The sequence below is a fragment of the Oncorhynchus mykiss genome, chromosome 22, assembly GCF_013265735.2.
Source record: "Oncorhynchus mykiss isolate Arlee chromosome 22, USDA_OmykA_1.1, whole genome shotgun sequence".
In the NCBI taxonomy this organism is placed as follows: Eukaryota; Metazoa; Chordata; class Actinopteri; order Salmoniformes; family Salmonidae; genus Oncorhynchus; species Oncorhynchus mykiss.
The window spans coordinates 33,944,545-34,016,633 of NC_048586.1; the positions used below are offsets into that span (position 1 = coordinate 33,944,545).

Sequence of the window (72,089 nt, forward strand, 5' to 3'; positions counted from 1 at the left end):
TGGTGACACTGTCTGTGATTTATTTAGAATTCAAGGCACACTTAACCAGCATGGCTACCACAACATTCTTCAGCAATATGCCACCCCATCTGGTTTGCCTTCAGTGGGTCTATCCTTTTTATTTTAACAGGACAATCACCCAGCGCACCTCCAGCCTCTGTAAGGGCTATTTGACCAAGAAGGAGAGTCATGGAGTGTTGCATCAGATGACCCGGCCTCCACAATCACCCAACCTCAACCCAATTGAGATGGTTTGGGATGAGTTGGACCGCATTGTGAAGGAAAATGAGCCAACAAGTGCATAGCATATGTGGAAACTCCTTCAAGACTATTGGAAAAGCATTCCAGGTGAAGGTGGTTGAGAGAATGTCAAGAGTGTGCAAAGCTGTAATCGAGGCAAAGGGTGGCTACTTTGAAGAATCTAAAATCTAACATATATTTTGATTTGTTGAACACTTTTTTGGGTTACTACATGATTCCATATGTGTTATTTCATAGTTCTGACGTCTTCACTATTATCCTCCAATGTAGAAAATAGTAAAAATAACAAAAAACCCTTGAATGAATAGGTGTGTCCAAACTGTATATGAAAAGTAGGTAGGTGAAAAGGTTCTATTTCCGCGGCGTACACCTCACTGACAATATGAAATAGTGCAACCACACAGACAGTGTGGTAAAGAAGGCACAACAGTGGCTCTTCAACATCAGGAGGCTGAAGAAATTTGTCTTGGCCCTCACAAACCCTCACAAACCTTTACAGATGCGCAATTGAGAGAATCCTGTTGGGCTGTATCATTAGAATTTATTTGCAAATTATGGTGGAAAATAAGTATTTGGTCAATAACAAAAGTTTATCTCAATACTTTCTTATATACCCTTTTTTGGCAATGACAGAGGTCAAACGTTTTCTGTAAGTCTTCACAAGGTTTTCACACACTGTTGCTGGTATTTTGGCCCATTCCTCCATGCAGATCTCCTCTAGAGCAGTGATGTTTTGGGGCTGTTGCTGGTCAACACAGTCTTTCAACTCCCTCCAAATATGTTCTATGGGGTTGAGATCTGGAGACTGGCTAGGCCACTCCAGGACCTTGAAATGCTTCTTACGAAGCCACTCCTTCGTTGCCCGGGTGGTGTGTTTGGGATCATTGTCATGCTGAAAGACCCAGCCACGTTTCATCTTCAATGCCCTTGCTGATGGAAGGAGGTTTTCACTCAAAATCTCACGATACATGGCCCCATTCATTCTTTCCTTTACACAGATTAGTCGTCCTGGTCCCTTTGCAGAAAAACAGCCCCAAAGCATGATGTTTCCACCCCCATGCTTCACAGTAGGTATGGTGTTCTTTGGATGCAACTCAGCATTCTTTGTCCTCCAAACACGACGAGTTGAGTTTTTACCAAAAAGTTATATTTTGGTTTCATCTGACCATATGACATTCTCCCAATCTTCTTCTGGATCATCCAAATGCTCTCTAGCAAACTTCAGACGGGCCTGGACATGTACTGGCTTAAGCAGGGGGACACGTCTGGCACAGCAGGATTTTAGTCCCTGGCGGCGTAGTGTGTTACTGATGGTAGGCTTTGTTACTTTGGTCCCAGCTCTCTGCAGGTCATTCACTAGGTCCCCCCGTGTGGTTCTGGGATTTTTGCTCACCGTTCTTGTGATCATTTTGACCCCACGGAGTGAGATCTTGCGTGGAGCCCCAGATCGAGGGAGATTATCAGTGGTCTTGTATGTCTTCCATTTCCTAATAATTGCTCCCACAGTTGATTTCTTCAAACCAAGCTGCTTACCTATTGCAGATTCAGTCTTCCCAGCCTGGTGCAGGTCTACAATTTTGTTTCTGGTGTCCTTTGACAGCTCTTTGGTCTTGGCCATAGTGGAGTTTGGAGTGTGACTGTTTGAGGTTGTGGACAGGTGTCTTTTATACTGATAACAAGTTCAAACAGGTGCCATTAATACAGGTAATGAGTGGAGGACAGAGGAGCCTCTTAATGAAGAAGTTACAGGTCTGTGAGAGCCAGAAATCTTGCTTGTTTGTAGGTGACCAAATACTTATTTTCCACCATAATTTGCAAATAAATTCATAAAAAATCCTACAATGTGATTTTCTGAAGAAAAAAAAATATAGCTTGTCTGTCATAGTTGAAGTGTACCTATGATGAAAATTACAGGCCTCTCTCATCTTTTTAAGTGGGAGAACTTGCACAATTGGTGGCTGACTAAATACTTTTTTGCCCCATTGTGTAATATATATATATATATATATATATATATATATATATATATATATATATATATATAAATGTTTCCTGATCTTTCTTATACCTCTAATATATATGTTCATGTTGTAAATGTGTTAATCAGTGCATTTGTAAGGGCAAATAGCAGTAAGGCTTTTTTCATCAAATATTTTGTTTTTGTATTTTTTTGATGCTTCATGGGTCTTAGGCTCTTATGGGTTAAGGTGTTAGGATACATAGATTGTGTGCGGTTATATTTCACCATACAAACTGGTAATAACTTGTTTCATCACACTTGACATCCATACAAAACAATCTATAATTTAATAGTGGAAAGCTCATGTCATAAACAAATATTTAGCTATTTACAGCACAGTATCTTCATTTCATTTCAATGATATTGGAAGCAAACTTCAGTAGCAACATTGGTTTTGGTAATACCTCAATATTCTCTTCAGGTATTGTATTTTGTAGCATTTGTAACATCACAAAATTTACCAATTTCAGAGATGAACCTATCAATGAAAGCAGTATCCCAAATGATTATTTTTTAAATTTAGTTTATAAAAAAAATATGTATTTCAATATGTATTTTAAGAAATACAAAAGTAGAAGTACATAGAAGACAAATACCTGAGTACCCCACATGATAATCATTACAACAAATATATAGGTGCACATTCCTAACCCATTTTCATAGTGCCAAAATAAACACCATATATAATATGTATACAACAATACACAGTAACCCTCTTTTACCAGTTTTGTTGGTTTGCGCTTAAGAATAATAAAAAAGCATGTCATTTTCACAAAACTATTCATATTTTACATTTACCAAGAAAAATATAAATCTAGCTCCGTTTTTAGTAAGTATAAAAATGTAGCACAATCAGGAGCGTCACTAATTCCACTTCAAGTATGCTCTTCATCTAGGAGTGTGGAGTCTGTCAATAATATCACTTCTTCTTTGTGTTCATATAGGCTCATATAAGTTCATATATAGGCTATAGCCTACAGATATATTTACACATGATGCTTCAACTTTACATTTATCACTCTTTAACAAGGTTGTACAAACAGAGGTAAGACGGCTCGTACAACAGCTGTAGGTCCAAAAACAAGCACTTTGAGCTAAGGCCTCTACATATACACACAGTAAAAGCTGCAGGTGAAACAAAATAAAAATACATTTAACTATACACTATCGAGTTCACATTCAAAATCAAACATCTGTATTTTTTTCTTCCCAGTGACTTTTTGTTAAATAGATATTTCTTAAAAAGTCTAAACTTGGTGCTGACACTGTCATCCTCAATGGGGGAGTTGCCAAAGCCATTTCTGCACACATCGATGCTTTTGGAAGGAGAGAATAAAACAGAATACAAACAGATTATCTACAGGGACAAATATAACATATAATGTATGTTATATTTATACTCTGCATAACTGTTTCTGTAAGAGATAGTAACTACAGGTGGTATGACATGTTTTCCATACAGTACCAGTCAGAAATTTGGACACTCCTAATCATTGAAGAATTTTCTTTATTTTTTAAAACTATTTTCTACATTTCTACAAGACATCAAAACTATGAAATAACACGTATGGAATCATGTAGTAACCAAGAAAGTGTTAAACAAATCTACATATATTTGATATTTGAGATTCTTCAAAGTAGCCACCTTTTGCATAGATGACAGCTTTGCACACTCTTGGCATTATCTCAGCCAGCTTCATGAGGATAAGAGGTGTGCCTTGTTAAACATACATTTTTAAAAATGTCTTTCCTTCTTAATGTGTTTGAGCCAAACAGTTGTGTTGTGACACGGTAAGGGTGGTATACAGAAGAGTGCCCTATTTGGTAAAAGACCAAGTCCATATTATGGCAAAAACAGCTCAAATGAGCAAAGAAAAACATCATTACTTTAGGACATGTAGGTCAGTCAATCCAGAAAATGTCAAGAACTCTGAAAGTTTCTTAAAGTGCAGTCTTAAAAACCATCAAGCGCTATGATGAAACAGGCTCTCATGAGGACCACCACAGGAAAAGAAGACCCAGAGTTACCTCTGTTGCAGAGGATACATTCATTAGAGTTACCAGCCTCAGAAATTGCAGCCCAAATAAATACTTCACAGAGTTCAAGTAACAGACACATCTCAACATCAAGTGTTCAGAGGAGACTGCGTGAATCAGGCCTTCATGGTCAAATTTCTCCAAAGAAACCACTACTAAAGGACACCAATAATAAGACGATACTTGCTTGGGCCAAGAAACATGAGCAATGGACATTAGACTGGTGGAAATCTGTCCTTTGGTCTGATGAGTCCTAATTTGAGATTTTTGGTTCCAACCGACTCAGAGTATCTGAACAGATGATCTCCACATGTGTGGTTCCCACCGTGAAGCATGGAAGAAGAGGTGTGATGGTGTGTGGGTGCTTTGCTGGTGACAATGTTGGTGATTTATTTAGAATTCAAGGCACACTCTGCATTCTGCAGCGATATACCATCCCATCTGGTTGGTGCTTAGTGGGACTATCATTTGGTTTTGACCCAACACACCTCCACGCTGTTTAAGGGCTATTTGACCAAGAAGGAGAGTGATGGAGTGCTGCATCAGATGACCCGGCCTCCACAATCACCCGACCTCAACCCAATTGAGATGGTTTGGGATGAGTTGGACCACAGTGAAGGAAAAGTAGCCAAGTGCTCAGCATATGTGGGAACTACTTCAAGACTGTTGGAAAAGCATTCCAGTTGAAGTTGGTTGAGAGAATGTCAAGAGTGTGCAAAGCTGTCATCAAGGCAAAGGGTGGCTACTTTGAAGAATCACAAATATAAAATATATTCTGATTTGTTTAACACTTTTTTTTTTTACTAAATGATTCCATATGTGTTATTTCATAGTTTTGATGACTTCACTATTATTCTACAATGTAGAACATAGTACAAATAAAGAAAAAACCTTAATTGTGTAGGTGTGTCAAAACTTTTGGCTGGTACTGTATATTCTAAAAAACATCTCTAAAAATGATTTCTTTGCATCATGCTTGCTTCATAGCGAGCTGTTTTATGTTTGTGGATTTGTTGAGACAAAGAAAATAGGCAGACATACAATAGATTTAAGGCAATTATAACACAGAATAGGCCTATACCGTTGCATTAGAACGCCTATAGAAATATATGTTATCAAAGATAAAGGCGTGATTAAATACAAAAATAGGGGCGCTCATGTAATAAGAATAATGCAGTGTGGGAGTGTACAATGAACAATAGTATATGAGATACTACAACAACTAAAAAGTGTAAACAGATACTATTGCCAATACTTTACAGTAACAATAGAAGTACCGTATGTCTGTTGCACTATGAGTAGATATATCATTTGTCCACGTCGCTGTCATCTAAACAGAAATAAGCTGCTACTTTGACCAGGAAGGTTACATAGACCAGGCAGGAGAGGAGAAGTTTTGAATTGAACAGTGAACTGTTCCTGGCCATATGCATAGGGCCATTCCAGTGGCCAAAGACTATCAAGACAAAAGACAGTGTCAATTCAAAATATGGTATACGCTGTAAAATAAACAGAACAACAGCGACATTACATATTCTGCCAGCAAAATATGAGTTATCTAAAGAGCAGTATGTACATTGTCTTATGCATTTGTCCAAGTGCACCTAGATTATCATATTTGATCCAAATCAGTGCCATCTTCCTTCATTGGCATTATCCTTCTAAAAAGGCTCTTAGTAAACTCTAAACCACACTGCTTTCTGTCTACTTGACAGCAGCAGTGTATCAGTTTAAAGTGCATTGCCATTTGTACTGGGCTAAATGCTTTCCACATCATTCATATCCACTGTACAGCAAAGTTCGGATCAATTCTATTTTAATTCTATCAACAAAAAAAGTTAATTGCAATTCCAAATTCCAATGCCAATTTTCCTCATTGCTTTTTTTCATTGACTGAATTGAAATGGTTTTGATCCCAACCCTGGAGTACAGTGGAGTACATGCGCTGACATGTAATCTGCAGAAAGCAGCCTGTTCACTAAAGACACATGAGTGGAGTAAAGGCAAGCTGCGAGAAAGATATGTGAAGTTGCTATTGAACCTGGGAGTGCCTCATCCATTCCTCCACATCCCTCAAGGCATCAGGCTTCTAGTGCAAGAACAGGTTTAGGGAGGCAGGTTGCAGTGCAGTGCTTTTCCTTTCCTCTGTGAAGTGTTGTGGAACTGTTCTAAGGAAAGCAGATAGTTAGCTAGTGTAATGAACAAAACTTTAATAACAAATTTGTATACAATGTCTGGAAAAGTAAATCAATGTCTGAGTAAGTCTCTCTCTCTTTCTCTTTTATTTTCTTTCTTTCTCTCTTTCTTGTTCTCTCTCTCTCTCTCACTCGCTCTTCTCTCTCTCCCTCTCTAATGTGGCTGGTGTGACAACACGTCTGAGCAGTTTGCAGTTAGCAAGGCTTTTGACATAAGACAGAGAAGATGTGTATTGCATGAAATGGTTTGGGTGGTGGAGTCAGGGAAAGCCCCCTTGACAAGTTGAGCTCTTCCATGGCAGTCTGTGTTGCAGCAAACAAGTGCAACAATACAGTATGCAAGACAAGGACAGTGAAACGACTTATAAAACTATAATATAACTACTCACAGTATTAGTTGCTCTTTGACAATCTCAGAGACTGACCACAACAAAACTGAATAGGTGTACTTATTCTTTGTCCTCTTTTTCCCACACAAAGAAATCCCTCACTTCAGATGCATATCTCAACTTTAAAATCTTCAAAACACCTTAAAAATTGAAAATGTGTATTTGGCCCAGACCTTCATATATTTGTTTGGAATTATATAGTCAGTATCATTATGCTGCAGCAAATGTTAGTTAGTTTTCTCTGCCTTGGTTCGCTGCATTGATCACACACAGTTAGTTCAACATCACAGTCCTGGTGTGGGGATGGGGAGGGACGGCTACTGTCTTGTCCAGCCCTCTATTGGAAGGTGTGTTCCCCGCGGACGATGTGAGATGAGAACTCGTAGCGGTCCTTACTGTGGTGGCCACAGATGTTGCACTCCAGCGGGTCCCTGTAACCATGACAGCCCATGTGGATGGTGTACATAACGTGGTCCAGGAAGAGAACACAGCAGTGCTCACACTGGAACACCCTCACCTCCCGGCCTTCTCGCCCAAACACACGCACCCCGTCCCGACTCGTCTCTGCCGCCTCTCCCCGGGCCACCTCCGCTGTCAACCCCACCCCACCCACCTCAGCCCCACCTTGCCCCTCCTCTCTCCCGCCATTGGCTGGGCTGGGTCTGGACCTGGGTCGGGGGTGGGGGTTGTTTCGGTGGTTCCTGTGGTAACCCAGCCTCTCCTGTGGGCTGCTCCGTGCAGATTCGGCCGAGTTCAGCCCACTGTTGCTAGGACACTCTCTCTCCTCTCTGGTACCTTGGAGGTGGTGCTGCTTGGGTCTGGTGAGGGCGATGGGCCCGTTGGAGGAGGGAGTAAAGTCAGGAAGAGGAGGGTGCAGAGGTGAAGGATGAGGTGGGGCGTCCCGGCTGCTTGGTCGGTCCATACGGTGACCTGGCCCTGGTTCCAGGGGGTAGACGTGGTGGAAGAGGGGGTTGCCCATGTTTACCACCTCAGCCATTGAGAGGGATGGGTGTGGACCGTGTGGACCGTGCGGATGGGGGTGGTGGACCAGGGGTCTCAGGGAGTCAGAGCCCAGGTAAGAGATGGCGTTGTTGATAGCCTGGTCCATCATGTGAGCCTGCATCAGCTCTGCCTCCTTCTCATACTTCAGACTCATGTCATAGCTCAGCTCTGGGTAACTGTAACGCATCATCTTCTCACCTGCACAGAGCACAGAATACATATTACCACAATGAAACTCACATATGTATGGAGAAAGTGTCTGGTTGAATGACACCTCTTGAAACCATGTTTAGCGACAACTAGTATACTATACATACAAGTGTAAATATATATTGTGGTATATGAATATGAGTGCCTGTCAAAGTTGAACCTTTTCCCTTTTGAGAAGCTAAGCATTATTTTCTTGTTTTTCGTATTGCATTATCTCAGAGGTTTTGTGTTTAATAGTGGAAATCCCCATCTATCTGAATGCACTGTTTAACCCCTCCAGAACAGGGATGCGGTGAGCTGTTTTGCCCCTCTCTCGATAAGAGCTATGGCAGAGATACAGGTGTAACAAACCACAGAGTGAAAAACATGCCCTCGTCTCTCTCATCCGCTCTCTGTGTCTTGCTCTATCTAATAGTGCAGTGAATTATACCTCACAAACAAAATAATTGTGTTCAACGCTAATATGCCCACTAAATGTTTACAACTGTTTCGTAATACAAAGAAAAATAATGTTTTTGATGATAAGTATTTATTGTAATTGAATGTAGAAATACAGTGAATAAGACCAATGGATCTGAAATCTGAAACAATCGAACAAAAGGCTGAAATCTGTGATTAGTGTGTTCATTTCTACCGTTAAATCAAGGTAATATTTTTGTTGCTAAACCTCTGCCCAGGCATGCAATTCCCTTTTTTGCATGCGTAAACTCATCCTGTAACAGTTCGGTCAAACTGAACATAAAAAATCGAAACTGTAAACTGAATTTAACCTAACAGGTAAAATTCAATCAAAAAATGGAATTAACTAAATACCCCACAAAATACTCAGTGATATGAGGTAGATGCAACACGTAAACAATATGGTGGGTCAATTTCTGTAACAACTAAGAGTGTTGAAGTGAGAGGCTGAACTTCTCAGCTGTTTTGGTGGCCTGGCCACCACACTGTGAACAGCATGAAGCACCCATGTGCATGCACAGACACTGTGTGTGACTGTGTGAGAGCGAAGTGTTGCATCTCACTCATCTCAATATCTCCGGTGCTGCTCGTGTTAACGTAATTTTGCTGAGTCTACCTTTAATAACAAATGAATCATTATCAAACACTGAAATATTTCAAATAGTTATTGTAAAGAAAAATGAAATGATGTATTGTCTTTTAAATACAATAGTTATATAAGCTTATATGAGTAATTGTGAGTTAGTGATCCTTGGGGTCAACACATCATTGTGCTCCCCATTACAGGAAGTGATGTAATGATTCTTACCCACAAACTTTTGTGGGGTGGTGCTCTTCCTCTTCCCCATGTTACTCTGCAGTCTCTCGATGACTGGTGGGCGGTCGAAGGGTGCCCTGGCAACAGCCTCAGCCAGGGGCCTCTGCTCTTTAGGGACCTCACCTAGGGGTCAGAGGAGTGTGTGTGTGAGGAGTGTGTGTGTGTGTGTGTGTGTGTGTGTGTGTGTGTGTGTGTGTGTGTGTGTGTGTGTGTGTGTGTGTGTGTGTGTGTGTGTGTGTGTGTGTGTGTGTGTGTGTGTGTGTGTGTGTGTGTGTGTGTGTGTGTGTGTGTGTGTGTGTGTGTGTGTGGAAAAGCAGAATGAAAGTCTGCACCAAGGCTTGTAGGTAGTAGGTGGCTGGTGTATGAATGTCAAATAACTAAGTAGAGTTTACAGGGTACTCGCGCTTACTCTACAATAAGGAGGCAGAGAAATACAATTGGTCTTCAATTGAACTTCATGATTGAATGATCATTTATAAAAAGAGAAAGTGCAAGGTGCAGAAAAGTGACAAACAAAGCAGACGTTTCCACATCTATACCATCAACAGTGCTGTACCATATAGCACGTCTCTGTACCAGAGCAGGACATTGACACTCACCTGGATAAGGTCCGGTGATGGAAGTGGGATCCATGGCAACACTCTGAAGGTAGTTATGGCAACGCTCTTTATGCTCCTCCAATGAAATCCTCTGTTTGTAGCTCCGCCCACAGTAGTTGCACTTGTGTGGTTTGCCCACTAAACGAGAGAAATTATATCAAAATAACAAAATACTATTTTAATAGACAGATGGATGGACAGAGAGAGAGAGTGGGCATGGTCCAAAGCATTTTTGTGGTGATGCAAATCTACAGTATGTGAACTCTCTAGGAGGTTGTAGTAGACGCATAGAACCTGTGGAGAACAGAGTCTATGTGAACTTTCTAGGACAGTGTTCCCAACTCCAGTCTTCGAGTACGCCCAATAGTGCACCTTTTGGTTGTAGCCCGAGACAAGCACACCTGATTCAACTTGTCAACTAATCATCAAGCCCTCAATGAGTTCAATCAGGTGAGTTGGTCCGGGGCTAAAACAAAAATGTGTGCTGTTGGGGGTCCTGGAGGTCTGGAGTTGAGAAACACTGCTGTAGGAGGTTGTAGTAAACAAACAGAGCCCATGGAGAAGACAGAAAATAGAGGAGGGCTATGATGCGCTATGGAGGAATTATGCTCCACAGCTAGTAGGATCCCTCACACAAACCAGACTCTCCAATACAGACTTGTCCCTTTCATACACCAAGGAACAACTGTTACAACTCTTCCAGGCGCCAAATACTAGTTTACTACTATGTTGCATAATTCAAAGGGCCTGTAGGCCCAGTACAGAGTCAGTCAATACGTTCTGCATCCCTTAGTGGGAGGAAAATAACTCCAACGTTACACCTAAAGAACGCATGTGTTTCTCCTCAGCAGCTGGAGGTGAGAAGTATTCATGCTGCCAGTTCCATTTAGATGGGGTTTATGCTGGTGAGACAGGCCAAAACCTCACCTAGCTTTCCCACAGAGAAGATCCATCCGTTGATCCTTCCTTCCTTCCTTCAATCCTTCCTCCCTTCCTTCCAATCTTTCCTCATTAATTTATGAATTCTACTTCATTCGTTCACTCATGAATTAATTACTCATTAATGAATGAATGAATAAATTCACAATGAGTTGGCGGTCCAGACAACACCCACCAGTGACCCAGACTCTGGCCCAAAACAGGAGCAGTTCACGTGATAAAATGTATAGCAGAGGTGACTATGTCACTAGAAACTACCTGACCTGTGACTGTGGGAATAACATGTTTCAGTCTGATAACTAAGATACTTTTATCTAAAGCGACTTACAGTCACGCGCGCATACATTTAACGTATGGGCGGTCTAGGGAATCAAACCCACTACCCTGGCATTATAAGAATCCAATGTTCTACCAACTTAAGTAATATAATGTCACGGTAATGGAAAAACACCCTGAACTGTCTGTCTGCTCCAATGATCTAGGCCAAAGCACCTGCGAACTGTCGCCAGCTGCCAGCCGCAATGGGCAGTTACACTTTCATGTTGGAATAGGCAACACACACACACACACACACACCTCATTTACACAACCTCCCCCACGTGGCCTTTTGCAGATGTTGGATGTATCACCAAAATCCCGCTTTCAGCAGCTATTCTTGAACATGCAAATAGCCTCAGCGCTCTCAGCCTTTAGACTCAGTCGGCTGCATCTATTTGGGTGACAAACAGGAACCTATTGTTTCTTGTCTCAGAAACCTTTTATTGTCTCATGTAATGTCAAAAATGAGTGACCCCATAGCTCTCCATGTAGCATCTAAAACATCTCCAAGAACAACCAATCACATGCACACTACACATTTGCACAGCAATTCTAGGAATGATTTCATATTGCCATTCAACAATGTGTTTGTGATGGGTTCAGATACTGTACAACACAATCCATGCAGTGCCAATCTGTGACACCTACAGCACCCAATGTCACAGGAAGGCCAAAAAGATCATCAAGGACAACAACCACCCGAGCCACCGCCTGTTCACCCTGCTATCATCCAGAAGGCGAGGTCAGTACAGGTGCATCTAAACTGGGACCGAGAGACTAACATAGAGAGGCTGCTGCCAACATACAGACTTAAATCACTGGCCACTTTAATACATGGACTTAATAAAGGTATCACTAGTCACTTTAAAAAACAACACTTTAATAATGTCTACATATCCTACATTACTCATCTCATATGTATATATACTGTATTCTATTCTATACCATCTACTGCATCTTGCCTGCGCCGCACGGCCATCGCTCATCCATATATTTCTATGTACATATCCTTATTCATCCCTTTACATTTGTGTGTATAAGGTAGTTGTTGTGAATTTGTTACATTATTTGTAAGATATTACTGCATTGTCTGTACTAAAAGCACAAGCATTTCCCTACACTCGCATTAACATCTGCTAACCATGTGTATGTGACTAATAGAATTTAATTTGATTTGATTTTGATTGTACAATACATTGTCACTGTCTCTCTCTGTTTCTCTGCCTCTGTCTCTTTCCCCTCTCAATCTCTTCACCTGTTTCCTGGCACTGTGTCATGTGTCTCCCAGGGGGCAGGGAGGAACAGAGAGAGAGAGAGGAGAAGGGAGAAGAGCCCTTTCAACTACAGCCTTGTACATAAGAGAACGGCATGCGAACCTACTCCGTATGCCACAGAAGAGTGCCTAACATTCCATTCAGCGCTCAGGTTGTGTAGTAGGTAGGCTGAGGGGCAGAGGGGATTTATATAGTAGGTAGGCTGAGGGGCAGAGGGGATTTATATAGTAGGTAGGCTGAGGGGTGAAAGGGGATTCATATAGTAGTTAGGCTGAGGGGCAGAGGGGATTCATATAGTAGGTAGGCTGAGGGGCAGAGGGGATTTATATAGTAGGTAGGCTGAGGGGCAGAGGGGATTCATATAGTAGGTAGGCTGAGGGGCAGAGGGGATTTATATAGTAGGTAGGCTGAGGGGTGAAAGGGGATTCATATAGTAGTTAGGCTGAGGGGCAGAGGGGATTCATATAGTAGGTAGGCTGAGGGGCAGAGGGGATTCATATAGTAGGTAGGCTGAGGGGCAGAGGGGATTTATATAGTAGGTAGGCTGAGGGGCAGAGGGGATTCATATAGTAGGTAGGCTGAGGGGCAGAGGGGATTTATATAGTAGGTAGGCTGAGGGGTGAAAGGGGATTCATATAGTAGTTAGGCTGAGGGGCAGAGGGGATTCATATAGTAGGTAGGCTGAGGGGTGAAAGGGGATTCATATAGTAGGTAGGCTGAGGGGCAGAGGGGATTCATATAGTAGGTAGGCTGAGGGGCAGAGGGGATTTCTATAGTAGGTAGGCTGAGGGGTGAAAGGGGATTCATATAGTAGGTAGGCTGAGGGGTGAAAGGGGATTCATATAGTAGGTAGGCTGAAGGGTGAAAGGGGATTCATATAGTAGGTAGGCTGAGGGGTGAAAGGGGATTCATATAGTAGGTAGGCTGAGGGGTGAAAGGGGATTCATATAGTAGTTAGGCTGAGGGGCGAAAGGGGATTCATATAGTAGGTAGGCTGAGGGGTGAAAGGGGATTCATATAGTAGGTAGGCTGAGGGGTGAAAGGGGATTCATATAGTAGGTAGGCTGAGGGGTGAAAGGGGATTCATATAGTAGGTAGGCTGAGGGGTGAAAGGGGATTCATATAGTAGGTAGGCTGAGGGGTGAAAGGGGATTCATATAGTAGTTAGGCTGAGGGGAGAAAGGGGATTCATATAGTAGGTAGGCTGAGGGGTGAAAGGGGATTCATATAGTAGGTAGGCTGAGGGGCAGAGGGGATTTATATAGTAGGTAGGCTGAGGGGTGAAAGGGGATTCATATAGTAGTTAGGCTGAGGGGCAGAGGGGATTCATATAGTAGGTAGGCTGAGGGGCAGAGGGGATTTATATAGTAGGTAGGCTGAGGGCCAGAGGGGATTCATATAGTAGGTAGGCTGAGGGGCAGAGGGGATTTATATAGTAGGTAGGCTGAGGGGTGAAAGGGGATTCATATAGTAGTTAGGCTGAGGGGCAGAGGGGATTCATATAGTAGGTAGGCTGAGGGGCAGAGGGGATTCATATAGTAGGTAGGCTGAGGGGCAGAGGGGATTTATATAGTAGGTAGGCTGAGGGGCAGAGGGGATTCATATAGTAGGTAGGCTGAAGGGCAGAGGGGATTTATATAGTAGGTAGGCTGAGGGGTGAAAGGGGATTCATATAGTAGTTAGGCTGAGGGGCAGAGGGGATTCATATAGTAGGTAGGCTGAGGGGTGAAAGGGGATTCATATAGTAGGTAGGCTGAGGGGCGAAAGGGGATTCATACAGCACTACTACTTACTACACATTAATTTGCTGCCTACACTGACTGGAGGAGAGTGAAGAATGAGTTTAGCCTAAAAAACAGGATGTGAAAATTAGAAAAAGGTCAAAAGAGAATGAAAGAGACAGAGAAAGACAGACAAGAGACCGAGAGAAAGACCCTCTGGTTCTTGGTAGCTGCATGTGAGTACTTCTAGGAGGACAACACTAGAGGTGGCGGCGTACTGTTGTCTCAAAAAGACACGGCAGTGGAGACCACAGAGAGAGAGGGGTCTTTGATGCAGAGCTAGGACAGTGAGTTACAGTTAGAGCAACACAGCACAGCGTTTCTTTAGTCTCCCCATATATCTACAGAGAACCGAGAGTTCCTTTCTGAGGAGACTAGACGTGAGCAGGTTATAGGAATGAAAGGAACATCATGTCCTGGGTGCCTAACCACAGCCCTTGTCTGTCTGCAAACAAAGCTTCAGAGAGATGCATCCATCCAACAATGAGAAACAATGATATCTGTGGGGACTGTTGCTAATCTGTCTCACACAAACTTAGACACAAGTCAGACGAGATCATGCTTTTAGTTGCTTCGAGACAGACCTGTTCTATAGCCTGTTCTATAGCATCAACTATTTGACAAGTTGAGAATTTATTGAAACCAGGATATGATACTCAGTAGTAACCACAGTAATAAAAAAAGTTAAAGCAAGCATGACTCAATATAGACGGAATAGGTGAATAAAGGAGTCCCAGAGATGAGGAGGATGAGGAGGAAGAAGAAGGAAGAAGAGAGGCGGCAGAGAGGCTGACCTGAGTGTGTGCGTAGGTGGCCTGTGAGTGCGTCACGACGGCGGCAGGCGTAGCTACAGAAGGGGCATTTGAAGGGCTTCTCCCCCGTGTGCAGCTTAATGTGTCTCAACAGGTTGCCCTTCTGAGTGAACGACACACCACACTGGTTACACTGGAACGGCCTATCACCTGAGAGGGCCACAGGAAGTGTTACACTGGAACGGCCTATCAGCTGAAATGGGCTCAGGAAGTGTTACACTGGAGCGGCCTATCAGCTGAAATGGGCACAGGAAGTGCAAGCTCGCTTCACTCACAGTCCCACTTTAACGTAGTGCCAGATCAGCAACACACAATAACCACAGAAACTCAGCAACCTAGTCTTGAGTTGCCACACTTTTCACTGGGATTTTGGACCGAACGAACTTAAGACAGAAATTGAGGTTCACAGCGACTCAACAACAATCAACACATTTCACTGGTAAAACATGTACGTCATTTAGCAGACACTCTTATCCAGAGAAACTTACAGTAGAATAAATAGATTTTCATAATTTTCTTTTTTTTCGTACCAGTCCCCCACGAGAATCAAACCCACAACCCTGGCGTTGCAAGTGCCATGCTCTACCAGCTACACAGGACCTGTACATGGCTGGACTGTGGAGGTGAACAAACCCTAAACTCGTCAATTGCTAACCTCGTCCTCAGCCTCAATTAAACAAACCCTAGCTGAGACTAACAAACGTTGCCAATATTACTTCAAGGAGGATTTTCAGTGCAGAGAAAAACAAACTGCTGTGTGGTTTCTGATGTGCACTGTGTACTATTGATACATTTGAACTAGATCTTACTGTAGTAACGACAGAGATATTTATATCTCCAGAAATAGAGTGTGGTGAGATGAGGTGTTAGCTCTGTTCCTATTCGCTCTGGGTCTCTACTACAGCTTTCTCTCTTTCTATCACCACACAGTACAGTAGGTACATAACTACAATGTTTCCGTCCCTAACCAGACCCAATGTATGGTTATAGGAGGGACAAACATACACACATGCACACACACACACCCATATGTCTAAGTTAAAAGTATTATGTTAAGCGTTGCTGTCAAAGTGTCTTCAGATGGAAGATGGTTTAGAGAGTCTTACATTGTGTCTTATAGTCTTGCATTGCTAAACGTGCTGCATCCGTTTAGTGCCCAGTTTTACCATCGGTGAGTGTGTGTTTGTATGTCTCTATGTACATAGTTTTCCTGGTTCACAACTAGACTACAGCACTCATCATCATCATCATCATCATCATCATAATGATGATCCGCTCTTGATCTGCAGCCCAACAATTGAAAATCTGATCCTAAATCTGTGACGACCGAGGCACAGTAATAGCGTCAGTTAAGGGCTAGGGAACAGGTTGAGGAAGATTCCTGGGATGTTTTCCCTGAGAATGATTCCAAGGCTCAACTATTGTCTTCTAGAACACAGCAAAGCTTTTCACCTCCACACCCAATGACACAAAAAAAAAGCCATTTCTGACTCAAGCATTATAATTTTCTTCAAACATAGGATAAGTGACGTACAATTGCATTAGTCTGTAAATTACATATCTCATACTGAGCCACAATGTGAAGTATCCATTATCTGCCATTTTGTATTATACGTCTATAACTAATAGGTTTTTGCAGTTTGCTAGACGTTAATGGTAAAACATTGACAATCCTCAGATACATCAGAGAGTATTGGGTCATTGGTGTTCAATATAGCGTACATAAGGTTTGGGCTATATACTATAGAAGGGACATAAGGGGAAACAACTTTAGAGAAACATTTACCATTGGGCAGCTGAGTTCCTGGGTCACATGACCCTTCTGACCCGGGGACCCCATCCTGTAGGTTGTTTGGGCTGTCAATCATGGGCTCCTCCAAACCCAATCCCTCTTCCCCGCTTTGGCCCATGTCCTCTGCTGTGGTCCTCCTGTCCCCTTCATCTTCTGTCTCATCTTCCTGTTTGATTGTGTTTTCTAGAAGAGACCAGTATGACCAATCAAGTTATTGTTTGATGCTTTTTGGCTAATTACATTAGATTATTGTTGTGGGTGATCCTTGTTCTCAATAGGTGTGGGAACTGAAGGTTGGGATTGTACATCTTGTAAATCTCTTTCTCTTTGACTAAGTCCATTGATAGGAATAAGTTCATACGATCTGCATATCATTTCCCCTGGCGAAACAAGTGATATAATGATACTCACAGTATTAGGAAAGTTTATGCTAAACCCCCTGAGACAGAGACTCTCCACATCTGACTAACAATTACACTATTTTAATTGTAAGCAACTACAAGTGCTATTTTTAAACCTGAAATTCCTGGAATGCACATAGTTAACATGTTATGTAAAGATACACTTGGTTACTCCCAGAAATGGACTGTGTGTAGTGATGTGACATGCTCTGAACGTTATTGGGGAAGAGATGAGAAACAGGCTTGTCTAGTTCCAGTCAGTCCCTGGGGAGATGAGGGAGGGAGGAAGAAGATGAAAGAGGAAGGACGAGGGGGAGGGGAATGTCCTAGCTTAGCCTAAACAGGTGCTGCCGCAGCCCCTGAGGTTTTCCACTTGACTGATGCTGGGTTAGAGACTGGCTGGATGGGATGTGGGGGAGGGGGGGGGGGGGGGGGGGTGCTGACTGACTGACTGACTGACTAAAGGCAGGAAGGCCTCTGCTGGTTTTCTACTGCCACAAGACTCCTAGTATCTGTGACTGACAACACACACACACACACACACACACACACACACACACACACACACACACACACACAAACGTAGCCACAGAATAATATTCAGAGATCCAGAGATTGTACACTCCCATACAATGCATTTGTTTGAATATAGGGACCTTTAAGGTTGAACATAGGCTACAGGGACCTTTAAGATTGAACATAGGCTACAGAGACCTTTATGATTGAACATAGGCTACAGGGACCTTTATGATTGAACATAGGCTACAGGGACCTTTATGATTGAACATAGGCTACAGGGACCTTTATGATTGAACATAGGCTACAGGGACCTTTATGATTGAACATAGGCTACAGGGACCTTTATGATTGAACATAGGCTACAGGGACCTTTATGATTGAACATAGGCTACAGGGACCTTTATGATTGAACATAGGCTACAGGGACCTTTATGATTGAACATAGGCAACAGGGACCTTTATGATTGAACATAGGCTACAGGGACCTTTATGATTGAACATGAGCAGAAGGTGACTCCTTGCAATCCTTTAGACACGGCTGTTTGTGATTTGTGACTGACCATGATCACAGGGTGTGTACGCAAGGAGACAAAGCAATAGCCCCAAACCTCTCACACCTATATCCATCTCATACCCATGTTCCCTTAGGCTCATAGACTCCATAAACACAAGGGAGTGTGTGGGGTGATTGCTTTAGGGATGACAACAATGTCCACTGTGGTGATTGCTATAGGGTTGATGTCATCCATCTTTCTCACAACATAGGACACATAGAATTCAGGACTCCTGCTATTGTCATCAATGACATGACAATCTCTGAAACAACATGGCAGTCTTTTCTTTAGCAATATTCCCCCTTCTATCTGTATCCCTGTCTGACCTGAAGGAGCCCCTGTTTTACTAACAGCATGACATTGAGGTTATCATCCAGAACTGTCTCCTGGCAACACGGAACTAGCAGATCGAGACGAGCTCTATTGGTTTTCATATTTTCCTCCCAGACGAGGGGTACGGGAGATGGGATATATAAAATGACGAGCCCTGCACTTTGCTGTCGCAGCTGGCTGTACTTGAGATGGTTGCTGTGACAACAGTGTATCATAGAACTCAGATGAATAAAATATAAAGAAAGAAACTCCCAAAGCATGGGTCATGTTACCAAGGAGGAGAAACTAGGTATCCAAGCTAATAGAAGAGTGCCATCATAAGCAAATCTGAGCTTGGGTGCCTGTCCAACCCATAGCTTTCTGTGTCTTGAACACCTCATAGTTTACATCACCCACATAGTTTACATTCCCCTCATACTGTAATTGACATTACCCTCATAGTTTTGCTAGTGGCGCTGTCGAGGCATTTAGCTGAAGTCAACGAGAAAAGCATTTAAAATGCTCTACCTTACTAATAGTTTGAAATGTAAACATATAGCAAACATGTTCTGTAGTTTTGTACAGTGACACAACTGGTCAATTTCACGAGAAATTCAGCGTCAGTCAGTGTTGTGTTACAACAATGGTGGCGAAGCTGAGTGGTGTTAGGCAACTTCCGGGTCAGGATGACACAGGCTGTGTCAGTGAGAACGATCCCCCTCTTTAACACTGTAGTCTGTGAGAGCTATCTCCCTCTTTAACACTTTAGCCTGAACCCCAAATCTGTTTGTGGGGTCTTGCAGACTCCTATTAACTATTAATGACCATAGGAGTTGGCAAGCCAACATAAACAGATCTGGGACCAGGGTACTAGTAGTGGGGGATGCTGCGGGAAACAGCTTCCCTTTTCTGCTTCAGCTACCACATGGTGAATAGCACCCTCAGCTCTTCCTGTTTCTGTTCATTTAGGGGAAGGGAACTATGCAAGACCCTTCAGATAAGACATGCATTGATAAGATAAACTGTTTCTCTTAACACACACAATCCTCTTGAGTGTGGGTGTGTGCACGTGTGTATGTTCCTCTCTGCATCCATACATACGTGTGTGTGTTTGTGTGCACGTATATGTTCAGCAACCACTCACCAGTGGGTGAATTAGGATGCTGGAGCTGCTGTCCATTGGGTGTGTTTGCCGACAGGTCCACCAACATTCTAGAGTTCTCTGTCTTCCTGGGAGGGCAGTCTCCGTTACCTGGGAGACAGACAGACAGACAAGAGAGCTGGGAACATCGCTCTGCATTGCATTGCATTGCATAGCACACATAAGCATACAACTCCATCTGTACAAACAGCATAACATACACACACACACACACACACACACACACACACACACACACACACACACACACACACACACACACACACACTCACACACATTGCTTTTGATAGGTGTCAGTTGAAGCAATCACACCTTGCCAAAATAGTGACAAAACACCTGATTACCTGGGGATAATCTTAAACTTTGTTTCACTTATGTTAAGAGGAAATCATTTAGCAAACTAGGCCAGGAGGCCAGTGTCAATATGGCTATTTGTATGATTTATTTATTTATTTATTTTACCTTTATTTAACCAGGTAGGCAAGTTGAGAACAAGTTCTCATTTACAATTGCGACCTGGCCAAGATAAAGCAAAGCAGTTCGACAGATACAACAACACAGAGTTACACATGGAGTAAAACAAACATACAGTCAATAATAAAGTATAAACAAGTCTATATACAATGTGAGCAAATGAGGTGAGAAGGGAGGTAAAGGCAAAAAAGGCCTTGGTGGCAAGGTAAATACAATATAGCAAGTAAAACACTGGAATGGTAGTTTTGCAATGGAAGAATGTGCAAAGTAGAAATAAAAATAATGGGGTGCAAAGGAGCAAAATAAATAAATTAATTAAATACAGTTGGGAAAGAGGTAGTTGATAGGGCTAAATTATAGGTGGGCTATGTACAGGTGCAGTAATCTGTGAGCTGCTCTGACAGTTGGTGCTTAAAGCTAGTGAGGGAGATAAGTGTTTCCAGTTTCAGAGATTTTTGTAGTTCGTTCCAGTCATTGGCAGCAGAGAACTGGAAAGAGAGGCGGCCAAAGAAAGAATTGGTTTTGGGGGTGACTAGAGAGATATACCTGCTGGAGCGTGTGCTACAGGTGGGAGATGCTATGGTGACCAGCGAGCTGAGATAAGGGGGGACTTTACCTAGCAGGGTCTTGTAGATGACATGGAGCCAGTGGGTTTGGCGACGAGTATGAAGCGAGGGCCAGCCAACGAGAGCGTACAGGTCGCAATGGTGGGTAGTATATGGGGCTTTGGTGACAAAACGGATTGCACTGTGATAGACTGCATCCAATTTGTTGAGTAGGGTATTGGAGGCTATTTTGTAAATTACATCGCCAAAGTCGAGGATTGGTAGGATGGTCAGTTTTACAAGGGTATGTTTGGCAGCATGAGTGAAGGATGCTTTGTTGCGAAATAGGAAGCCAATTCTAGATTTAACTTTGGATTGGAGATGTTTGATATGGGTCTGGAAGGAGAGTTTACAGTCTAACCAGACACCTAAGTATTTGTAGTTGTCCACGTATTCTAAGTCAGAGCCGTCCAGAGTAGTGATGTTGGACAGGCGGGTAGGTGCAGGTAGCGATCGGTTGAAGAGCATGCATTTAGTTTTACTTGTATTTAAGAGCAATTGGAGGCCACGGAAGGAGAGTTGTATGGCATTGAAGCTTGCCTGGAGGGTTGTTAACACAGTGTCCAAAGAAGGGCCGGAAGTATACAGAATGGTGTCGTCTTCGTAGAGGTGGATCAGAGACTCACCAGCAGCAAGACCTCATTGATGTATACAGAGAAGAGAGTCGGTCCAAGAATTGAACCCTGTGGCACCCCCATAGAGACTGCCAGAGGTCCGGACAACAGACCCTCCGATTTGACACACTGAACTCTATCAGAGAAGTAGTTGGTGGACCAGGCGAGGCAATCATTTGAGAAACCAAGGCTGTTGAGTCTGCCGATGAGGATGTGGTGATTGACAGAGTCGAAAGCCTTGGCCAGATCAATGAATACGGCTGCACAGTAATGTTTCTTATCGATGGCGGTTAAGATATCGTTTCGGACCTTGAGCGTGGCTGAGGTGCACCCATGACCAGCTCTGAAACCAGATTGCATAGCAGAGAAGGTATGGTGAGATTCAAAATGGTCGGTAATCTGTTTGTTGACTTGGCTTTCGAAGACCTTAGAAAGGCATGGTAGGATAGATATAGGTCTGTAGCAGTTTGGGTCAAGAGTGTCCCCCCCTTTGAAGAGGGGGATGACCGCAGCTGCTTTCCAATCTTTGGGAATCTCAGACGACACGAAAGAGAGGTTGAACAGGCTAGTAATAGGGGTGGCAACAATTTCGGCAGATAATTTTAGAAAGAAAGGGTCCAGATTGTCTAGCCCGGCTGATTTGTAGGGGTCCAGATTTTGCAGCTCTTTCAGAACATCAGCTGAATGGATTTGGGAGAAGGAGAAATGGGGAAGGCTTGGGCGAGTTGCTGTTGGGGGTGCAGTGCTGTTGACAGGGGTAGGAGTAGCCAGGTGGAAAGCATGGCCAGCAGTAGAAAAATGCTTATTGAAATTTTCAATTATGGTGGATTTATCAGTGGTGACAGTGTTTCCTATCTTCAGTGCAGTGGGCAGCTGGGAGGAGGTGTTCTTATTCTCCATGGACTTTACAGTGTCCCAGAACTTTTTTGAGTTAGTGTTGGAAGAAGCAAATTTCTGCTTGAAAAAGCTAGCCTTGGCTTTTCTAACTGCCTGTGTATAATGGTTTCTAGCTTCCCTGAACAGCTGCATATCACGGGGGCTGTTCGATGCTAATGCAGAACGCCATAGGATGTTTTTGTGTTGGTTAAGGGCAGTCAGGTCTGGGGAGAACCAAGGGCTATATCTGTTCCTGGTTCTAAATTTCTTGAATGGGGCATGTTTATTTAAGATGGTTAGGAAGGCATTTTTAAAAAATATCCAGGCATCCTCTACTGACGGGATGAGGTCAATATCCTTCCAGGATACCCCGGCCAGGTCGATTAGAAAGGCCTGCTCGCTGAAGTGCTTCAGGGAGCGTTTTACAGTGATGAGAGGAGGTCGTTTGACCGCTGACCCATTACGGATGCAGGCAATGAGGCAGTGATCGCTGAGATCTTGGTTGAAGACAGCAGAGGTGTATTTAGAGGGGAAGTTGGTTAGGATGATATCTATGAGGGTGCCCATGTTTAAGGCTTTGGGGAGGTACCTGGTAGGTTCATTGATAATTTGTGTGAGATTGAGGGCATCAAGTTTAGATTGTAGGATGGCTGGGGTGTTAAGCATGTTCCAGTTTAGGTCGCCTAGCAGCACGAGCTCTGAAGATAGATGGGGGGCAATCAGTTCACATATGGTGTCCAGAGCACAGCTGGGGGCAGAGGGTGGTCTATAGCAGGCGGCAACGGTGAGAGACTTGTTTTTAGAGAGGTGGATTTTTAAAAGTAGAAGTTCAAATTGTTTGGGTACAGATCTGGATAGTAGGACAGAACTCTGCAGGCTATCTTTGCAGTAGATTGCAACACCGCCCCCTTTGGCAGTTCTATCTTGTCTGAAAATGTTGTAGTTTGGAATTAAAATGTCAGAATTTTTGTCTTCCTAAGCCAGGATTCAGACACAGCTAGAACATCCGGGTTGGCAGAGTGTGCTAAAGCAGTGAATAGAACAAACTTAGGGAGGAGGCTTCTAATGTTAACATGCATGAAACCAAGGCTATTACGGTTACAGAAGTCGTCAAAAGAGAGCGCCTGGGGAATAGGAGTGGAGCTAGGCACTGCAGGGCCTGGATTCACCTCTACATCGCCAGAGGAACATAGGAGGAGTAGAATAAGGGTGCGACTAAAAGCAATAAGAATTGGTCGTCTAGAACGTCTGGATCAGAGAGTAAAAGGAGGTTTCTGGGGGCGATAAAATAGCATCAAGGTATAATGTACAGACAAAGGTAAGGTAGGATGTGAATACAGTGGAGGTAAACCTAGGTATTGAGTGATGAAGAGAGAGATATTGTCTCTAGAAACATCATTGAAACCAGGAGATGTCATTGCATGTGTGGGTGGTGGAACTAATAGGTTGGATAAGGTATAGTGAGCAGGACTAGAGGCTCTACAGTGAAATAAGCCAATAAACACTAACCAGAACAGCAATGGACAAGACATATTGACATTAAGGAGAGGCATGCTTAGTCGAGTGATCAAAAGGGTCCAGTGAGTGGAGAGGTTGGTTGAGGGTCACGGCGATTTAGACAGCTAGCCAAGCCAACCGGTAGCAAGCTAGCATAGGATGGAGTCTGTTGTTAGCCACCTCTTGCGTTCGGTCAGTAGATTAGTGGGGTTCCGTGAGGTAGAGGGGATTAATCCAAATCACACAACAACAACAAAAATAAGAACAATAGATATAGTTATAGAGGCCCGAGAAGAAAACATAATAATAATAAAAATAAATAAATTGTCCGATTGTCTATTCAGATAGCAGCCGGTAAGACAGCTAACGGTTAGCGGGCCGCAGATGAGCGTTCAGGTAACGTCGCGACAGAGGAGCCAGCCGGATCTCCTTCAGGTAGATAACGTCGGCAGTCCAGTTGTGAAGGCCCGGTGGGGCTCCGCGTAGGCAGTGAAACGGGTCCGGATAGGTGACTGCAGCCCAGGAGTGAATGATGGAACTCAGGAGTGATTGACGGAGCTGGCTAGCACCGGAACAATCGATGTTTGCTCCGGAATCGACGAAAGCCGACTGTCACACGAATAGCAGCTAGCTAGCTGTGAGATCCGGGTATGAATGTCCAGAGAGCAGTTGAAATCCAGGGACATGGAGAGAAAAATTGGTCCGGTATGTTCCGTTCTGAGCCGCGCTGCGCCGTACAAAACTGGCGATAGATTTTCGAGCTAAAGGATAGCTGATGACCACAAACCGTGGTTAGCTGAATACTAACGATTTGCCAGTAAAGAAGCTAACTAGCTTCTGATTAGCTTCTGGATTAGCTTCTGGGCTAGCTCCTGGCTAGTTTCTGGCTAGCTTCTTGGAGTTTCTGGCTAGCTTCTTGGAGGATTACAGATCTGAGGTAAATAATAATTTTTTATAAATATAAATTGGTGAGGCTGGTTGCAGGAGAGTGTTTAGAAGATGAGTTGATGGAAAATAAAAATATATATATACAGGACACGACAAGACGAGGACAAAAGGCGTCTGAACTGCTATGCGATCTTGGAGAAGAGTTGAAGAGGAGATGATACCCTGTTCCGGATCCTAAACAGCAAATGTTCCAATGTTGAATCAACTCTGACAATTTTAAACTTAAGACTGGGCCAGTGTGTATATGGGTCCACTTTCATTGTTAACACTGTGTTGGGCCTCCCAGGTGGCGCAGCGGTCTAAGGCACTGCATCAAAGTGCTGAGGAGCCACTACAGCCTGGGGTTCGATCTATGACCAGGATCACCATAAAGCAGCACACAACTGGCCATGCACCATCCGGGTTTGGTCAGTGGGTTTTCCTTGGCTCATCTAGCAACTCCTTGTGGCGGGCCGGGTACCTGCAAGCTGATAGTGCTCGTCAATTGAACAATGTTTCCTCCGACATATTGGCAAGGTTGACTTCAAGAGGTTAAGTGAGCATTGTGTTAAAGGTCATGAATAGCCATAATCAAGTTTTTACTCAAATGTGATGATATTTGGATGAAATCAGATCAAAGTATGATGACCAAAGTAATAAAAAATTAGTTTTACTTCGACATTGATAAAGTTTGATCATAAACCTTTTCACTCATCATTTTTAATGTTCCATTCAGGATTATCCAAATACTGGGAAAAAAAATATGTAACTTTGTACAACTTTAAAACACATATACAGTAAGAAAATTTGTCCGAATACATTTGGTCCCCTAAAATGGGGAGACTTTGTACAAAAAGTGCTGTATTTATATACAGATCACCCAATAAGGATAAAACATACATTTAAATTAAAGCTGTCTAAAACTCTGTTTCATAGTTTTACGCAATTTTACATGGGAATCAGAATGACAGTTTGGGACCTTTAAGAAGTAGTGGGGCTTGGCAGGTCATGTTTCAGAGGATGCATGTCTCGACATTCGCCTCTCCTGAGCCCGTTGGGAGTTGCAGCGATGAAACAAGGTCGTAACTACCAATTGGATATCATGAAAATGGGGTAAAATTATCAATAATAAAAAAATAACACTGTACTTAATGCTGATGCTGTTACACTTTGTCAGTTTCAGGGAATTATCACATTCAGTGCTATGCAATAACACCTCATATATAATTTTTAACACTAGGAAGTGTATATATAATAAACAAAAATACAAACACAACATGTAAAGTGTTAGTACCATGTTTCATGAGCTGAAATAAAAGATCCCAGAAATGTTCCATTTGCACTAAAAGCTTATATTTGTGCACAAATTGGTTTACATCCCTGTTAGTTAGCATTTATCATTTGCCAATTCACCTGAAAGGTATGCATATCAAGAAACTGATTAAACAGCATGATCATTACACAGGTACACCTTGTGCTGGGGACAATAAAAGACCTACTCTAAAATGTGCAGTTTTGTCGCAAAACGTAATGCCACAGAAGTCTCAAGTTTTGAAGAAGCGTGCAATTAGCATGCTGACTGCATGAACATCCATCAGAGCTGCTGCCAGAGAATTGAATGTACATTGTTCTACCATAAGCCACCTCTAACGTCATTCTATAGAATTTGGCAGTACGTCCAACCGGCCTCACAACCGTAGACCACGTCACGCCAGCCCAGGACCTCTACATCCAGATTCACCTGCGGGATCTTCTTAGACCAGACACGCGGACAGCTGATGAAATGGAATATTTCTGTCTGTAATAAAGTCCTTTGGTGGGAAAAAGTTAATTCTCATTGACTGGGCCTGGCTCCCTAGTGAGTGGGCCTATTCCCTCCCAAGCCCACCCATGGCTGTGCCCCTGCCCAGTCATGTGAAATCTATAAATTAGGGCCTAACGTATTTATTTGAATTGACTGATTTCCTTATATAAACTTTAACTCAGTAAAATCGTTGATATCGGTGCATATTGCATTTATATTTTGGTTCAGTAATAGTTTGCGCCAACGGTTTTATGCAACAACACCTCATAGTATTTTTAAACATTACACCAAGAGGTCCATAGTCCTTGATAAGGTGTTGGGTTAAGGACATTACAGTATTTTTTTTACAACTCCTTAATGTTACATGCTCTTATGTAAGCATTTATAAAAACTTCAGAATTGCCAGGAGACATTCTCTTACTTCAATTAACGTAACCATAGACCACCTAAACTGATACAACACTTCATCTCACAGGTGGCCAAAATGAACTAACGGTACTCCACGACCCCACTCCAACATAATTTCCGAGTGGGTTCCTGCTCAAACGTAATTATTAAACTTCTTGCAACATACAGTTGAAGTCTGAGGTTTACACACACTTAGGTTGGAGTCATTGAAACTCGTTTTTCAACCACTCCACTAACTTCTTGTTAACAAACTATAGTTTTGGCAAGTCGGTTAGGACATCTACTTTGTGCATGACACAAGTCATTACTTCACTTATAATTCACTGTATCACAATTCCAGTGGGTCAGAAGTTTACATACACTAAGTTGACTGTGCCTTTAAACAGCTTGGAAAATTCCAGAAAATTATGTCCTGGCTTTAGAAGCTTCTGATAGGCTAATTGACATCATTTGAGTCAATTGGAGGTGTCCGTGTGGATGTACATCAAGGCCGACCTTCAAACCCAGTGCCTCTTTGCTTGACAGCATGGGAAAATCATAAGAAATCAGCCAAGACCTCAGACATTTTTTTTGTAGACCTCCAAAAGTCTGGTTCATCCTTGGGAGCAATTTCCAAATGCCTGAAGGTACCACGTTCATCTGTACAAACAATAGTGCGCAAGAATAAACACCATGGGACCACGCAGCCGTCATACCGCTCAGGAAGGAGACGCGTTCTGTCTCCTAGAGATGAACGTACTTTAGTGTGAAAAGTGCAGATCAATCCCAGAACAACAGCAAAGGACCTTATGAAGCTGCTGGAAGAAACGGGTACAAAAGTGTCTATATGTCCACAGTAAAACGAGACATATTTTGTCATAAACTGAAAGCCCGCTCAGCTAGGAAGAAGCCACTGCTCCAAAACCGCCATAAAAAAGTCAGACTACAGTTTGCAACTGCACATGGGGACAAAGATCATACTTTTTGGATACATTTCCTCTGGTCTGATGAAACAAAAATATAATTGTTTGGCCATAATGACCACTGTTATGTTTGGAGGAAAAAGGGGGAGGCTTGCAAGCCAAAGAACACCATCCCAACCGTGAAGAACGAGGGTGGCAGCATCATGTCGTGGGGGTGCTTTGCTGCAGGAGGGACTGGTAAACTTCACAAAATAGATGGCATCATGAGGGGGAAATTATGTGGATGTATTGTAGCAACATTACAAGACATCAGTCAGGAAGTTAAACCTTGGTTGCAAACGGGTCTTCCAAATGGACAATGACCCCAAGCATACTTCCAAAGTTGTGGAAAAATGGCTTAAGGACAACAAAGTCAAGGTATTGGAGTGGCCATCAAATCTTTGACCTCAAGGCCTACACACCTGACTCAGTTACACCAGCTCTGTCAGGAGGAATGGGCCAAAATTCACACAACTTATTGTGGGAAGCATGTGGAAGGCTACCCGAAACGTTTGACCCAAGTTAAACAATTTAAAGGCAATGCTACCAAATACTAAATGGAGTGTATGTAAACGTCTGACCCAGTGGGAATGTGATGAAAGAAAGAAAACCTGAAATAAATCATTCTCTCTATTATTATTCTGACATTTCACATTCTTAAAGTAAGTGGTGATCCCAACTGACCTAAAACAGGGCATTTTTACTAGGATTAAATGTCAGGAATTGTGAAAAAATGAATTTAAATGTATTTGGCTAAGGTGTATGTAAACTTCCGACTTCACCTGTACCTCTTAAGACCTTATTTAAGATACCTTTTTTTTTGCCTAATAGAGTGGCCTTAAACTCACTTTCAACAGACCAAATTATGCTGGTTTGCAAAGTGATATGTAGTTTCTATTGGACAGCAGCCAGAGTTAGGATGGCAACAACCAACAGTTTTATTCATCTGAAACCTGCACTCCAAACAAATTGGTAAATTAAACTACCTAAACCATTTAAACTGGAATAACCATTTCATCAACGGGTGCTATAAATCTAACTAACTGATTGGATTAGTTTAGAAAATGTGTATTTAACTTTGTGTAGCATATGATTAATATATCAATCAATCAAGAACATGCCAAAACACAGCTGGAAAAAAACCTATCCTAAAAAAAATCTACCTGCAGGAAAGCATGCTGGGAAATATTTCAATGATGGGTGTGGTTTTAAACTTGTGGCGAGGCGGCATTTGCCACAGCACTTTTCAAAATGTATTTGAGGGAAGCACATGGGGAGTGTGGCGAAGTCAGGTAGGAGACCTGCTCCAACTCCCCGTAATTACCGTGGAGAGAGATGGACCGGGCAGGCACCGTGCACGGTGTCCCCGGTGCGCATGCATAGCCCGGTGCAGTACATTGCAGCACCTCGTATCGGCCGGGCTAGAGTGGGCATCGAGCCAGGTGCCATGAAGCCGGCTCAGCGCATGTGATCTCCAGTACGTCTCCTCGGGCTGGGGTACGTGACACCAGCCCTACACATGGTGTCCCCGGTTCGCCAGCACAGCCCAGTGCGGGCTATTCCACCTCACCGCAGAGGCCTGGCTAAGGGGAGCATTCAGCCAGGTAGGGTTGGGCAGGCTCGGTGCTCGAGACCTCCAGTGCGCCTTCACGGTCCGGTCTATCCGGAGCCAGGAGCTGCCAGAGTCTCCCGCCAGCCAGGAGCTGCCAGAGTCTCCCACCAGCCAGGAGCTGCCAGAGCCGTCAGTCAGCCAGGCGCTGCTAGAATCGCCCTTCACTCCGGAGCTGCCGGAGTCTCCCGTCCGTTCGGTCCCCAGTCCGAGGTCGGCGGCGAGGGTCGGCGTTTTTAAGAGGCCACGGAGGCGGATAAAGAGGCGGAAAAAAAATATGGTGACGTGGGGTCCACGTCCCACGCCAGATCCGCCACCACGGACAAACGCCCACCCAGAGCTTCCCCTATAGGTTCAGGTTTTGCGGCCGGAGTCCGCACCTTTGGGGGGGTACTGTCACGTTCTGATCTTAGTTCCTTTGTTTTGTCTTTGTTTTTAGTATGGTCAGGGCGTGAGTTGGGGTGGGCAGTCTGTTTGGTTTTCTATGTTGTATTTTGCGTTTGGCCTGGTATGGTTTTGTTAGTCTCTGATTGAGGCAGGTGTCGTTAGTCTCTGATTGAGAATCATACTTAGGTAGCCTTTTCCCACCAGTGTTTCGTGGGTGAGTGTTTTCTGTGTCTGTGTGTTCCACACGGAACTTCTTCGGTTCTCGTTTCTGTCTTTCACTTTGTTATTTTGTATTTGTATAGTGTTCAGTTTTTATTATTAAAATGGACACACACCACGCTGCAAATTGGTCCGACCTCTCTTACTCCTCATCAGAGGAAGACGAATCCGTTTCAATCTGCATAGTCTAGCCTACTATGCGCCCTGTGCCACTTGCCAGGTTAAACGAACCGGTAACATTGTGAATTTATAGGCCATTTGTTTGTGAGAAAATGTCAACGCGATCAAATTTGGTTTATGTTCTAACATTCTTTAAAATATAGTTAATATGAACAAGTACAAGATTGCTGCAGTTTGACTGGCTTTTCCTCCTCCCCAAGGACAGGAGCTTTTCCAGCAGTTTTTTAAACCATGTGATCTGCTTAGAAAAACTCTGGTCCCATTGTAGCCCATAATAAACCTTTTTACAACATTTTTTTTTTGCCATACCGCTCTGGGACCTGTGGTGCCACCTCTGCAGGATTTTGATGAGAATGTTGTACTTTCCACAGAGTAATACTGACACAATCACACTCTCACACTCAACTCTGGTTATTAACACCAACACTGGGATTATTTTAGACCACTAAGTAATAATTTAACACCAACAGAGTTAATGTAACACCTGAATAAACAGTATAAATGTTACACTGAAAAATCAACACTAGGTAACACTGGCCCATTTGCAGTGTAAGTCCCTAATCAAACATAGTGCCACACCGATCTTTGCAATCCGTTGCTAGTTCCCCAACAACACTTCCAGTAGCAAAGATATTTTCCCTGGGTGGTCCACCATCCAAGTCCCAACCAGGCCCATCACTTAGGCTTAACCAGGCCACCACAGGAGTGCAGGATGGAACATGTATTGCTAGTGGCCACTGCATCTGTCAGCCTCATGTCCTATCCATACAGATCAGATCAGATTGCATCCTCTTAGCACCCACCCTGACACACAGGCACGGCTATAAGATAGCTGTCCTGTCCACTCAAAGGTAGAGCTGTCCAATCCCTTCTACAGCCTGACCCCAGGGGAGCCTCTCAGCCAAAACAGAAGCAACACCACAGCACCTCCACTGACCCAGGTGTCAAATCCCACATGAGCCACACCAGAGCAAAGACAACACTTTACCAGCTAGCACATTATACAGGAAAGTACCGGAGATGTCATAGAGACAATGGCCACTTCAGTCCAACAGTTAATCTTCAATCTTCATGCTTCCCCTATGGAGACTAAAACAAAATGCTAGTATTATATGTGGTAGACTAGTGTTCCATTGTTGTGATTGGCTGCTGCTGAGTGAGGCACTCTGGGAGTCGCGGTCCATGACCATGATGACACAATCCCTGGGTCTGGTCTCAGGTTGCAAGCCACGCTGAAGTTGAAGGAAATCTCAGGTGACCGACGGGCGGCTATCCCTTGGCAGTGCTGTCTGTCGTAGAGACAGGAGTCGCTCTATGACTGGATACGACAGGCTTTCCCATTACTGTGCTAAGTGTTGATGCCTTGACGACTCTGTGTGGTCGATCAGGTTAGGTAAAGGCACAGTGGCTCAAAGATGATATGTACTAGTAGCATCGGAATGTTGATGGTCCTATGTTTCATGTCCTTGTAATTATTATTGAAAACCTTAATGGCATCAAACGTGTTCATCATCTGCTATTCCTCATACAATCCTTAAAATTGCAGCTCATTGCTCCCAAAGTGAACCCGCGGGCCAGATTGAGGAGTAACTGGGGCAGACAACACATACAAAACACACACACACACAGTTTGCTGTGTCAAAATCAGAGCTTTGACTGGCACCATACATTAGTTGACTCAATACTGTATGAACCGCCACAACATTTCTGTACATCAGGGCCAAGACCCAGATGACTTGTTTAGACAGGGAAGGTAACCAGAGAAAGATGATGTGTGTAACACATCAGATATAGATGGTTCCATGTGTAGGCGGCGTGGCCAAAAGGAAAATACAATTTATGAAAATGGCAAAGAGAGAACAAGACCTGATAAACATGTTGGCTTCTGTAGGCCGTTTTATGAAGTGAGTTGAGAACGTGTTTCATCAAATGATCATCAACATCTGGTTGGCTGGTTAAATATATACTGTACTTTACAAGTGGGGAGCACTTCAATAAGCCACAGATACTGGAATGACATGAACTTTGAACAAGAGGTTTGGAACTGTGCAGGACTATTTCCCTATTTCCACACAGGCAGCACAGGCAGGAGCAAGGATCTGGTTTTTCCAGTCAAACCATCAACCTCCAGACCATTCCTCCACACTGTAAGAGACAGAGATCTCATTCATCAGCTTTCCTTTAACAATTTAGAGGAGATATGGCAGTATGCTTCAAACATGGATTGGAACAGAGGGCACTATAATGGCTATATCCTACTCCATCCTACTTTTTCCTTCACACTATAACCTCACTATACCATATTTTGCTCCAGTCATCCCAAAACTATTTTCAACACCTGCAACAAGGAGTTATCAAACTCCAGATGATCAGTGTGTTCTATCAGAGGGAATCTGTGGAGGGGAGAAAGAGGAGGGAAGTATCACTGTGCCTGGTACAGCACCACCCTACTGATAAGACATCTCTAGGGGAGCCAAGAAGTAGTTGGCCCTTTTACAGGATCAGAACACATGCAGCTCGTGTCTCTCTCCTCTTATCGGAGTAGTAAAGCAGAATGACTTCCTCATCTCAGCTGTGTGGAACACGTTCACCTATCCTTGCGTACACTTCCATATCTGTATGAGAGTCAACTGTATTTGTTAAAAAATAGTGTGGCCTCAGCCTTGCCCCATACCTTTGACCATAACTCAGCTGTGCAAAACATCACAACATCATGACATTCTCAAATGTCTGATTGCTTTAGCATAAAACCACTTTAGGAATCAATAACTCTCAGAAACAACCAGAAATGAAAGAGGAGACTGGACTAAATACTAATTATAGTTGGATTATAACCAAAATGATGACAAAAACGGCCTCAAAATGTGGAAAATTGATTAGAAAGACCATAAAACAACATTAAAAAAACTACATAAAATGGTGAATAAGAGACACATCCAGTATCCACAACTTAAAACACGATGTCACAAACCGTTTAAAGACTTTTAAGAGTTATATGTCAATATTATTTTGGTTAGAGCGTGATTGAAGAGTTGACCTACTTGCAGAGTATACATCAGTTGCCTCTGTTTCCATAGTTGGGGGAGAGCTGTAGGTATCAAAAAGAAACAGCAAGTTAGAGCACTCCAGCTGTACCACAGTGCTTACTCTCCTTCTAACCTCTTCTAAATCCTAATGGAATAAAACAGTGTATACTGTTTGGTTGGAGTGATTTATTTGTACATTACTTTAGGTAACAGTTTGTAATAGATTTAATGAATGAGCCATTATGAATGATTATAAATATTTAGAAATGCCGAATTAGAGGATACATTGATTTTGAAACAGGCATGATTATTATTTAACAAATATATTACAATGAAAGTTGAGTGAAAATAAATCAATAAAATCTATCACTGATAACATTTGAGAATGTACAAACATGATACAGAGTTCAATATGAAGACAAAGATGCACGTGTTTTAGTTTTGGCTTTTGAGGTTCCGAAATACTTTAATCTAGCATCCCTGCAACATAAAACTCTATGGTTCAACTTCCCAAAATGCTGCTGAAGTGCTGGTGGATTGTAAAGTGTTAGCCTCTGAATAGAATACAGTGGCTCATAGAAAGTTGCGCGATTAGAGAAGTAACAAATATATCGAGCTCAAACTATATTATGGGTTACAAATGTACATAGAGTCAGAAGACCAATGTTCCCAGTTCTAGTAGTTTCAGACCCTCTGAACAAAAGGCCTTAAACTCAAATGAAATATAGTAATAGTAGTATAGAGAATAGTAATATGGTGCATACCACCACTGGCCAATTTCATGTCTGCGATCAGGGTGACATTTTGTATACATGTATTATCTGTTGGAGGTTCAGGTGAGATTGTATACTATTGATGTTTACATGTACACTCAGTGTACAAAACATTAGGAACACCTGCTGTTTCCATGACATAGACTGGTCCAGGTGAATCCAGGTGAAAGCTATGATCCTTTATTGATGTCACTTGTTAAATCCATTGCAATCAGTGTAGATGAAGTGGAGGAGACTTTTAAGCCTTGATACAATTGAGACTTGGATTGTGTATGTTTGCCATTCAGGGGGTGAAAGACAAAATATTTCAGTGCCTTTGAACGGGGTATGGTTGTAGGTGCCAGTTACACCGGTTTGAGTGTGTCAAGAACTGCAACGCTGCTGTTTTTTTCACACTCAACAGTTTCCGTGTGTATCAAGAATGGTCCACCACCGAAAGGACGTCCAGCCAACTTGACACAACTGGGGGAAGCATTGGAGTCAACATGGGCCAGCATCCCTGTGGAATGCTTTCGTCACCTTGTAGACCCGATGAATTGAGACTGTTCTAAGGGCAAAATAGGGTGCAATTCATTATTAGGAAGGTATTCCTAATGTTTTGTAAGTGTCAGTGTATGTTCATTGTGCGTGTGCGTGTGTGCGTGTGCATGTGCGTGTGCGTGTGTGTGTGTGTTTGTAATTATCCTGAACTTCTGAAATACTGAATATGTCCTTTTCTGCAGTCAAATGTCACAGCTAAATTGGACAGTCCAGTTCCAGGTTTACTCTCTCTGCTTTCCTAGATGTTTTTGTTATGTCTGGTCAGGTCACCTGAGATTAAATAAGCGTTGTACCTTCAGAAAGTATTCACACCCCTTGACTTTTCCGACATTTTGTTGTGTTACAGCCTGAATTTAAAATGTATTTAATTACATTGTTTTTGTCACTGGCCTACATTCAATACCCCATATTTTAAAGTGAAATAATGTTCTTCGACATTTTTTACAAATGTATGAAAAATGAAAAGTTTAAATGTCTTGAGTCAATATGTATTCAATCCAACTGTGATGGCAATCTTAAATAAGTTCAGGAGTAAAATCATGCTTAACAAGTCACATAATAAGTTGCATGGACTCACTCTGTGTGCAATAATAGTGCTTAACATAATTTTTTAATGACTACATCATCTAACACATACAATTATCTGTATTTATCTGTAAGGTCCCACAGTCGAGCAGTGAATTTCAAACACAGATTCAACCACAAAAAAACAGGTAGGTTTTCAATGCCTTGCGAAGAAGGACATAAAAACCAGACATTGAATATCCCTTTGAGCATGGTGAAGTTATTAATTCCACTTTGGATGGTGTATCAATAGACCCAGTCACTACAAAGATACAGGCGTCTTTCCGAACTCAGCTGCCAGAGAGGATGGAAACTGCTCAGGGATTTCACCATGAAGCCAATGGTGACTTTAAAACAGTTACAAAGTTTAATGGCTGTGATAGAAGAAAACTGAGGATGGATCAACAACATTGTAGTTACTCCACAATACTAACCTAAATGACAGAGTGAAAAGACTGTACAGGATGAAAAATATTCCAAAAAATATTTTCAATAAGGCACGAAAGTAAAACTGGAGAAAAAAAATGTGGCAAAAAGATGAACTTCATGTCCTGAATACAGTCTTATGTTTGGGTCAAATCCAACTCAACGCATCACTGATTACCACTCTTCATATTTTCAAGCATGGTGGTGGCTATATCATGTTATAGGGAGTTTTTTGGGGGTGGTTAAAAAATAAACGGAATAGAGCTAAGCACAGCCAATCCTAGAGGAAAACCTGTTTCTGTCTGCTTTCCAATAGACACTGGAAGACAAATTCACCTTTCAGCAGGACAATAACCTAAAACACAAGGCCAAATATACACTGGAGTTGCTTACCAAGACAATGTTGAATGGTCCTGAGTGGCCTAGCTAGTTTTGAGTTAAATCTGATTGAAAATGTATGGCAATACTTGAAAATGGCTTTCAAGCAATGAGCAAATACTGTACAATCCAGGTATGCAAAGCTCTTAGAGACGTACCCTGAAATACTCACAGCTGTAATCGCTTCCAAAGGTGATTCTAACATGGATTGACTGAGGGATGTGAATAGTTATATAAATGAAATATTTTTGTATTTAATTTTCAATAAATGTGAAAAAATTCCTAAAAACATGTTTTCAGATTGTTATTGTGGAGTATTGTTTATAGATGGGTGAGAACAAAAGAGGTAGGTAATCTAGGTAATCTAGGTAATCCATTTTGAATTATGGCTGTAACACAACAAAATGCTGAATAAGTCAAGGGGTATGAATACATTGTAGGGCATTGTATGACTCACAAGAGGACAATAAAGTAATATTTCAGTTGTAAAAATAAAACCGCATTAAGGCCCAATCTTGAGGACAGACCAAGCAAAACATTTTCTACTGTGAACTAGCATACAGATGTCAACATTTTCTACTGTGAACTAGCATACAGATGTCAACATTTTGGCAAATGTCTTGTGTATGATGGCCACTTTTATCTACATACAATAATAATCACACAAGACATATTTATAGCAAGTCAATCAAAAATGGCATGCACTTTGGCTACATATTCCTTCATAATTAACACTTCAATAATTAGGAAACCAATTACAATGGAAATATTTGTTTTACCTAAGACTAGGAGAGATAACATGTCTGTTTTTTAAGAGTATGTTCTATGGAAAAATAGTAAAAACTATATGCTGAATTAAAAGTCATATGTGGTTGACTAGGCTATTCAAATAAATAAATAAATACTAAATAGTTGTTAATACTCTAAAGTTTAGAGCGCTTAGCAGCCTAAGTATACAAGTTATTACATTCCGTCAATATATTTTATTTTATACTTTTGACAATTGAGATAAGTGCTTCGTCAGCAATAAACGGAAAGCCCTTAAGTATTTGCACCAACAATCCGCGCCTCCGCTGTGGACACCAGTCCCTAGACGCTCAGTCGTGGCACGTGTGTTGGCTTATCTGACAGCCCAAGATCTCCCTTTAGTTTAAAACAACATATGGGTTGATTATTTTAATTACACGATCGAAATCAAGCCATATGTTGACAGAATCAGCCGCCACCTGTTATTGTATGATTTGAGCAATCGAATGGGTAGCCCTGTCAATTTATCGATCAATCGCTCAGAAAGAGTAAGCAGAATGAGGACCATTGAAGTTAAAAGTTAATCTGTTGCGACTAGGTAAAAACAATGCTGTTAAGTTATTATAAATGTGTTACAAAGTTAGTACGCAAAGTATTCGTGTAGGAATGGTAGCCTAATAATTTTAAATGCATAATAATTTGTATGGTTCTGATAACCAGACTTGATAAATTGACAAAATGTTCAACTTAATATTACCTTTCAGTGTCTCCCCTGTGCAAGTCAGTGATCTTCGTCAATGGAAGTCGCACCTCGTTCTAAAATACAAATTAAAACCCCCAGTTGTCTAATATGTATTTGATAGACAATTAATAATGTAGAGTCTACTCTCCTCTTTTTAAAAAGTAGGACACCTAAAATAAAAACTTCAGTTGAATATACCACGGTCCTGTCCTGCATACAAACTGAATAAAGTTTAGGAACATGGCAGCACACTCCTCAATAAGTAGCTTTGGTAGTTACTTCCTCTGTGCTGAACTAGCCTGTCAACTTTTTCACCTCAGCCCGCACGCACCTTCCCTTTATGTACAGTATGTATCCTATAATATTCTATGAAGTACACCTTGATTAGCCAAAATATGGGCACTTCAACAGTTATAGACTGTGTATTACTGGATTTTGTATTTATTAAAGCAGGTCGGGGAAGATGTAACTTGCTTTTAGACTAAATGAAAGAAACAAAGGAACAAAGAAAGAAAGAAAGCGTAGAATATAACTGGATCCACCGGTTCCTATGGAATTAGCCAAATAAAAGGAGTAGGGAGCAGCCTATTTTTGGCCGAGGGATTCTAAGGAATCGGATAAGCATCGTTATTCAAAAGGTATTGGATGAGGTGTAAGAGTGAGTGTGTCAGTGGGCAGTCCAAGAGAGATATGACAGACTGATAGTCCATGCTGTCTCGTAGTAACCTGTCATTCACATGCAGGTGCAGGTAGAAAGATATTTCAACAGACAAAACGTCTCCTCAATAATTGTGCCCATTCTATCTCTATAGCCTAATTCAATAAAATACGAGAGTATCTCCCTTGACACTGCAATTTGGGTTCAAAGCATTTCGAATCATGTCATAGAAAGACTTTGCAGAAGCCCCCACTGCTGCATCAACAGGTATCCGACCATTGTGCAGTCCAGAGCCGTCTGATGTTTATTAGTGAAATGCACCTGTCTCGCTGAATTCCGTGTCTGTGTAGATTGCAGCACGATTTGCATTGTCTGGAATCTGGATCAATGGTCGGATGTTGAGCGTTTATCCACGGACATATTTTAGATCATCATCATAGCAGACAAACTGTCATCCTTGTAGGCTAAATAAATATATAATTATCGCTATTTATTTTCTTTATTTCGTTACCTTATAATCGCAGGAGATTAAATAATCCCATCACCTATGCTGTGAGGTAAGAACTACACATGTTCACCCATTGGAATGTCTTGCTTGGAATACAATGCAATGTAATACAGAAATTCCGCAGGCAACAACAGTTAATCCTCCAATACTTCCTCCATCTTCGAAAGCAGAGCAGACGAGCCGCCGAGTGTCTGTTCTGGGAACCTGGTCTAACACAGAGAAACGGATCTCTCTCTCTCTGGCTGTCTGTGCTGTAGCTGCTCGGCAATCGATTACAGTACTTCACAGCCTGTTGCTTTTGTATTTAACACATTGACAAAAAGTTTAAAATAACAGTAAGGCATTTTTATTTTGAGTAAATGGTGAAAACAATGATTGAATATGACAAATTAGGATGATAATAAATAAATGATAAAAGGATCATAGTAATAATAAAGCTAATAGTGCTTATTAATTAGGCTACGGTTGATACAGCACTCATAAAAATATGTATTGTATTACTAAGCAATGGACAATTAAGTATGAATAAAAATATAAAAGATACATACATGAACACATATTATAAACAAATTACTATTACTATTAATACTACTACTAATTATTATTATGGGAGTCCAATTGTTTGCACATATTTTTGATGCCACATTTGCCTGTATTTAGGCCATTGCCTAAGAGTTCTAATTCATTAAAAACATGGAAACAAACACAAATGCATTATATATCTTATTGGTTATCTATTCTAATAATTTCTTGTCAGAAGTGGTATAAGCAAGAAGCTCTGCATTGTACTGTAGATTCATTATTCTCCTCCTCTGCTCCCTCCTGTGGCAAAGACCAGACTTGTCTGAAATTATCTCCTGAAGTACAGCACAGTATTCAAGAGGTACGGTTGTCAACGCATGCTCTAAAAGCTGCTGTACAATCACAATGAAAATAAACGAAAAAAGAAAACGTGAGAGAGATGTGACATTCAAAATATGTTTTCATGTTTTGTGTTGTTCTTGGTCACAGATGAAAACTTTAGGTCATCTTAGTCACTTCCAATAAGTGGTTAGATGTTTCACTCTTTAGATTTGATGACCAAAAAGACTCCAGATGTGATATGACACCTTGCTTACTGGTAATGAAAATAAGGTCATGTGAAGTACCTTTAGCCATAACGACACACTTTTGTCACAGCAAATATATACGTAACCCAATAAAATAAATTTTCAACATTTCAGTTATATTAAACTGAACTTTTGATATGAAGAAATTAGCATAATGAATCCCCTAATTAATATACATATTTAAGCCATTATAAATACTTACATATGTTTCTCAATGTTTATTAACTATATGGATTAATATAATACATAACATGAATGAATCGTATGTGCATATATCATTTGTGATGCAGTGTGATATATCGATTGTGTCCTGAACATTTGTATTAATTAAAATATGTTTTGGATTATTATTTCAGAAATGTTTAGTAGGAACGTAGGATATTAAACTGTCAGAAACATATATAAAATGTAATATATAGAATTAGAACAAAAAAATGATTCAGATGAGAGGAGCCTATGATTCCAAAATTGAAGATTTCACACTTTTTTTGGTTGATTTTCTTTTTTTTTGCTGCAAGATAGCATTTGTGTTAACAAGTGTTAACCTCCGTGTTTATTTTTCACAGTAGCTCCTGGATTTTGATTTGAAGTCTGACAGTCAGTAGACACCCACCCTGAGAGTGATGTAGGGTAGGGGAAGTTTCCACTGTTCATGGTGGTGTTTGAAGTGGAGGGGAAACCGTTACAAGCCCCCAAACCACCCTCACATCTCACATCTCACATCTCTCTCTCTCTCTCTCTCTCTCTCTCTCTCTCTCTCTCTCTTTCTCCCCCTCTCTCTCTCTCTCTCTCTCGCTCAAAATAGTCTGGGAGAAGATAACTTCACTCACAGTAAAAATTTAAAGAAACTAGGATTATCGCTGATATATAGGAACTACTGTCCCTGAAAACCATGTAAAAATTAAAACATGGAGAATTGTATCACAAAACCACTCATTAGAAAAACAGCTCCAAACCACAAGGCCATCTCTCTTCCTAGTATTCAGCATCTAGTCTCCAACTCATTTTTTAAACTTTTTCCCACACCATTAAGCTAAATTATTTTGCCACACAAACGGTTATCATTAACCTCAGATGGACTCTTTCAGAAGAGAGAAAAGAGAGAATGCATGACCTCAGGTTTAAGTGAGTGCCTCTTCACACCTACGTTAAGGTCACTGATGATGTTGTGGCTTGATATTCTGTAGGGGATAGAAGGAAAGCAAAGATGTGAAATGACTTGTGCACAGTGGTGTAGTGGGGGCTATACGCCAATATACACAGTATAGCCACAATAGATTTTTTCAGTGGGCGTATACTCACAACGTAAAAAACTGCTGGAAATGTACAGTTAGCTACTGTAGTTATACAGTGCCTTCGGAAAGTATTCAGAGCCCTTACTTTTTTCCAGATTTTGTTATGTTACAGCTTTATTCTAAAATTAATTACATCGTTTTTCCCCCCTCATCAATCTACACATAATAACCCATTATGACAAAGAACAAAACGTTTTTTAGAAATGTTTGCTAATTTATAAAACATAAATACATGAATAAATACATTTTACATAAGTATTCAAACCTTTTACTCAGTACCTTCCTGGAGCACCTTTGGCAGCAATAACAGCCTCGAGTCTTCTTGGGTATGACGCTACAAGCTTGGCACACCTGTATTTGGGGAGTTCCTCCCATTCTTCTCTGCAGATCTTCTCAAGCGCTGTCAGGTTGGATGAGGAGCATTGCTGCACAGCTATTTTCAAATAAAATCAAATCAAATTGTATTTGATTATTTTCACGTCTCTCCAGAGATGTTCGATCGGGTTCAAGTCCGGGCTCTGGCTGGGCCACTCAAGGACATTCAGAGACCTTTCCCTCAGCCACTCCTGTGTTGTCTTAGCTGTGTGCTTAGGGTCATTGTCCTGTTGGAAGGTGAACCTTTGCCCCAGTCTGAGGTCCTGAGCACCCTGGAGCAGGTTTTCATCAAGGATCTCTCTGTACTTTGCTCCGTTCATCTTTGCCTCGATCCTGACTAGTCTCCCAGTCCCTGCAACTGAAAAACACCCCCACAGCATGATGCTGCCACCACCATGCTTCACCGTAGGAATGGTGCCAGGTTTTCTGCAGATGTGACGCTTGGCATTCAGGCCAAAGAGCTCAATCTTGGTTTCATCAGAGCAGCAGAGATGGTTGTTCTTCTGGAAGGTTTTCCTCCACAGAGGAACTCTAGAGCTCTGTTAGAGTGACCATCAGGTTCTTGGTCACCTCCCTGACCAAGGCCCTTCTCCCCCGATTGCTCAGTTTGGCAGGTCGGCCAGCTCTAGGAAGAGTCTTGGTGGTTCCAAACTCCTTTCATTTAAGAATGATGGAGGCCACTGTGTTCTTGGGGACCTTCAATGCTGCAGAACATTTTGGGTACTCTTCCCCAGATCTGTGCCTCAACACAACTCTGTCTTGGAGCTCTACAAATAATTCCTTCGACCTCATGGCTTGGTTTTTTCTCTGACATGCAATGTCAACTGTGGAACCTTATAAAGATAGGTGTGTGCTTTTCCAAATCATGTCCAGCCAATTGAATTTACCACAGGTGGACTCCAATCAAGTTGAAAAAACATCTCAAGGATGATCAATAGAAATAGGATCCACCTGAGCTCAAGGGTCTGAATACTTATGGAAATAAGGTATTTCAGTCTTTATTTACATTTTTAGCTAAACTTATAGGGTATTGTATGTAGATTGATGAGGATTTTTATTTTATTTAATCAATTTTAGAATAGGCTGTAATGTAACAAAATGTGGAACATTTCAAGTGGTCTGAATACTTCCCGAAAGCACTATACATTTGACGTCAGAAGTTTACCTACACCTTAGCCGAATACATTTAAACACAGTTTTTCACATTTCCTGACTTTTAATACTAGTAAAAATTCCTTGTCTTAGGTCAGTTAGCATAACCACTTATTTTAAGAATGTGAAATGTCAGAATAATAGTAGAGATAATTATTTTTAGCAGCTTTTATTTCTTTCATCACATTCCCAGAGGGTCAGAAGTTTACATACACTCAATTTCTATTTGGTAGCATTGCCTTAAAATTGTTTATCTTGGATCAAACGTTTCGGACAAGCTTCCCACAATAAGTTGGGTGAATTTTGGCCCGTTCCTCCTGACAGAGCTGGTGTAACTGAGTCACGTTTGTAGGCCTCCTTGCTCTAACACGATTTATCAGTTCTGCTTTTCTATAGGTTTGAGGTCAGGGCTTTGTGATGGCCACTCCAATACCTTGACTTTGCTGTCCTTAAGCCATTTTGCCACAACTTTGGAAGTATGCTTGGGGTCATTGTCCATTTGGAAGACCCATTTGCGACCAAGCTTTAACTTCCTGACTGATGTCTTGAGATGTTGCTTCAATGTATCCACATAATTTCCCTGCTTCATGATGCCATCTATTTTGTGAAGTGCCCCAGTCCCTCGTGCAGCAAAGCAGCCCCACAAAATGATGCTGCCACCCTCCAAACATAACGATGGTCATTATGGCCAAACAGTTCTCTTTTTGTTTCATCAGACCTGAGCACATTTCCCCAAAAAAGTACGATCTTTGTCCCCATGTGCAGTTGCAAACCGTAGTCTGGCGCTTTTATGACGGTTTTGGAGTAGTGGCTTCTTCCTTGCTGAGCGGCCTTTCAGGTTATGTCGATATAGGACTCGTTTTACTGTGGATATAGACACTTTTGTACCTGTTTCCTCCAGCATCTTCACAAGGTCCTTTGCTGTTGTTCTGTGATTGATTTGCACTTTTCACACCAAAGTATGTTAATCTCTAGGAGACAGAACGCGTCTCCTTCCTGAGCGGTATGACGGCTGCGTGGTCCCATGGTGTTCATACTTGCACGCTATTGTTTGTACAGATGAACGTGATACCTTCAGGCGTTTGGAATTTGCTCCCACGGATGAACCAGATTTTTGGAGGTCTACAATTGTTTTTCTGAGGTCTTGGCTGATTTCTTTTGATTTTCCCATGATGTCAAGCAAAGAGGCACTGAGTTTGAAGGTCAACCTTGAAATACATCCACAGGTACACCTCCAATTGACTCAAATTATGTCAATTAGCCTATCAGAACCTTCTAAAGCCATGACATAATTTTCTGGAATTTTCCAAGCTCTTTAGGCACAGTCAATTTAGTGTATGTTAACTTCTGACCCACTGGAATTGTGATACAGTGAATTATAAGTCAAATAATCTGTCTGTAAACAATTGTTGGAAAATTACTTGGTCATGCACAAAGAAGATGTCCTAACCGACTTGCCAAAACTACAATTTGTTAACAAGACATTTGTGGAGTGGTTGAAAAACAAGTTTTAACTACTCAAACCTAAGTGCATGTAAACTTCCAACTTCAACTGTGTATATATATATATATATATATATATACAGTACCAGTACACATTTTTTACAGACCTTCTCATTGAAGGGTTTTTCTTTCTTTTTACTATATAGCACAAATGTAATCATTTTGCTACCAAAAAAAGTGTTAAACGAATCAAAATACATTTTAAAATAAATTTTACATTTGAGTTGCCACTATGCCTAGGTGAGGTTTGCACACTATTGGCATCCTCTCAACCAGCCTCATGAGGTCACCTGGAATCCATTTCAATTAACAGGTGTGCCTTATTAAAAGTTAATTTGTGGAATTTCTTTCCTTTGTGACATAGAAGTCCGTCACCGGCCGCGTGCAGCATTTGGTTCTTTAACGCACGCACACATTCATCACTCTTCCCTGCTCCAAAATCAGATAAGGTAACAATGTGGGTCGACACACAAGTTAACTTCTGTCTTAGTACATCCATTTCACACTTGTCAGTGTTCATATTTAATATAAGCAATATTTATTATACTTATCTATGTTGTGGATGAGCGTGTTGTTTGTTAATTCTGTTCCTCTCTCTCTATCTCTGTAACTTCCGGGTATGCTGGATAAGGACCCGAGCTAAGGGAATTGGGCTGAATTTGTAGTGCCTGTCCCAAATGGTTCATTCAGGTAAATGGGCATATTGAAAGACACTGTCAGTAGTGATGTAATTTTCTAAATGTTATGCTGTGATGTTGTATACAGAAGATTTGGTAAAAGAGCTCAAATAAGCAAAGAGAAATGACAGTCCATAAATACTTCAAGATATGAAGGTCAGTCAATGCGGAACATTTCAAGAACTTGCAGTTGCAAAAGAGAGTAGAGTTACCAGCCTCAGATTGCAGCAGAAATGAGTGCCTCAAAGAGTTCATGTAAGAGACAAATGTCAACATCAACTGTTTAGAGGTGACTGTGTGAATCAGGCCTTCATGGGTGAACTGCGGCATGGAAACCACTACTAAAAGACACCAAAAAGAAGAGACTTGCTTGGGCCAAGAAACACGAGCAATGGACATCAGACTGGTGGAAATCTGTCCTTTCTTTCCAACCAGCCTGTCTTTGTGAGAGGAAGTTAAAGTATTATATCCGCATTTGTGGTTCCCACGGTGAAGCATGGAGGAGGAGGTGTGGGAAGGCATACTTAACCAGCATGGCTACAACACTATTCTGCAGCGATACACCATCCCATCTAGTTTGCGCTTAGTGGGACTATCATTTGTTTTTTCAAAGGACACTGACCCTAAACACACCTCCGGGCTGTGTAAGGGCTATGTGACCAAGAAGGAGAGTGATGGAGTCATTCATCAGATGACCTGGCCTCCACAATCACCCTTCAAGACTGTTGGAAAATCATTCCAGGTGACTACCTCATGTAGCTGGTTGAGAGAATGCCAAGAGTCTTCAAAGCTGTCATCAAGGCAGGTAGCCTAGTGGTTAGAGCGGTGGGCCAGTAACCAAAAGGTTGCTGGATAAAATCCCTGAACCGAACAAGGCAGTTAATCCACTGTTCTTTGGTAGGCCGTAGTTGTAAACAAAGAGTTTGTTCTTAAACCTCTTGAAGATAGGGGGCACTATTTTAACTTTTGGAAAAATAACGTTCCCAAAGTAAACGGGCTATTTTGTCAGGACAAGGTGCTAGAATATGCAAATAAGGATAGAAAACACTTTATAGTTTCCAAAACTGTAAAAATATTGTCTGTGAGTATAACAGAACTGATTTTGCAGGTGAAAGCCTGAGAAAAATCCAATCAGGAAGTGACTCATGTTTTGAAAGCTCTGTGTTTCGATGCGTCCCTATTGAGCAGTGAATGGGCTATCAACCAGATTCCTTTTTCTACGTATTCCCCAAGGTGTCTACAGCATTTTGACGTAGTTTCATGTTGAAGAATGACCGTAAACGACTACATTGCGTAAGTGTCCGGCTGAGGGCTCTCAGAGTAATTCTTGCGTAATAGACAGAGGTAGCTATTTTTCCTCCCGGTCTTACTGAGAATACAGCTGTCCCGGTTGATATATTATCGAATAGATATTTGAAAAACACCTTGAGGATTGATTATAAACAACGTTTGCCATGTTTCTGTCAATATTACAATTTCCGGCCGAATTCTCAGCCAAACGTGAAGAACTAACGGAGTTAGGCTACAAAAATAATATTTTTGGAAAAAAGGAACATTTGCTATCTAACTGGGAGTCTCGTGAGTGAAAACATCCGAAGCACATCAAAGGTAAACGATTTAATTTGATTGCTTTTCTGATTTTCTTGACCAGGTTGCCTGATGCTAGCTAGGCATAATGCTATGCTAGGCTATCGATAAACACACAAATGCTTGTCTTGCTTTGGCTGTGAAGCATAATTTCAAAATCTGGCGATGACAGGGTGATTAACAAAAGGCTAAGCTGTGTTTCAATATATTTCACTTGTGATTTCATGAATATGAATATTTTCTAGTAATATTTTTTGTCCGTTGCTTTATGGTAATTACTGTCAGTTGATGACAATTCTCCCGGATCCGGGAGAGGGAGTTCCATGAGTTAACTGACTTGCATCGTTAAATAATATAAATTAATAAAAAGTCAAAGGGTGGCTACTTTGATGAATCTGAAATATGTTTTGATTTGTTTAATACTTTTTTGGTTACTACATGATTCCATATGTGTTATTTAATAGTTTTGAGTTCTTCACTAATATTCTATGTAGAAAATAGTACAGGCCCGCCTGCTGGTTGTGCGGGATTGTTTAAGTCCCCCGTGTTTGGGGCATTTGTTTTGGTGGGCGCCCCGTGTTTCGTGGGGTTGGCGTATGTTCACCGTTGTTGTGCATTAAAAGGTATTAGCACTACCCTGAACTCTCTGCTTCCTGCACCTGACTTCTCACCCACTACACCCCGGACGTTACAATTAGCAATTTACCTCAATGCTGTCACACACTGTTTAAAACAGGGACCACATCTGTTTGATCATGCCGTTGATTAATGTAACACAATATTGTCATTGGATTAGTTATCAATATCCAGTGGCACACAATGTGGTGATTACGCATCTTGTAACCATTTCATGAAGAAATGTCTGGAACATCCAAGGTGAAGAAAGGAAGTATATTTATTAACCCTTTTAGCCAGTGATCTACTGTATATCACAGTTCATCACAGTTTGTATGTCAAAAGGAACAGTTATTGTATGATGTCATGAGAAATAACCATAACACCCATACATTAATGAAATTAATATTTTCTCTCAGTGCCCACAATTACAAACTTTCTGACAGGTCTGTAGATATAGTGTCTGTCCCAAATGGTATCCTATTCCCTATATAGTGCACTATGAAAAAAGGTGCCAATGACCTAATGTCATCATCTCCGCTGAGGTTGTACAGAATGTCTCTTCATGCATAAGGCACACACAGAGAGAGACACACACACACACACACACATACAGAGAGTGACACAGAGAGAGAGAGAGAGACAGACAGACAGACAGACATAGAGAGGGAGACACACAGAGAGGGAGATACAGACACACATGGAGAAAGAGAGACACAGAGATGGGATGACACACAAACATGGAGAGAGAGAGACAGAGAGAGAGAGGATGTCTGAGAGTTACAGGAGCAGGCCCGGTTTTAAGTCTTGGCGCTGCTGCTGCATATCTCACACAGACAGCGGAGGGGATTGCATTGTATTTCACAACCAGAATGCAATCGAGGGTGAGCAGCAGCATGCCATAGACCTAACATGAGTTTGTCAAATGTAACGTGTCTTGCCGTCTTGTCTGAACCATCATTGTGACATGCTTTCAAAGCTGGCTGCAATTTTTTTTTTTTTAAACTGTAGTTGTTCTCTCATATCATTTGAGTCGTCCTGACACATACTCTGCAGCTTACATCTCAGATCAAAACACAAGTCTCTCTCAACAGTCCATATATGATACAGGTTGTCAAGCTACCAATTACTCCAGACTGGAAGAAGTTAAGTAAACTATGGTCTTCTTAAGAGTAGATTTAGTGTAGCTTAACTAAAAGGTAGTTCACTACATCCAACCTATTTCGTAAAAAAAATCATATATCAATCTGAAATGTCCTAGACTACAAATTTCAAGAACAGATCATTTTGGGGTCAGATGTTAACAGAATATGTCATTTAGCCTACTGAAAATGTAATTTAGCCTACTACAAACACTAACTAGATTTCAATTTAGCTCAATTACCAGCAATTACTATGTATTTCACTACTCCCCAAAACTGTTTTTTACCCAACTGTCTAGGCAGAAGATAGCGTCAAACCTTTCTGGAAAACACACATACGCCTAATAAACGAAAAGGAAGAGATTGGGACCAGCACCAGCTCTGACAATGGTTATACTTTACAGCATTCCAAACAATGTCATCTCTGAAGTGTCACAGAAACACTTCCGTGATCCACTTTGCTATTTATAAGATGGACGTGATGACACGTCAAACTCACCAGTGGAGGCTCTTCAGAAGAGGACCATCCTCCTCAGTGAATTTCATAAAAATGTAAATAGTGAAACATTGAAAAAGGTATCGTTTTTAGATAAAGATATTCTAAATATAATCACTTCACCAAATAATTGATTAAAAGACACTGTCTTATAATAAAGGTCTACTGTAGCCTCAACAGCACTCTGTAGGGTGTCACCATCGTGTAGCCGGAGGATAGCTAATTTCTGTCCTCCCCTGGTGTCACGACTTCTACCAAAGGTAACTCCTCTCCCTGTTCGGGCGGCGCTCGGTGCTCGGCGTCGCCGGTTTTCTAGCCGCTACCGATCCCTTTTTCTTTTTCTGGTTGTTTTGTCTGTGTTCCTTTTCACACCTGGTTTTCAATTGCTTTGATTTCTGTGGGTATATAGGGCACCTGTTACCTGCCGTAATTCGTGCAGGATTAGACTTGTGTGTATTGCGCTCGATTGTATTTGATGTTTGTTGTTTTTTCGCTATTACGCACGTGTATGTAAAGTGTCGGAACTGTGTTTGTTCCTCCGTGCGTTTGCACGAGTTTCTGAGTATTCGAGAGCGTAGTTTTGGAATTTTTGTCTGTGCCGTTTTGTATTGGTGGACTATATTATTAAACACGCTTCTCAGACATCCCTGCTCTCCTGCGCCTGACTCCTACACCTCTCACCAAGACGCATGTTATCACACCTGGGTACATTGACTTCAATACAAATCTAGGATGATCATGGTTCTCCCCCCCTTCCATAGACTTGCACAGTAATTATGACAACTTCCGGAGGACGTCCTCCAACCTATCAGAACTTTTGCTGCATGAACTGACATTTTGTCCACCCAATCAAAGGATCAGATAATTAATTTAGTACTGAAGCCATAAGCTACAGCTAGCTAGCACTGCAGTGCATAACTACTCATATGGTGAGTAGACTCAAAGAGAGCGAAAGACAATAGTTTAACAGTTTTGAACAAGCTAATTTCTCAAAAGATTCAAGAGATGCAAGAGAAAGATAGAGAGCTATATTTAGTTGTATTATTTTTCACTTTCACTTAGCTAGCGAATGCAGGTATTGTAGCTAGTTTAGCCTACTCAAACACCCCGCTCAAAAGAGAGGGATGCTATGTTAGCTCGCTGGCTATGGCTATCCAATAATGGAACTCTTCATTTTATTAGATATGTTGACTATCTATGACATTAGCTAATATGGGGAAAACAATGTAGCCTGTGTTTAGAGGTTAGCGGTTATGATATGAAAGTTTTTTCACCTGGTCACAGACAGTGGTGTGTTGTGCACTGAAGTCCACAAGCGAAGGGAAAAGGTGAGAGGAGGAGAGTGTGTAGATGCTTGAAGTAATTTTACAACTAGCAAAATTATCTTGCTGTTTGTATGTGGCTGCTATGAAACTGTACTGTGTTTGTGTGTGATCAGAGGTGTATTCATTCCGCCCATTCTGTTGAAAAAAAAATCTTAAAAGGAAGCAAATGGAATGAAACAGGGATAAACATACCTGCATTTGTCCAATTGAAACTATCGCTTGCAACTTTTGGCTAATGATTACGCCCTAGATCAGCCAGATGCAGGCAAGAGTGTGCAAGTGTTACTGACTATCACCTTGACTACTCAAAATTTTCTCTCGACCTGTGCACCTATGTTGTAAACTTCAATTCATAGGCTAGGTTGTAGTAACCTCATGATAGGTATTGGGAAAATTTGAGTATCATGTAGTAGCCTACACCAATCAATGTTACATTGAGCTGGGTGAATGAAATATGAATGACAGTCATCCAATATGCTCTAATAGAAATAATGCTTATAAAAAATGAAAAAAATAATAATAATGTCCTCCCTCATCTTAAATGTCACTGACCGCCACTAAACTCAGTTACATGCATTAATAGGCCTGCTGCATTGAGCATGTGTGGGCTTTATCTATCTTTTAAGTGTCTATTTATGGCTTGGCTGACTAAATTGTCCAATTTACCTGAATCCCAATACACACAGACACAGAGATACTCTGATACCAACGCTGATCTACTCAGGCCTGTCGAAGACACATTTTGGAGCCACAGAGGATCACAGTATGGCGCTGAAAGCCTGACTGGGTCTCTTATCGATTTGTTTTCTGAGAAACGAGATGAAACAAGATGTCAATTGAAAGTCCAACAGAGTAGTAACACACCATGGCTTCATCCCAAAAAGGGTAGCAAAATTACGGGAACTTTCAATAAATTGCCTGGTTGTCCAGAAATCCTGCTTATTCTCTGCTGATTCCGGAAGTCCTCCAACCGGGATTTGGGGAAACCAGAGAATTTAGTTGTATTTGCAATGCTAGTCCCAAATGGCCATTGGTAAAGAAGTTGGTAACATTTGGTTGATTTATACTTGAGATCAAGACATTTTCTAAGTTATAAATGTCAACAAAAAGAGACCAATAGAGTTTTTAAATTGATTCTCAGTATGCTTGAAGACACTGGGCCGTGAAATTGCGGAACCACAACATGAGAAAGTAAAGACATTAAAAAAAATCAGATTTACATCTCTCTACCCACACAGAGCAAAGACAACGTCTGTGTCTCTTCCTAACAACAACCTCCCTATCGTGTGTGTGTGTGTGTGCGCGTGCAAGTAAAGGATTCATAAATTTGGCATAACTGTGTGCCATAACCACCAATGTCGAATGTGACGTAACCCACTATGTCAAACATGACATAAACCTGTGCGTTATTAATGGTTGCACAAGCAACACTTAATAAAGGCTTTGTACATCATATTCAATTGAGGCTTCACAAAGCGTTTATAACCTTGTCATGGAAGAGCATTGCAAACACCAGGGTAGTGGGTTCGATTGCTGGGACCGTCTACAGTATACATAAAAATGTATGCACGCATGACTAAGTTCCTTTGGGTAAAATTGTCTGCTAATTTTATTTGTTTTTCCATGTTTTGTATTTCCCCAAAACGTCTCTGCTTTTCCCACAATTTTTCTCACTTTTTTTAATAGAGGAAATTGGATTTTCTATGTACGCAACAATGCTTAATTAACCCACATCAGCGGATGGCTTTTGAGTTCTGGGGAAAATCTACAAAACTTTCAGTTTTGGGTGTAGTTGCCCTGTAATTCAGTGTGCATGCCCTGCACTAAGTTTAGTTAGCAGCGTTTCTGTAATGCAGTAAGAGAACATGTGATGAGTTCCCAAATCAAATGTCCACTTGTGGTGCCATTGGATAGCAAAAAATGTGTAAGTTAATAATACATTTATTGTAATTTATATTAATTTGTAGTAGTTAAGTGCTGAGTTAGATTACAAAGCTACCTTGTTTTTTCAAATAATTTCTGTGACTTTACAGCAATCACTAGCTAGTTAGCTAGCAAGATAATTCAATTTAGCTAGCTTGCAGGGTCAACAATCCCCCTAGATACAGTCACGTCTCATTGTCATGTCATAATTTTTGCAAATGAAAGAGGAATATAATAATATGAATCTAAAGGAGCTTCCCATCTCCCAACTTAGAGTATTTTTTTTATTTACTAAAGTAGAGGTTCATTATTAGTATTGCTAAAGGTACTGCATAGGTGTAAACATGATTTTTTTCAAGCATGAGATAGCACTTGTATAGCCTAAGAAATGAGCAGAAATATGCAGAAAGTAGTTTTGAATCCATTTTATTTAAGGGAAACAATAACAGTTTTTATTTTTTAGGCAACATAGTGATATATTCTTATATACTTACAATAACGAATTCAACCACAGAATACTATTCTTCTCCCATTTTTTTTAACCAATTCCCCCACCCACAAGGGGTATAAACAACAACAATAAATAAGAATAAGATAATATTTACAAAGCAAAAACATGAAGAACATAAATCAATCAACCCTAATTAGCACATGTAGGACAGTATGCAAGTGTGTGTGCATGGACTTTGCAGATGTATTTCTCACATGTGCAGCACATAGTATTTGTTTTACAGTTCTTCTTTAGTGGGCAGAATTGGCATCTCCTATTCTTGCCTGCCCCAGCTGCAGCCTTAAGTTGATTCAAGATTCAGCCCCCTGAATAGCTTTCACAAGCGCTGCAGAGGCTCTTGTGCAGGGGAGGCGCTCCCTTCTTTGAATGTGTGGGGTTACAAGTGCCTTTCCCAGCTTCTCCAGGAACACCCTCCTCTTGTTTCACTTATCAGGCATCCAGGTAGGGTTGATCTTGTTCTATATCAGAAAGGAATTGTATGAGGACAAATCAGGTATGTTATGGAAGATGGCCAGGGGCGACTGAGCAGTTATCCTCCTGCAGCTGTAAGTTATAATCCCATTGTCCAGGTTTTCCACGCCTCCTTTGTTGTGGTTGTAGTCCAGGATGATAGCTGGCTTCCTGTCCTCACGATCACTGATCTCAGACGTTTTGTGCTGTGTGCTCAGGAGGACCATATTCTTGTTCCTCTTTGGGAGGTAAGAAACTAGAGTGACGGGGGTGAAGGCCTCTCTCCCCTTGTTGTGAGGAGTGCAGGGGGGAAGCTCAGGCTTGTTCTTTCTAACTGTGCCAACCATGGTGATCTTCCTCTTCAGGAGCTGCTGGCTGAGTTCAATCAGTAGCACACATAATCTCAATTTCTCATTTTGTGTGTGTGTGTGTGTGTGTGCACCAAGATGATTTAGAGAAATCCAACATGAGGCTTGATTACTACCTGTTACAATTTTGTGGCTGATCTTTCAGCAGGTGTTGGGTGAAAGTGTCAAAGACGTGACTGGGCCCAGCACCAAACATTATGGCTTGTTATATTGTTGTGTTTGTGTACTGAGGAACATGTAACTTGGTTCTAGAAGAAAGCCACTTTCTATTTCTTTATGTTGGGGGCTTTCAACAAGGTAAGTATTTCTTGGTGTAACGTCGTCCCCAGGCTATTGCACATACAGCACATGTACGCCTGGAATATCAACCGTTCAAAGTTGGCCTTAGTGGGAGTGACCATAGAATAATATGGGAGTGACCATACTAAGTAAACATTTTGTCACCAGGCTATGTCCTTTGCTAGCAAAAACATGGTTGTCACTAGTTCACACACCCACAAAGTCATAATTATAGCTAAACCCTGACAATTTCCACAATTGATCTAGTTAAAATGTGATTTTAAACCTAACCCTAATCTAGAAGGCCAAGTTTGATGCGTTGGTCCATCAGTCCTTCCACACATTTTGGTGGAAGTTTCTGGGAACATGATTCGGTATAATGTCTAACATGACTTCACTTGGCGCCGGAGGGTCTTATCGGCTCTAAACCAACTATAAAATGTTGTTTGTTTTTTCGCGTTGCTCGTAACTTCTTTTGTACATAACGTTGCTGCTTCGTCTGTTATGACCGAAAATAACTTCTGGACATCAGAACTGAGATTACTCACCTCAAATTGGACGAGGAGTTCTTCTTCAATATGTCGGACGCGAGGGATATACTACGGACACCTGCCCAGGCCCAGATCCCCGTGATTCGCTGGAAAAAGAAATGTAGGATTTGCGGAAAGAGATCAGGATGCCTTGTGAGGATCAGGCGACGAGTGTCTAATCTGCCCTTACCTTCCATTCTGCTAGCTAACATTCAATCGCTGGAAAATAAATGGGACGATCTGAGAGCACGTACAATATATCCTACCAACGGACATAAAAAATGTAATATCTTATGTTTCACCGAGTTGTGGCTGAACGACGACATTAAAAACATACAGCTGGTGGGTTATCGGCAGGACAGAACAATAGCCTCTGGTAAGACACAGGAGGGGGCCTATGCATATTTGTAAAAAATAGCTGGTGCACGATATCTAAGGAAGTCTCAGGGTTTTTCTCACCTGAGGTAGAGTAGCTCATGATAAGCCACACTATCTACATAGAGAGTCATCTGTATTTTTCATCTAAATACCACCGCAGACCAAAGCTGGAACTAAAACCGCACTCAAAGAGCTGTATTCCGCCATAAGCAAACAGGAAAATGCTCATCCAGAGGCAGCACTCCTAGTGGCTGGGGACTTTAATGCAGGGAAATTTAAATCAGTTTTGCGTAATTTCTATCAGAAATTAAAGCAGATGCTAATCTACAGGACTGTTTTGCTAGCACAGACTGGAATATGTTCTGGGATTCTTCCGATGGCATTGAGAAGTACAACACATCAGTCACTGGCTTTATCAGTAAGTGCATCAAGGACGTCGTACCCACAGTTACTGTACATACATACCAAAACCAGAAGCCATGGATTACAGGCAACATTCGCACTGAGCTAAAAGGTAGAGCTTCTGCTTTCAAGGAGCAGGACACCAACCCGGAAGCTTATAAGAAATCCCTCTATGCCCTCCGACGAATCAAACAGGCAAAGCATCAATACAGGACTAAGATCGAATCAATCTACACCGGCTCCGACGCTCGTCGGATGTAGCAGGGCTGGCAAACTATTACAGACTACAAAGGGAAGCACAGCTGAGAAATGCCCAGTGACACAAGCCTACCAGACGAGCTGAATTACAGCTATGCAAATCAAATCAAATCAAATTTAATTTGTCACATACACATGGTTAGCAGAGGTTATGCGAGTGTAGCGAAATGCTTGTGCTTCTAGTTCCGACAATGCAGTAATAACCAACAAGTAATCTAACTAACAATTCCAAAACTACTGTCTTATACACAGTGTAAGGGGATAAAGAATATGTACATAAAGATATATGGATGAGTGATGGTACAGAGCAGCATAGGCAAGATACAGTAGATGGTATCGAGTACAGTATATACATATGAGATGAGTATGTAAACAAAGTGGCATAGTTAAAGTGGCTAGTAATACATGTATTACATAAGGATGCAGTAGATGATATAGAGTACAGTATATACGTATACATATGAGATGAATAATGTAGGGTATGTAAACATTATATTAGGTAGCATTGTTTAAAGTGGCTAGTGATATATTTTACATAATTTCCCATCAATTCCCATTATTAAAGTGGCTGGAGTTGAGTCAGTGTGTTGGCAGCAGCCACTCAATGTTGGTGATGGCTGTTTAACAGTCTGATGGCCTTGAGATAGAAGCTGTTTTTCAGTCTCTCGGTCCCAGCTTTGATGCACCTGTACTGACCTCGCCTTCTGGATGATAGCGGGGTGAACAGGCAGTGGCTCGGGTGGTTGTTGTCCTTGATGATCTTTATGGCCTTCCTGTAACATCGGGTGGTGTAGGTGTACTGGAGGGCAGGTAGTTTGCCCCCGGTGATGCGTTGTGCAGACCTCACTACCCTCTGGAGAGCCTTACGGTTGTGGGCGGCGCAGTTGCCGTACCAGGCGGTGATACAGCCCGCCAGGATGCTCTCGATTGTGCATCTGTAGAAGTTTGTGAGTGCTTTTGGTGACAAGCCAAATTTCTTCAGCCTCCTGAGGTTGAAGAGGCGCTGCTGCGCCTTCTTCACGATGCTGTCTGTGTAAGTGGACCAATTCAGTTTGTCTGTGATGTGTATGCCAAGGAACTTAAAACTTACTACCCTCTCCACTACTGTTCCATCGATGTGGATAGGGGGGTGTTCCCTCTGCTGTTTCCTGAAGTCCACAATCATCTCCTTAGTTTTGTTGACGTTGAGTGTGAGGTTATTTTCCTGACACAACACTCCGAGGGCCCTCACCTCCTCCCTGTAGGCCGTCTCGTCATTGTTGGTAATCAAGCCTACCACTGTTGTGTCTTCCGCAAACTTGATGATTGAGTTGGAGGCGTGCGTGGCCACGCAGTCATGGGTGAACAGGGAGTACAGGAGAGGGCTCAGAACGCACCCTTGTTGGGCCCCAGTGTTGAGGATCAGCGGGGTGGAGATGTTGTTGCCTACCCTCACCACCCGTCAGGAAGTTCAGTACCCAGTTGCACAGGGCGGGGTCGAGACCCAGGGTCTCGAGCTTGATGACGAGCTTGGAGGGTACTATGGTGTTGAATGCCGAGCTGAATGCTCGCTTCGAGGTAAGTAACACTGAAACATGCATGAGAGCATCAGCTGTTCTGGACAACTGTGTGATCAAACTCTCCACAGAAGATGTGAGTAAGACCTTTAAACAGGTCAATATTCACAAGGAAGCTGGGCAAGATGGATTACCAGGATGTTTACTCTGAGCATGTGCTGACCAACTGTCTTCACTGACATTTTCAACCTCTCCCTGTCTGAGTCTGTATTACCAACATGTTTCAAGCAGACCACCATAGTCCCTGTGCCCAAGAACACTACGGAAACCTGCCTAAATGACTAACTACACGTAGAACTCATGTCTGTAGCCATGAAATGCTTTGAAAGACTGGTCATGGCTCACATCAACACCATTATCCCAGAAACCCTAGACACACTCCAATTTGCAAACCACACCAACAGATCCACAAACAATGTAATCTCTATTGCACTCCACATTGCCCTGAGTGCATACATTTTTCTGCAGTGCCACCAGGTTCCTACTCCTTGCTTGGAACATATAATAACACTCTTAAAAATAATGGTATTGTTAGGGTACACTACCGTGTTGTTCCCTGGGGTACAAAAAGGTCAAAGGTACTCATCACAGGTACACATATGAACTTACAGGGTATAGTTCGGGACATTGTTCTACCCAATATTTTGAATATAAGGTATGATCATCACGGCACTTATAGGTGGGGGCAATGTACTGGTGGGGTACATTAGTATAATTGGGGGCATGGTGATTTTTTTTATAGCAGTTTAAGTGTCTGCTGATGCAAGTTTAAGTACCTCTTTTGACACTGTCTGTTCTGAAAACTTTGTAAGAAAATGTGTCACTAATGAGCTGCACTGTAAAGAGGTTATTGTGCATTTTCCAGTAAATTAATGCCAACTTGTTGCCAGAAGTTGCTGTAAACTTGTCATTTCTTACCTGGAAACTACTAGTTAGTAAGCTATTGTAAAATGTACAGTAACTTACTGGCAAAATATTCCCAGTAACCTACAGGACAGTTGCTGAAACTAGCAATCATTGCCAGTAACCTACTGGTCACTGACGTTTCTGTTGGCAACATGCACATCACTTGATGATTGGCAGCTATACTGTAGCAGCAGCAGCCTATTGCAGGTGTAGCTTATTGGAGGCATATTTAATTTACAGTACCATTCAAAAGTATGGACACCTACTTATTCAAGGGTTTTTCTTTGTTTGTACTCTTTTCTACATTGCATAATAATAGTGAAGACATCAAAACTATGAAATAACACATATGGAATCATGAGGCAACCAAAAAAGTGTTAAACAAATCTAAATGTATTTTATATTTGTGATTCTTCGAAGTAGCCAACCTTTGCCTTGATGACAGCTTTGCACACGTTTGGCATTCTCTCAACCAGCTCCATGGAATGTATTTAAATTAACAGGTGTGCCTTGTTAAAAGTTACGTTGTGGAATTTCTTTCAGTCTTAATGTGTTTTAGCCAATCAGTTGTTTTGTGATAAGGTAGGGGGGGACAAACAGAAGATAATATGGTATTTTACCAAATAGGGTTATGTCAAGAACAGCTCAAATAAGCAAAGATAAATGACAGAACACCATTACTTTAAGACATGAGGGTCAGTAAATCCGGAAAATGTCAAGAACTTTGAAAGTTTCTTCAAGTGTAGTCGCAAAATCCATCAATCTCTATGAAGAAACTGGCATGAGGACCGTCACAGAAAACGAAGACCCAGAGTTACCTCTGCTGCGGAGGATTAAGTTCATTAGCATTTACTGCACCTCAGATTGCAGCCCAAATAAACGCTTCAGAGAGTTCAAGTAACAGACACATCTCAACATCAACTGGTTAGAGGAGACTGCATGATTCAGGTCTTCATGGTCGAATTGCTACAAAGAAACCATTACTAAAGGACACCAATAATAAGAAGAGACTTGCTTGGGCCAAGAAACACGAGCAATGGACATTAGACCAGTGGAAATCTGTCGTTTGGTCTGATGAGTCCAAATTTGCGATTTTTGGTTCCAACCGCCATGTCTTTGTGAGTCGCAGAGTAGGTGAACGGATGATATCCGCATGTGTGGTACCCACCATGAAGCATGGAGGAGGAGGTGTGATGGTAAGGGAGTGCTTTGCCGGTGACACTGTCTGTGATTTATTTGGAATTCAAGGCACACTTAACCAGCATGGATACCACAGCATTCTGCAGCAATATGCCATCCTATCTGGTTTTGCACTTAGTGGGATCATTTGTTTTTCAACAGGACAATGACCCAACACACCTCCAGCCTGTGTAAGGGCTATTTGACTGAGAGGGATGGAGTGCTGCATCATATGACCTGGCCTCCACAATCATCCAACATATGTGGGAACTCCTTCAAGACTGTTGGAAAAGCATTCCAAGTTAAGCTGGTTGAGATAATGACAAGACTGTGCAAAGCTCTCATCAAGGGTGGCTACTTTGAAGAATCTCAAATATAAAATATTTTTTAATTGGTTTAACACTTTTTTGGTTACTTCCTGATTCCATATGTGTTATTTCATAGTGTTGATGTTTTTACTATTATTTTACAAGATAGAAAGTAGCACAAATCAAGAAAAACTCTTTAATGTGTAGGTGTGTCCAAACTTTTGACTCGCACTGTGTATCTGGCCTATATGTCACGGTTAAAAACAATTCCTTACCAGATCATCATGTCTGTCAGTGGGATCTATTTAGCTACAGTAAGGTTCTGTGAATTTTACAAGAACCCACTCTGTACAGTAGCTAGTTGACAGTAAGTTAAAATTAACCATTAAGCTACTGGAGAATGCACATTGACCTCTTCACAGTGCAGCTCTTGCGTATCACAAGCTCTTTGCAGAACTGATAATGTCAAAAGATGGTTTCAACATTGTTCAACCCTAAAATGACTTAAACTGGTACAACATTCTGACTGATGGTAAGCACAAATATACAATTTTTGTGTAACGTGTAATGGACGTGGCATGGGATTTCAACTCTAAATCCTTACTGCTCCAAACATAGAACAAATAATATATTTGCAGGACAAGTATTTTCCGGACTTTGAAGAATGCCTAAATTGCTCCACCTTGCTTTTCTGGTTGGCTGGCAGGTTTCACCAACCAATTATTTCAGATCTACAGGAGTGCAAGTTTCACCATTGCACGTTCATTGGCGAAACTTTGGCACATGAGATCTATTAGAATATGGCAAATGTTAGTCAATCATTGCATTCTAATCCTGCTGGCTTTCGTGGGCTACCTGAGACATAAAACAGATCGGTGGGAGGGTATACAGGCTGACGGCAATTTATTAATGGATTATTTGCCAGAATAGGTAATGAAAACACTTCAACTACTTTAAAAAAAGTATAATGTCATTAAGTCCAACTGTTTTGATCGACACAAGATAGTCAAATGGAAACTCACCCTAGCAGTAAATTGTCGCATTTTCTAAGCAAGCTAAATGTTGAAAAAAAATCACGGTACAAGTTAATTGGAACATAGCTACTGATAGCATATCTTGATTTACTTCTGCTTTTACAATGTTGGCCTATTATCAGATGTAGGTTAATACAAAGCTAAACTGCATTTCCTGAGTTTTGAATTAAATCCCATTCGCCACACCAAGCTGACAATAACAGCAAGCCTCCTGAGTGGCGCAGCGGTCTAAGGCACTGCATCGCGGTCTAAGGCACTGCATCGCAGTGCTTGAGATGTCACTACAGACCCGGGTTTGATCCCAGGTAGTATCACAACCAGCAGTGATCAGGAGTCCTATAGGTCGGTAAACAATTGGACCAGTGTCATCCAGGGGAGGGTTTGTCCTGGGGTGCTTTACAAGTAGGCTGCCATTGAAAATAAGAATTTGTTCTTAACTGACTTGCCTAGTTAAAAAAATGGCAAACCAAATTGGTCACAGGTTGTGTGTTGCCAAGCAATCTCAACATTCTCTACATGATTCTACTGGTACTATGAAATCAATCCCATTCTCCTCTATGGCCTTAGAGAGACTAGCTGGCAACACTCTATTGGACATGCTAGGAAGGTTTTTATCAAAGGGGTATTATGCTATCATGACAATGAATGGCACATTTTTGGATTTTGCTGCATGATCTCAACCTTTCTAGTTGTTACATATTCTGCTTTTCACGTTGATCCGACTTTCAAGTGTTTCAAGTAATAATACAGAGCACACATGAAAGTTTGCATAGAAAATGCAACAATTTCCTGCTAGGGTGAGTTTCCATTGAACTATCTTGTGTCGATCAAAACAGTTGGACTTATTGACGTTATACTTTAAAAAAATAAGTAGTTTAATTGTTTCCATTAACCTATTTTGGCAAATAATGCATTAATAAATTGCCGACAGCCTGTATACCCTCCCACCGATCTATTGTATGTCTCAGGTAGCCCATGAAAGCCAGCAGGGTTGGAATGCAATAATTGACTAACATTTGCCATATTCTAATAGATCTCATGTGCCAAAGTTTCGCCGATGTACGTGCAATGGTGAAACTTGCGCTCTTGTAGATTCCACCACTGCGACCTGTATGCTCTCGTTGGCTGGCCCTAGCTACATATTCGTCGCCAGACCCACTGGCTCCAGGTCATCTATAAGTCTTTGCTAGGTAAAGCTCCGGCCTTATCTCAGCTCACTGGTCACGATAACAACACCCACCCGTTGCACGCGCCCCAGCAGGTATATCTCACTGGTCATCCCCAAAGCCAACATCTCCTTTGGCCGCCTTTTCTTCCAGTTCTCTGCTATCAATGACTGTAACAAATTGCTGAAGTTGGAGACTTACAGTATATCTACCTCACCAACTTTTAACCTGTTGAATCTATGGGGGCGCTATTTCATTATTGGATAAAAAAACGTTCCCGTTTTAAGCGCAATATTTTGTCACGAAAAGATGCTTGACTATGCATATAATTGACAGCTTTGGAAAGAAAACACTCTAACGTTTCCAGATCTGCAAAGATATTGTCTGTGAGTGCCCCAGAACTGATGCTACAGGCGAAACCAAGATGAAACTTCAAACAGGAAGTGAACAAAATTTCTGAGGCGCTGTTTTCCATTGTCTCCTTATATGGCTGTGAATGCGCCAGGAATGAGCCTGCCCTTTCTGTCGTTTCTCCAAGGTGTCTGCAGCATTGGCCATAAGAGACTACATTTACCAGGGGTCCGCCCGGTGTCCTTTGTCTAAATTGGTGCGTAATCTTCAGCTGCAGGCATTTTCTCCTGTGATTCAGAAGAGAAAGCACACTTCCACGAACGATATATCATCAAAGAGATATGTGAAAAACACCTTGAGGATTGATTCTAAACAACGTTTGCCATGTTTCAGTCGATATTATGGAGATAATTTGGAAAAAGGTTAGGCGTTTTGATGACTGAATTTTCGTTTTTTTTTTGGTAGCCAAACGTGACGCACTAAACGGAGCGATTTCTCCTAAACAAATAATCTTTCAGGAAAAACTGAACATTTGCTATCTAACAGAGTCTCCTCATTGAAAACATCTGAAGTTCTTTAAAGGTAAATGATTTTATTTGAATGCTTTTCTGTTTTTTGTGAAAATGTTGCCTGCTGAATGCTAACGCTAAATGCTACGCTAGCTATGAATACTGTTACACAAATGCTTGTTTTCCTATGGTTGAGAAGCATATTTTGAAAATCTGAGATGACAGTGTTGTTATTAACAAAAGGCTAAGCTTGAGAGCTAGCATATTTATTTCATTTCATTTGCGATTTGAATAGTTAACGTTGCGTCATGGTAATGGGCTTGAGGCTGTAGTCACGATCCCGGATCCGGGATGGCTCGATGCAAGAAGTTTTAACATCGGCTATCTGAGCAGCTAACCAATCGCTGCAGCTATACACAGCCCATCTGTAAATAGCCCATCCAATCTACCTACCTCATCCCAATATTGTTCTTATTTACTTTTTGCTCTTTTGCACACCAGTATTTCTAGTAGCACATCATCTGCACATATATCACTCCAGTGTTCATTTGCTAAATTGTAATTACTTTGATACTATGGCCTATTTATTGCCTTACATCCTCAGGCCATTTGCAAACACTGTATATAGACTTTTTTTCTATTGTGTTATTGACTGTATGTTTGTTTATTCCATGTGTAACCCTGTGTTGTTGTTTTTGTTGCACTGCTTTGCTTTATCTTGGCCAGGTCGCAGTTGTAAATGAGAACTTGTTCTCAACTGGCTTACCTGGTTAAATAAAGGTGAAATAAAAATAAATAAATAAATAAAATGACAAAATGTGTTGTACTTACTATTTCCTTACTGAGCTCTGGGTGATGTTGAGGTGGATATGAAGGGACAGTTTGTAGCCAGCTTACTGGAAACGCTCAAACCAAGACAGACAAAGGTCAATGAATGAGAGTATTTTCAGAGAAGCCAGTAGAATGATGGTACCTTTGGTTATTAAAGGGTGAGCCACAACATCTCTCCAGTGGTCTAAACCGACAGTAGCGTGGAGACTACAGGGCTGCTGTGGGCTTGGTTTAGACTGCTTGGTGGTTTGGGATTGAGTCATCTGCCTCCTACATGATCTCTGAGTGAGTTTGGCTCAATTTCATTCCCTGCAATCCATACAGCTGCACATGGCTGGGACTGACATAAACATGGATTGCATTAAAATGAAACTGTATATAACCAATAATCTGTCAAATAGAGTCAATAATGTGTGATTGAGTGGGTCCATTAAGAATCACAATGTATTTGTGGTAGATATAACAATTCAAAGTGTCATGATTGTCTGAGAGGGAGTTAATTAAACCAGTTGTCAAAAAAATGTTTTATGGAAAGTATTATTTGAGGTTTCCAGGTACAGTGTACACCTATCATCTTCTTGCTTTGAGTCATCAATGCACTTCTCACACTTGCCTGATGCAAAATCGTGTAAAAAGCATGATAAACCGTCATAGTAATTCAACACCAACCACACTGTCACTTGTCAATGTGATAACCACAGATAGCATTTAGTGAATGTTAGCACATGGGGGCGTTTACTGTCTGAAGACCCTATTTTCACAGAATTTGTGTATCTATTGTTTGGTTTAACCACAGGCCTATATATCCTGTTTCCGACCCCAGTGAAGCTTACATTAGATCACATCAGTGATTAGTGATTAACTGAGAAATACATGGGAAACATTTTGCCTTATTGTAGAATTATGCCGTGCATGTGGATATTCTAATTCCACTCAGTGTTCTATTAACGCCAGACTTTGTTATATTTATGTTCTATACGTGTGTGTCTTTATTTTCCAAAGAGCTACATTGTGAGATGATTTGGAGTGTGAATGTCATGATTTGCAGCTTACGTTTTTTTCTTCTTATATGCAATTTTTTTTTTTAGAGCCAGTAAGCAGCAGCGAGGTGTGAAAGTTACCATGCAAAGCCTTTAGGAAAGGTACAGGGCAGTGGTTTCTGCCCACACTTCTTCCTACAACAAAGTCTTACAGCGTCTTACTGTATAACAGATTCCAATCAGCTGTGTGAGGGAGGCTCTCTCCATCTCTCCACTGGAAACCGTGAGGTGAGGGAGGACAGAGATCCCACCAGAGAGGAAGGTATGGTGTAGCTCCTATAAGCAAATGGAATACTATAGTGCTAAGAAATGCAGGATGCATCAGTCAACTCAGGTCTCTCACTTTCCTTGAATCTAAACAACAGGTTTAATGTGAAATGCAGGATATTACCCATGCAGTAACAGGCCACAATACATACAGGTAGAAAAGGCAGAGAGGAAACGGATGTGTTTATTGTCAGGGTGGCACGCTCATCTGTACATTCTGATGTGGTCTACAGTTTGCACCAGCTCCACACAGACCATCTCAGCCAGGCTGAGCAGTGTAGTGTGGTACTCACACCTCTTACTGTAACTACCCTACCTGCCTATGTCTTCCTCCATAGAACCAAAAGCTCTGATTCAACGTGAAACTTCAACATCCGCAAAATATGCAAAACAGAAGCTTTTGTAACAAAACTGCTGGCTTTGGCAGTTAGTTTGAGAAAAATGTGATAAATATCATCACAATGGTTGCATAAATATTTTGTTCTGCATTTGAATTTGTGTCAGAGTCTGAAATGCAAGGATCTTTTTAGATTTGGATCTTATTTTGAATTACGATGCTATGAATTGAGCACTTGGTGGATGGTGTACTAAGAGGAACCAACCAGTGCTTAATGTGAGCCAGATCCTGCCGGAAGAGAATCCGGCACCTCTCCATTTTGGACTGTTTCATTCCGGGACCGATTTGGCCAGATCTGGTACCTCTCCTGGCATGAAAAATAAATGTCCCTTTTTGTAGTGTCAAAATTTAAATTAAAGCAATCAAAGTTCTTTCGAGTTGCCTCTTCGTTAATTGTCCTGAAAAATGAGATTGTCAGCCTGATATTCTAAGAGTTGATTCTGTTGGGTTCGTCCCGGGCTTATGATTTGCGTTACATTGTAACCTATGTTTGAGACAAATGCGTGGCCATGGCTGTGTGAGTAGCACGCCTGTATCTCTATCACTCTCTCTGCTCTGATAGACATGAGCCTCCAACTCGCAGCTTTCCAGCAATGGATTTCATAATTATTTCTTTATAGAATTGAATGAAATGCGTTTCTAAAAAGGCACATTTTATCCCCTGAACCCTAAGCTGCATGTTCCCCATGTGTACATGCCTCTACTCTACCGCCCTATGTCACTACGCAAATGCAATTGTATGCGCTCAATGCTTTATTATAAAGGTGTTTTCTTCTCATGCGTTCCGGTACCTCAGAGCTCCCAAGGTCACTTTTTGTTCCGGCACCTTCCGATTTACAAATTAAGCACTGGGACCAACTTTAAAACATTCATTGGCTTGCTGTACAGGCAATGCAAGTTGTTTTATGACAGCTCACTTACAGCTGGGGTCACACTAACGTCTGCCGTCTGTGATGTTTGAAAACAGACAGCTGTTTGGTTTCATTTTCGTGTCCTAAGACTCCTGTCTGTCATCATGTCGAGGCTAGTAGTTCACACGCAGCAGGTGTGTATGCTACCTCCAAATGATGTTCATCTTGGCCAGACAGACGGGGATGACAGGAGAACCGAGGGGATTTGGGAGACAGGGCTCAACATTGTTTTCATCATTTTATTCAGCGTAAAGCTCCAATCTGCTTAACCCTTAGTCTTTAATCACTTTTAAGAACATGGAAAGTGTCGAAAAATGACTTGTACCCTATATTTTCATTTTATTGCAATATTTTCAAATGTTGCCACAGCAACACCTCAGTGATCCAGTAAATAGTGTACCGCACTTCGTTTTTCTGAATTTCTGAAGCTAAAAGCTACCGATTTTGAATGAAAGTGACAACTCTTCTTTAATGAATGCCTTCTCTCCTCTGGTGACCACATTGATATTTGTACTGGAAAATAATGAGGGAAATGTAATAATCACTTAAATCAATTCACGGGAGGCAGGTAGGTGAATCTGGCACACAAACCCAGTCTGGGTAGAAAGAATGGCCAATATTTGAGTGGTTAATGCTGCTGAATGCTTTTGTAAGCAGAGCAATGTCCCTGAAAAATTGCTTTAATCAAGAAGTTGCAAAATATTTGTGCTGGTTCACCTTTCTGATCTGAATGAATGAATATGCTGTTCCCCCAATCCTAATGACATGTTTTGGGAACTTTTAAGTAACAAACAAAAAAAAAGTGACAATTTTTGCAACATTAGAGGAATGTTTTGTGTACCTGAAGACAAACATTTTATAAATGTCAGCACAACTGGACGGATTTTGTGTTTTAGGAACCTAGTCTATGTCTTGTAATGTCTCAACACTTTTTTCACAACATATGTTTTGGGAACTTCAAAAGAACATACATATTTTCTGGTAACATTCTTGGAACGTCAGAAGAAAAAAAACTAAATACAAATACAAAATGTGTTGCATGTCGGCAATCAAGTTGTCAAGATATACAGAACTTTCAAAATACAAAAATACAGCCGGTGTGATGCACAGTTCGCTTGGTCCTGCCGAGGCTCTGAAATGACCATTACAGACAACATCAACACTCACTTCTTATTTTCTTACCCTGTCAGCCCTTTCCTTGCTTTTATGAGGTGACAAATGCAGCATGTTCCAGTGTTAACACTCTCCTCGTCTCGCCCCCTAGCCCCCTATCTCCTGTACAGACATCACTTCATAGTGTATCTCTCTTCCCAGCACCCGGCAGCATTGTCAGGTCTGGTAATTGAGTCTTATTGTTGCCATTGAGGTGTTCTGTTCCACCTTTGATTGTGCATTCATTGGGGTTTCCACATCTTTCACCCCTTAGTCATTCATGCAACAACGTTTTCTGTGAAATACCATAAAAATATTTTGTTTAGTCACCAATACATCAGGTAGGTTCACTATTTAGTAATTTTAACTACCATTTAATCCAATAGCTAGAAATACAATATTACACATTTCAAAAGGGTTATTTTTTAAGTGCTGAATAGAAAATAGTACATGGTAAATATACACTGAGTATATATTATATATCACAAAATATTGAGTTGCACCCCCCCATGGCAGTGCATTGTACACTACACTATAATTCCAAATGGTAGCACATAAAGTGACTCTTTCCACTTTGTCCTGTTAAAGCACACTGGTCGATGGAGAATGATGATGTAGTGATTTGGTTTTTCCTTCCAACATACATTTTTTGTCAAATTGATACATTTACAAATATAGAATTTATAGTGTTAAGCAGTTATGAAACTACCGTATAAATGCTAACTAGGCACTACATCATTGTGGTTATCAGTTTGGATCAGTTTGATTAAGTAACAGTTAATTGTATTGTGAAACAAATGGCAAAAAAAATCATGTTAATGTCGCATTTTGAAAAGCAGATAGTTAGATTGAATTTGTCTCCAAATTTTACCTTAATTTAACTAGGCAAGTCAGTTAAGAACAAAATCTTATTTTCAATGACGGCCTAGGAACACCAGGTTAACTGCCTGTTCAGAATAACAGATTTGTACCTTGTCAGCTCGGGGATTTGAACTTTGTAATTTGGAGTAATTTGGTGCAGTGAACAAGTGAATTTGAGAATTTGTTTGTTGTACCCAGTCAATTAAGAATGTGCAGAGTTTTAAAACATGAGTCATTTTTGATAACCTTTTATAATGTTTGTGCTTAGAGTTCTGAAAATGTACCACATTCACCAAAGTGCCAAAGTGCCACAACAATGACACAGACAACACCCAGGATTAGTCTGCAGTAAATCATCAGAGCAGGCATTGTTGTTGTTTGTCAGTTGAATCAATTTGTAGAAGGAAGGTTAGGGATCAATCTTCGTTTATCTTTGATGTATCTGCAAGGAGAGGGACACATATTCCTGTCTACTCCCTCCTATGTTTTGTTACAGTTCAACAATTTTAATCAACCTGTTCTCTGAATAAATGCTGTTACACATAGATAGAAGTAAAGAAAATATTCCATCTTAAAATGTTTGATTTGAAGGAGAGTTACGGTAGCCTAGCTACACCCTGCACGATTTTATAACAATTCAACAAAGCATATTGTCCCACTGTTCCATAGCAGTAACCCTTCCCAGAGCCTGCAACAGGATTTAACACAAACAAAAACACTGAAAATAGAATGTCTGGAAAACTCCTAAAGACAACAGACCGATGCAGATTGCCCCAAACATTGTGATTTGTGTTGGCTTCAACTTTCAATTTACACAATCTATTGCTATTTCCTTTGGCCACAGAGAGAGCAGTCGCTTCACCGTAGCCGTTGTGATGGCTAATGATCTGTCACAGATGTGCACAAACCAATTAGCCTCTCTGACCTCGGAGATGCTGTATGTGTGTGTGTGTGTGTCTAGGATGGTCGGGCGGCCACCCCCACACCCTTATCTTCACTCGTCCTGTCAAAGGCCAACCTTCCGGAGATGACGAGGGAGGAGCCAAAGGGGTAGGGGGGGAGTAAGAGGATGATGTAATCTCTGTCACACACTCTGGGAAGGGGAGCAAAGGAGGGGATGAAGAGGCAGATGATTGAAGGGAGGAGGAGGAGGGGAATGGAAGAGGAATAGTATGAGGATGAGAATGACAAGGAGGAGAGCTGAGGGTGAGGAGGTATACAGGATTGAGGAGGGGAGGGGAGTGAGGGGGTGATTCTATCTGTGTCAAACATTTAGGGAGGATAGGAAAGGAGGAGGGGAGAAGAGGGGAGAGGTGTCAGGACAGAAGAGGACAAGAGGGGAGTGACAGGGTGAAGCAATCTGTGTCAGCCAGTCAGGGAGGAGAGAAAAAAGGGAGGTCCATTGCCACCATGCAGGGCCAGGCTGTGACACACTCTGTGGATGGATGAGGTGATGTGTCGGCCTCTGAGAGAAAATCATCCATACTTACCTTCCCCTCATTGGCAGTTGGTGACGTTTAAGGACGATTATTGTTTTTGTGAGCATGGCCTTATTTCTATTATAGCAAATTGGATGCCTGTCATTCATATTCCATTCACCCAGCTAAATGTAACATCGATAGGTTTAGGCTACTACATGATACTCAAATGTTCTCTATACCCATCATGAGGTTGCTACAACCTAGCCTATGAATGAAAGTTTACAATGTAGGTGCACAGGTTGAGAGAAAAATGTAATTAATCAAGATGACAGACAGTGACACATTCAATAATGCCTTGCACACACTTGCCTGCATCTAGCTGATCTAGGGTGTAATCATTAGTCCAACAGTTGCAAACAAGAGTTTCTAATGGATACATTCATGTATGTTCATCCCGGATACTTTAGGTTTGCTTCGGTTTAAAAAACATTTTTCAACAGAATCGGCGGAATGAATACACCTAAGACCACACGCAAACACAGTTCACTTTCATAGCAGCCACAAACAAACAGCATGAACACTTTGCTTGTTGTATTATTCCTTCTTGCAGCTACACACTCTCCTCCTCTCATCTTTTCTCTTCGCTTGTGGACTTCAGTGCACAACACATCAGCTGTCTGTAACCAGGCGAAAAAACCCTTCCAAGCAAAACCTTTATATTATATCCGCTAACTGCTACGCCTATATCATAGTCACCATAGCTAATGTCTCATAGTCAACATAGCTACTAGAACTAAGGCCTTAGTAAATACGCTACAGTAATGCAGTACAGTGTCAGCAAACAGTTTAGCAGTTACATTGGCGGGCCCGGCTGGCAATAAATGAATAAAACCAAAAGCTTACCTTGACTTTTAGTAGTTCCAGTGTTGGATACTCATAGCCAGCTAGCTAACATAGCATCCCTCTCTGTTTGAGATGGGTGTTTGAGTAGGCTAATCTAGCTAGCTGTAGTGAAAGTGAAAATAAATATAGCTCCCTTTCTCTTGCTTCACCTTCATTTTTAAAGAAATTAACTTGTTCAAAACTGTTCAACTATTGTCTTTCTCTCTCTTTGAGTCAACTACTCACCACATTGTATGCACTGCAATGCTAGCTAGCTGTAGCTTATGCTTTCAGTACTAGATTAATTATTCTGATCCTTTGATTGGGTGGACAACATGTCAGTTCATGCTGCTCTGAAAGCTCTGGAAGCATCTTAATTACTGTGTAAGTCTATGGAAGCGGGTGAGAACCATGAGCCTCCTAAGTTTTGTATTGAAGTCAATGTACTCAGAAGAGGATGGAATCTAGTTGTCCTCGAGCCACACCATGGTGCTACCCTACAGAGTGCTGTTGAGGCTACTGTAGACCTTCATTGCACAACAGTGTGTTTGGATCAATTATTTGGTGGTGTACATATATTTAGTATAGCTTCAGGATAACTTTTTTTAACGTTTATGGAATCCACTGCTTCGCCTGTAGAAGCATAGTGCTCCTAGACGTGGGGTTGAAGAGTAATACAGATGGAGATTATATTTTGGAGATAGAGAATTAAGTATGGTCAACATATTACATTTGTTAAACTTGTAAACTGTTAGGAATTAGGAGAGGTTTGAGAAAGAGTTATGATTAGGTAAGGTTAGACATAAAGCTAGAGAACCACCATCCAGAACCATTTAAAATCGGACAGCTGTATTATGCACTCAAACAGATTGATGGCTGCTGGGAGACATGGAAGACATTAGAAAGAGAAAACAGAGACAGACAGAGAGAGCGAGACAGATTGCTGTCATCGACATCTGAGAGAGAAGAACATTTGAATATTTATTCCATCGCCACAGACAGACTTTGAAATATTTTCAGTCAGCATGGAAGTCATGGTGGAATTGTAGTTTTTCAGGGTCTGGTGGCTCTCCCCAAAGATAGCCTTCAGAAAGGACCGTACGATACTCTGCTTAGGTGTTGGAGAAGAGGACTTGCTTCACAGTGACGTAGTGTGGTTTCACTGTGTATCCGAAGTGTCACTGCCAAGGGTGTCATGGGGCACAAAGTATGAGAGGATGGAGTGGTTTTCAAACACCTGAAACAGATGTTTCCTGCATTCTGGAGCCATAATCATTATGCCTAATTCTATGTGAAACATATGTATATATATCTGCATAGGTTATCGAAGAATACTTCTTTACCGGTTAAGTTGTAATTTTAATAAATTATGCACAATGGCAACCATGACCTACCTGTCTTTATGGCTAAGACCCATGAACAGACAGCACCAACAAACATCACCAGTCCACAGCCTTGTCATCAATAACACTACTGTAGAGCAATTACACACCATGGACAAATTACACAAGAGAAAGGGTAGTCGATTTATCAATATGTACTGCTATCTTGGGTTATGGACATACCTGTCTATGGTATATCATATACTGTCATAGTGAATATAATATAATTGGTGGAGTGAATATTAGTTGATAGATACTAATGGAATACATTTTATTTTATTTGAATGTGCTTAGAAATTATCTGGAGTGCCTACTGCTTCCCCCTTAGAAATGTTTCAATTCAGAACACTCAGGTTTCCATGGAGTTCGGGTCACAGCACCCGACGAGCATTAAGTCATATAAGGAAGGTTCTGCCTGACAGAGACAATGGACCCATATCTTCATGTCACGAAGAAGGGTATAGAGGGAATAGCAGAGAGGTGGAGGAGAAATTTGTTTAGATTCAAGTTGCATTAGCAACACACACACACACCATCATGAACAGATATATATACATATAAATGTAGCTTAAACTAGGATGAGTCATGTCAATATGTGTAAGTGGTTACTTGTGACATGGGTTGTGATTAGAACAAGGAGTGAAAGTGCCGATGTGCCCTCAACCGGGCCTTTGTCGGACGTCTGCTAGCCCCGGCCTGCTACTTTATGAACGCCGTGTCTCCCGCTTGCTAGCGTAGCAACAACTTCCCTGTTTCATCTATTGCTGTTCACTGGACCCTATGATCACCTGGCTACATAGCTGAT

At 41.4% G+C, this 72,089-nt stretch overlaps 1 protein-coding gene across 3 annotated transcripts; it reads right to left on the reverse strand.

Moving 5' to 3' along the window:
• Positions 1-6,508: 6,508 nt before the first annotated feature.
• Positions 6,509-38,958, reverse strand: LOC110502093 (zinc finger protein Helios-like). Of its 3 annotated transcripts, none has more exons than XM_036959165.1 (8): positions 38,760-38,958; positions 33,436-33,482; positions 19,836-19,943; positions 16,900-17,088; positions 15,096-15,263; positions 9,990-10,127; positions 9,382-9,513; positions 6,509-8,102 (listed from the first exon to the last, which is right to left on the reverse strand). In XM_036959165.1, the coding sequence occupies exons 2-8, from the start codon at positions 33,467-33,469 to the stop codon at positions 7,240-7,242; spliced, it is 1,632 nt and encodes a 543-aa protein (XP_036815060.1). In that variant the 5' UTR covers positions 33,470-33,482; positions 38,760-38,958; the 3' UTR covers positions 6,509-7,239. The 3 variants fall into 3 exon arrangements, with proteins under 3 accessions (XP_036815060.1, XP_036815059.1, XP_036815061.1); XM_036959164.1 differs by lacking the exon at positions 38,760-38,958 and adding an exon at positions 37,606-38,753; XM_036959166.1 differs by lacking the exons at positions 15,096-15,263; positions 38,760-38,958 and adding an exon at positions 37,606-38,753.
• Between the last annotated feature and the right edge of the window lie 33,131 nt (positions 38,959-72,089).

Coding starts and splice junctions, on each gene's coding strand:
- LOC110502093 (XM_036959165.1), bottom strand. CDS start 33,469: ATGGAAACAGAGGCAACTGATGTATACTCTGCAA. Junction 19,944..33,435: donor AACTGATGTATACTCTGCAA/GTAGGTCAACTC, acceptor TCTGTCTCCCAG/GTAACGGAGACTGCCCTCCC. Junction 15,264..16,899: donor AGGAACTCAGCTGCCCAATG/GTAAATGTTTCT, acceptor TGGCCCTCTCAG/GTGATAGGCCGTTCCAGTGT.